This window comes from Pleurodeles waltl, chromosome 7 (genome assembly GCF_031143425.1).
Source record: "Pleurodeles waltl isolate 20211129_DDA chromosome 7, aPleWal1.hap1.20221129, whole genome shotgun sequence".
In the NCBI taxonomy this organism is placed as follows: Eukaryota; Metazoa; Chordata; class Amphibia; order Caudata; family Salamandridae; genus Pleurodeles; species Pleurodeles waltl.
This window is the reverse complement of record NC_090446.1, coordinates 614,320,722-614,386,975: the sequence shown is the minus strand read 5'-3', so window position 1 is coordinate 614,386,975 and position 66,254 is coordinate 614,320,722. Positions and strand designations below refer to the sequence as shown.

At 44.9% G+C, this 66,254-nt stretch overlaps 2 protein-coding genes across 2 annotated transcripts; one reads left to right on the top strand and one right to left on the bottom strand.

Annotated features, from left to right (window-relative positions):
• Positions 1-5,731: 5,731 nt before the first annotated feature.
• NOP16 (NOP16 nucleolar protein) lies at positions 5,732-18,487 on the bottom strand. The gene is made up of 5 exons (XM_069244576.1): positions 18,228-18,487; positions 10,487-10,595; positions 9,145-9,214; positions 8,212-8,318; positions 5,732-6,292 (listed from the first exon to the last, which is right to left on the bottom strand). The coding sequence occupies exons 1-5, from the start codon at positions 18,326-18,328 to the stop codon at positions 6,149-6,151; spliced, it is 531 nt and encodes a 176-aa protein (XP_069100677.1). The 5' UTR covers positions 18,329-18,487; the 3' UTR covers positions 5,732-6,148.
• Positions 18,488-18,825: 338 nt separating this feature from the next.
• HIGD2A (HIG1 hypoxia inducible domain family member 2A) lies at positions 18,826-39,192 on the top strand. The gene is made up of 2 exons (XM_069244578.1): positions 18,826-19,020; positions 38,794-39,192. The coding sequence occupies exons 1-2, from the start codon at positions 18,900-18,902 to the stop codon at positions 38,958-38,960; spliced, it is 288 nt and encodes a 95-aa protein (XP_069100679.1). The 5' UTR covers positions 18,826-18,899; the 3' UTR covers positions 38,961-39,192.
• The last annotated feature ends 27,062 nt before the right edge of the window (positions 39,193-66,254 follow it).

The following is a 66,254-nucleotide window of genomic DNA, read 5'->3' as shown; positions in this document are numbered from 1 at the left end:
CCAGCAAACAACATGAGAACAGTATCATGACTGGCTGGAGCAAATCCTCGAATTCATCGGAGACTGGGGGGTCTGCGACTTCCCTCTCCCCGCTTCTACTGCAGCAAAGATTAGGGAGGCCTGCTCTCCCTTCTGCAAGAATTGATCCTGCCCTCAAAGACTCCTCACATGGATGAAATAATAGAAAGAGCACCATGGACAGGCAAGGCATTGGGGACAAAACACTAGTAAATTTCCTAATAAATTAAAACTTAGTTATGGGGTAGCACACTTGGGGGGGGGGGGGGGGGACCAAGGGAGAAACCACTACTGGGGAGGGGAGGATATAGCTACCTCCAGCATCACATTATAAGGCTTTTCACCTCGCTATACTTAATAAGTGGTGGTTTGACAAAAGCAAGGACCCATCCGTTGCCTCCAAAAGGTGATTTATGCAGGAAATATAGATCATACAATTGTTATATGGATGCCTGATCCCTACCTCCCATCACCACTAAAAGTTATCCAAGAGTGAAATTAAAGTACAAGGGCCTTGGGATAGGTACAAAGACTAACAAGGAAGACTCCATTAAGTGTACGTTAGTTGAGACAGGTGTTTGAATTACAGTGGTTTAGGCTACGAGATACTATAGGTCTCTCAAAACTGGGGGACATAGCGCCCATAGTAATAATGAAATAGGTTACAGACCTGAAACTGGAGTATGATCTTCATTGCAGCCAGTTCTTCTGAGATCTTCATCTCGAACCTGCATTTACACCCTACCTGGTGGACCTAGAGGAACTCCTTGAATATAGCCTAATTGAAGCCACGGTCCTAATGGGAAAACTGATGCATCACACAAAATCATGCATTTCAGTCCCTCTGGTCATCACACTGGACTCATATGATGTGAGAGTCATGGGAGCGCGGCCTGTGACCCCTGACAGAGGATGACTAGAGGGAGACTCAAGCATCCCCATGGGCAGCTGCAATTGCACCACAATCTAGAGCCATATATCTGAATTACTTCCACAGGACCTACTTCATTAGGGACAGGCTTTGTAAGATAGGGTGGTGCCCACAGTAAAACCGAGGGAATTAGACGTGAATGGCCAGTTTGCCTTAAAAAGGAGATTTCTCTCTGCATAAATGCCAATACCAACATACATGGAAATACGTAAATTTTATTTTCTTAATATACAAGTATTCAGATGGCAGATTAAACCTTAAAGTGACATCATTGGTCATTTCTAATAACTTATTACAGGTGAGTATCATCACAAATCTTCAACCTAGAGGCCCTTAACTCAGCCACTGTCATACTACCGATATTAGTGTGGCCCTCCACAGCACTGTTACCTTGGTTTCTCAGCAATGGCGGTGCATTTCTGTATTCATGTTTGACTGCCACAGTGTTGGAGTGTTATATACAGTGGTTAATAGTGCATAAAAAGCTGGAGAGATGCTCCACTCTTTGATGCCGGACATTGCAGATGTTGCATGTGAAGACAATAGTCCCAAGGGCACTATGCAAGGTTTTTGGAACAGAGACTGGATGCACATGTGGAGGTGGAGCTGTGAGTAGTTTTCAGTGACGGATAGGGATCGGCCCAATCACTATCTCAGATAGGAAGGGGTGGGGTAATCTTGCACAGAGGCTAGGGAAGCAATGCAGAGACTTCATGTACTTTAGTACAGAAATAATGTGCAGGTTGATGCACATTAAGGTACCTTGCAGGAGAGTCATAAATATGCGCTGTGCATTGGTACATAACCAAGTAATTTATATATTTTTTTAAATCTCTAATAAGTCAATTCAGGTGTTTGGGGTGGGGGGGGGGGGGGAGGGGCGAGAACTGGAGAGCTCTATAAAAAGGCAGATGGTCAGAAGGGAGTTCCACAATTTTTGTGTTTCTCCTGACACATCAAACTGGCAAACCAGGACCTGTTTAAGGTCATGATTTAAATCCAGAGATAAGCAGTTGCTCAAGGCTGTTTCTTAGCTGTTAGGGACATACTTTCTTAGAGAAAGGCAGGTCTAGTTCCTGTGGGCAATGGAGATGACCTTGAACATACTGTCCTGGCTACAGGAAGCCAGTGCGCCAACAAAGTGGCCACATGCTTGAATATATGGAAGGAGTCTTGCCCGGACATTCACAATTGATTGGAGTCTTCATAAAAGATGTCCAGGTACACTAAAGTATAAAACATTGGCATTATTCAGACAAGAAGGCACCACTGAAATACAGCCTGTACTCCATGACGGATGCAAAGGAAAACGCATATTATTTTAAGGGTTGTTACCAAGAAGTGAGGTTCTCACTTGTTTGTGCCACTAGACAACCTGAGAAAGAATGAAGCCAAGCATTTGAGCTTCAGACCCCCTCTGATAAATTGGCTGAGTCAAAACTATGTATTCCATTGAGGCGAAAATCTAAGGGGTTGAAGGAGAGTCATTTCTGGAATGCTTTCACATGAAGAAAGTAACCATACAATTGTCACTCAAACTGTAGGAGAGGGTGATGAATAATGGAAGAACGGAGGAAATATGGCACCCAGTGTAGAGCCAGTCAAGATACACCAGGAAACGACCAGAAGCTTCCAGTGTTAGAATGTTAGATTTGTGCATTTTCAGTTAACAGGAGATACTGATGTCACAAAAAATGATTAAGATCAAATAATAAAAATGTTAAGAAAGATCATGGTAAAGCAACACTAGAAGAAGTGGCCAGTAGGTTAGTACGAGGGTGTAAAAGTACTGCAATAAGAAGTAACAAGGAAGAATTCCCAATGAGAAGCAGAGGCGGTGGGGAAGTTATAACCTTCAGTGAGGACTTGTGGATGGTGTTAAGGCTGCTGCCTCTCTTTGCACATCATTTCTTCAGGACGGAAAAGCATCCATACAGGATTGTTTTGTGCACATGAAGAGCTGCGTCCTCAACTAGCCGGGTTTTAGTGATGTGTAGATCTTGACTGTGGCCAGCTGTTGTAGCCATTTAGATGCAGTAGGCTAGGATAGAGGATCAACTGAGAATGCCTTTCTTGGTGGAGGGCATGAAGGTAGTGAAGGACAGAACGACATAGTACCAGGTAGTATAGAGGTGTCTTTAGACGACTGAAAGGGAGGAGGGCAGAGATTGTGGAAGGAAAGTAAAGGAGTGAGTTTAGAATGGGATGAGAAACAGAAAAGCTTGAGGTGGGTTAGTAGGCTGAGGAGTGGTTATGTGGGCTGGAGAACAGTGAGAAGGTGATGTGCAGGTGTAGTATTAAGGTGGGAGATCGAGTTGTGGGTTGGGTCCCAGGCGCAAATGAAAAATAAGAGTGAAGAGAGCATAGTGGAGTGAAAGCTATAAATGGTGGTTTGCACTGGTTAGGGGGATAGTGATTTGTTTAGTGAAATGCAAAGGCAGATGTGTGGTGGGGAGAATGAGTAGTAGGAAGGAAAGAAAGAACAAAAGTCTGGAGGGAGGTGGTGTGACGAGATGGTAAGGAAGAAAGGGGGGGGGGGGGGGGTTTAGGTGCCCCTAACGAATAGCTTCTGAACTACTAGTAGCTCTCAAGGTACCCATAAGTAGCTCTCCTGCCTGTAGCCTAGCCTACAAAAACCGAAAATTGTATATTTAAAACAAACACCTACACTTGGGTGATGTGGTCAGTATTCTAATATTAATAGTTGCTCTGAATGATTTTCATCAACATAAGTAGCTCTTACTACAAAAAAGGTTGGAGACTCCCTAGCTGAAGGGTAAAGATGTACCACTGGGGTTAGGCGGATGTTTGTCATAGATGGAGCAGAGTTTTGGGTGGGAAGAAAGCTAGGCAAGATTAACGTATAGATGGCAGAATACAGGATTAAGAGTTTGGTACAACAGAAGTTTGAGGGAACACCAAGCAATTAGCAGCAATGTTTATGATCTGAGTGCAAGCAAACTTAAGGGCTATTCACTCCCTAGAATAGGGATGGCTTAGATATCACCATCCAACAGAAAAGGCAGCAGCACAATTATTGTGTAAATTCCCAGAGAGGAAGTAAACTGCAGGAAATATACAGTTATCAAGGGTATATACTGAGGGCATGGCAGTTCAGATTGTGAGTGTAGATAGACTGAGGATGCCCAAGCACATCTCTCTATTTTACCAGCTCAGTGTAAAGCTCCTACTTCCTGTTGGCATCGCTCAATAGTTCCTCAGAGTAGCTATGGGACAGAGGGTGCCCACTACAGTGATCTCAGGACTCCACGGCAGTGCAGGACTGTCACTGCTGCACAACAAGGCAATGCAACACTGGTTAGGAAACTTACACAAAATATTCCGCAAGAATGGATAAGGGTCTGCGGAACAGTGGCCCCAGGACTTAATGTTCCAAAGATAAGCAATTGAAAAACGAGGGGCAGAGTGTAAACAAAAGGGTATGAAAACCCACTGAGGCCTAAAACGAAATCTAAGAAGTCGGAGAGAGGTTGAAGAGTACAAAATATTTGACAACAGGAAACAGAACCCAATGGTATGGGAATGAAATGAGCAACACAGCTGGAAAAAGGTGGGGCTGGGCACATTATTAAAAAACAAAAAAAAGAAACTTGGCATTCCACCAGCTGCCCCATCAGAGTTTGTTGGCCAGTTAAAACCACGGCCACAGATTTCCTCAAACTTACCCAAGAAAGCTTCGCAAAAAAGTTGCCATTCAGCTGCAAAAACCACAGAAGGAGTTATAACATTATGGGTGCCATTCATGCTATCTTTCACCCAATCGGGAAGAGTTGTGTGTCTTTTTAATGACCTATTATTTTAGGATGCAGGCAGACAATTACAGGATTATAGCACTAACCCCATTTGATCTTTCATCCGTTTTAGCAGGGTGTATCCTAAGGAGCAAATGACCAAGCTCTGGGTTGCTGTAGTCATCCTTCGGTTGGCTAAGTCCTATCTACTAATGCATTTTTACGTACATGTTCAGCATGGCTGCCATTCTTTTCTACAAGTTACCTTTAAGCACTAAACAACTATTACTCTATTATGACTTGTGAGCAGGTGACCTTCCTGATAAGACAGATCATTAACTGATCTCGGTGCCCAGATACAAGAACCCTACAGGGGAAATGGCAGGGAGAGGAGAGAGTGCCATAAGGTTGGTAGGGGATGTGTGAGAGAAAGAAAAAAAAAAATTACTACAAGGGGGCAGGCGTAGAATCCAGTCATGGCTTTGCATGTGCCCATAGAGCTATACTTTGCCAAATCCAATGCCGAATCAAAACGACACGGCAGCCCTGAGCATAAGCGCGAAGGAGAGACACTAAAGGGAAAAGAAGTTTGCTCATAGTCAACCATATTGACAAACGTGCAATTATCCATGTAACAGGGTTGATGGTCAAGGCGATAACAAAACTGTCCCAAGGAGGGACAAACGTAAAGCATTTACCAATGATAAAGGGTTTTTGAAAGGCAAGCCCATGAACGAGTGATAGTGATGGGCCTGCGGTTGCTTTCTCAAATACCTGCTGTACTGTGGGGTGCAGTGAGAACTTAAGCGAAGTCTGAGAAGTTTCCTACAGGTAGAAGCCTAAACAAGAAACAACAGACAACCTAAAGCTGATCTAAACGAAAAACTGCATCCTCAAGGGAGCAAACGTAGTTGACAGAAAGTGCATACATGGCATCAGAAATTTACTTTGTTACAAAACAGACATTTTGCTCATAGAGCACGACGGGGTGTTAAACCTGTTCAGAATCACCATCCCAGACACACTGGAGAAATCTGTGAACTATACAGATGCATAGTTTTTAATGTACTTAAAAAAACAAAAGCAGAAATTTACTACATAAAAGAATCTGACAGTCATCGCAACTCCATCCAGTTTTGATGAAGGTACTTCATCCACTTCAGCCCACTTCGTGCAGTCACAACCTCCAAGAGATCTGTAAGAAGACAGAAAGACTGAAGACAGTTTGCAGTCATTAGATGTCCGGCGAGCGAGAGCCAGATGGCATCAGCACTTGGCTGCACTGAAGGACGGGTGGAGAGGGGGACAGTTTCACTTGGAGACAGCTGCGGTGCTTTTGATTTCCCACCAGCGTCCAGATGTTCCCAGTCAGGGTTCTTCCTCTATAAGGGCTTGAGGGATCCTGCTGAACCATGTAGAGGTATGCCTCGTGGAAAGAAGGAGTCAGTCACTGCAACTCCATTTTGTTCTCCCGCGCAGAGGCAATCAGAGCACTGCACTCAATGGGGTGATATCGTTGATACATATCTATCTTCCTCTTGATCTGCTTTGGAGTGTCCTGGTAATAGTTCTTCTCATCCCTGGCCATCGCCTGCATGAAAATAGGCAACATTTAGATGCTTCTTTCCGTTGTCTAAAGCTTCATTTAACAGTATGAACCCAGCCACTTTGTTAGCTAGTACACAATAAACACCATTAAAAAAGAAACACAATATACTAGATTAGTTCTGTCAATTCACTCAGTCTCGGCTGTAGAATAAAAGTGGAGTCCTACTGGAGGTCTAAAGCAGTCAAAGGCCTGTGCGAGTGAGGGGCAACATAGAAACAGCACGAGCAACGGACATTGGCAGGCAGTGGAGAGCCAGTTTCACCAGCACCAAAGCCACAGTCAATGACTGCATCTAGCTATATAAGAAAAAGCACTAGATTTCTACCCTTGCATTGTCACCAAATCTTCACTTTTATACCAGCCCTTTCATAGAACACAGATGCTAATCAGTTGTTTATGCCCGAACTTCATTATTGTGCAAAAAAATGCATTAGCACCTACAACAGAAAGTTCAAACCAGGAGAGGCAAACAGGACCCTTCATTTACTGCTGTAATTACCGACACAGCCCCCCCCCCCCCCCCCCCCGGAAGGTTTCAGAGGCTTTTAGCTGCGCCCTTTTGTTTAATCCAGTTCCGTCTACTTTTTATTTTTCATCCAAGCCAACAGTGCTGATTATTTTGTTCAGAAGGGTGAAGACAAATCACAAGGCTCTGTTTGTGGGCCGCAGAACTGCTACAGTCAGGGAGGACTGAGAACTTAGGAGCACTTTTTTTTTTTTTTTTAGGGCAGCCATTTTGTGAGAGAGGAGTGTGGGTGAAAAGCTGCTGTACTAGTAATGCAGGATTAATTTGTATTTTTTTTTTTTTTTTAAATAACTACTTTTGGACTACTGGAAATATGGGCCATTACTACTGGCCTTTCACATGTCACCTTACCAGGCCCGGTAAAAATCAAGGTTTACCTATGGTATAAGAAGGGAGTTATCAGCAAACCCATGCTCCAAAAATGTCAGCATGTTCATGGAATCACAGAGAAGTGCTACACCATGGTCCGAGCTCAGTTTCCTCACAGAGAATTGTTAAGGTGGTAACTTTATTGCCAATACATTTGAGCAATTAGCGCAGTAAATTATCCTTGGCCTTCTTCATGGGCTCCCCGCCTACTGCTCAGATGCATACTTGCAGGAACGAATAATTAACAGCTGTTATTGGCTGAAGTATTTTGTGTTAGGGTGATAAAATAAGTGCGGGTGGCTGGAGCTCTCCACTCCCTTTGTCTTCCAGGCAGCTGGTGTGTAAATCAAAAAAAGTCCTACCCTACTGTGTTTTGCAACATCACAATGTCAAGAGATTGGTCTTGCACCATTAAGATAGAGCTTGGACGCCCTGATGCCAGCAACATATTGCATGAATTCACACCAGAAGACATTAATACAAGTACAATCCTACCCTCTTTAGCAGTATACTACCCACAGATTTTATACCCAATCACTTTTGTCCGGGCACTGAGCTCAGACTTCTTGTGCATACTTAATCTAATCAAAACGATTATGCTCCCTAATACTTTTCTGTATGATGGGCGAATACACAATACAGCTTCTGAATCAATCTCTGTAAACAGCAACAACTACACTCCTCATTCCTCACCAAAGACATGCACTTGTTATTTATATCTGATTGTGCGAAATACTGCTGAGGCCTAAATGCCTTGAGTGTTGTAAATATCCTGTGCTCACTTGAGACTCCCAGCTTGGAGTGGAGACAGGCTAGATGGTGGTTTGGGTGGCATTTGTTTCTGCTTTAGACCCAAATCCCTACAATTTGGAGTCCCCCTTCTATGAAGCATCAATATTTCACACACAATGATCACCCTCAGCTTTAGAGTACCGACATCTCACTCAGAATAGGCAAGTGCCACTTTGTGCACCACTTCTCGCGTGCACGCGGGAGTTTCACAAACCTTGTAATTCAGGCCGTGGTTCTCTATCATGTGCCGCACATACTCTATCATGTCCGAGGAGATTCCCTTGGTGCTCTTCTCGGGGAGGCTGGCCACCTCCTGCAGACCTGCATGGGCAAACACAGGGGACACAAGTAGAAATAAAGATCCGTCAAAACAGTTAAGATCCTGGACACACTACAGAATGAAATGCAGTGGCTCACAGCCACTCCACATGAGATGCCTCCACAAAAGAGGTGCACCAGGACACAAAGATTGTTATATTTTTTTATTGGCATTTCAACATTATACAGTTACACATCGCACGAAACAATACGGATAATTACAGCCATATCCTGCAGGCTGTGGAATTTCAAACGCTGTGCAGACCACATGAAACAGATCATAAAATGCTAACTAACAAAGCAGCAACACAAATACCTACCCCCAACCCCCACCATCACAGGACACTATGATAATAACATTCCACATAGCAGCCCGGCCCTCAGGATCAGCAGCCGCTTGTGGCACAAGGAAGAAATAATGTCCTGTGCCACTATGACGAGACCCTTCTTGCAGCCCGAAGGAGTAGCACAAGAAAATAAATGGCAGGTGCCTCTTCACACCCAGACTCGACAACAACAGCTTCTGGGCCCAAAGGCATAACATCTGCTTCTCTACACCCAGACCTCAACATCCGAAGCATCTGGCAAACCATGCGTACTAGTTAAGGAATGGAGCCAGTTTTCTACACGATTAAACAGCAAGAATGAAATCTACCAATACCACCAGCCCCCCACCCCACATCCTTTGTCAGCAGTATTAGAGAACGAAGAAAAACAGAAATGGCATACACGCCTCCTAACAGACGACACTAAACATCAGCGACCTCTGGGATTAATGCTTATAGCACAAGAAAAACGCAGCAGTGTAATTGCCAAATAGGCGACATACCTTTTAAAACATAGGGCTTCCGGACAAGTTGACTCTGTCCTGATTTCACGTCCACATCCATTTGTTTCATCTTCATTAATATAAAAAAAAAAATGCTTGTAAACAGAGGCTACAGGAACTAGAGGCTGGAAAATCTAGACAGATTCACAACCAAGACATTATACAAACCAACATCGCCTTATATTACATGTCCATTTCTGAAATTATCAACTCGCGATAATTTGCAATCTTGAGCACAATGTATCTGGTAACATTTACTACATAATAATCTGAACTACTGCAGACACTGTACTTCTAGGTACATTTTACAAAAAGTTTAGAATCAGAAATCATAACAATGAAAGCACAACTCTAAAACAATCCTTTACAACCCCTAGCCTTGATTATGGACTTTTCCATTGCATGCACTGCTACACACTGCTCCACAACATCCTTTTTTTAAAACACTTTCAACAAATCCCCCCCTTTACGACCACATAATCGCTTAAATCCCCAGCACTCCATTCAAAAACACTTAATATGCACAAATGGTACACACCCCTACCTCAGCTGTTCAATCTCGGCACCGAGGTTTCATACATTATACCGCAGACAGGTTTATCTCAACCGAAAGCACCACCTAAGTGTGAGTGATTCCCTCCCCCCCCCCCCCCTTTTTCCTATGGTGGCATTTTGCAGCCCGTAATAAGGGTGGTTCTGGAAACCTTCCAGTAAAACCGATAATTAGGTCATGGATTATCCTGGCAAGGGAAGGTAATGGAGACCAATGTGTATGACCTGCCTTTTAAATACGTCAACTATGGCGGAGTTGTTTAGCATCAGCGATAGATCTTGGTTGGGCAATATGTGGTTGTCTGCCAGTCTTCGTAGTGCAGTGTTTGTGTCTTCTGTTTCTTGTACAGGTATTGTTCCCGATCTAGGTTGTAATCGATTCATCACCCTGGTTTCCTGATTCCTAGTCTCCCTATGCTTAGGACATCTTCCCTCCTCCCCCTTTGTGTTTTTCTTAGTTACACTGTCCCACTGACTGGTGTTTTTCTGGCTGAATGAAAAACATATTAGCCCACCCCACCCCATCGTCTCTGGAGTTACCTTACCTCAAAGACGACTGGCTTTCTGCCCCGTGAGAGTCCTACCCTTGGCAGAATGAACAATCTGACAGGTTTGCACCAAGCTAGTAATAAATGGCCAGAGCAAGGCATATCACTGCTGTCTGGCACACAGGATATCTAAACTATATTCCATCTGCCATCCTCCAACTGCTCACAAAGTATGTGCATTTTACCCATGCTTATTTCAGCCACACACACATACATTCAAAACACAGGAACTGGCTACATACCTTTCCTTTCCTGGTGGATTGTGTCTGGTTGGGATCAACAGCCAAGCCCATTTCTGCCAGATTACGAGCCACAGATTTAGTGTCATCCCAGGCATCGCGGATCTGTTCACTATGCACAAATAAAAGAAGCTTAACGTTAGCAACCTGTATGTCTAAGCAATGAGAGCACATGATACTCTCTCTCTCAGGTCAGTCGAAAAGTGTAACAATGGAAAGGATTAGGTCTTCGGTCCGCGCTTTGGCAATATGCACAGAAACAGGATGGTGGTCCTAAACCCTGGTGAGCTGCCAACCCCTACCCAGCTAAGCACGAAACACTGCTCCTTACAATATATATTCTGCAAGATACTTTGTTTAGGAACAATGCTCTCACACTAGCAAGGGCTAACTGTCTAGGCTTAGACTAAGACTCATTACAGCACAGTAGATAACTCTTTAATTTCACTGTGCAGACAGTGAATTTAATAATATGAAAGTAAGATATATAAAAACAACTTACAGATCAAAAACAGGAAGGCCCTAAAACTTATTGTCAATATACGAACTCAAACATTTTAACTGAAAACATTTATGACACACAGACAAATGCTGGTTAGGCGAAAATAACATTTCCCCCTTCCGTGTCCTAACGTATCCATTCAACTTCATCAGTGTCACCTTGATTAAATTGCTAGTTCGTAACCTATTATCTTATAACAAGACCACCTCTGCATTTGTCCTGCAATAAAGATTCAAATCAATCTCCACTTGCAGGCTCTTGCAGCATCGCAGTTGTTTGTAGTCTGTTTTGCTATTTTATGAAAAACAATAATCCAAGTCAACAAAGCATGCTAGAGAAACTAACTCCTTCTGTAGCTGTGATGCAAGATGCACTGCACTATACTTGGTGCTGTTAAGGGCCTAGCTGAGCAGAGCAAAGACCAAATGCACACGTTGAGGTGTCCAGATGTTAGATATTCTGTGACTGAACATGAGCTCCTAGGGTAGGTGTAGGCTGTAGCAACATGTAAGATTCCTGTGGGGTGGGCCCTTACTCATTCTCATCCTACTATGGCTCTGCAAACTGGGCCAAACATAACTTGTTCAGCATCTGACTCTCAGTGATAGCGATTACGTGGTCGCAGGCATCTTAAAGTGCTAGTGTGAGGGTGCAGCGATTAATTGTCCAATTCAGTGCTTGTCTTTTCTTTAAACACATAATTTATTACACTCATCTAAAATGCTACAATATGCGGATAAGAATTTCTACTGACGGTGGTCCAGATTCCCTTCCCTGGGGGAAGACGTGCTAGTTGCAACAGTGTTGGCACTACAGTTCTGTTTGTGGAAGCAGCAGCTTCAGAGGCCACAACTCAGTCTGGTTGGCAGGTAGTTTCTAGCATCACTGGTGATCTTTGGTGGTTTGCAGTCTCTCCTCTCAGCACAGGGTGAGTCTGGACAGGTCAAGGGCCACAGCATAATAGATGGCACTTCTCAGAGCAACAGTTCAGCGCCAACTCCACTTGCAGCGATGGCACAGCAGCTTGGTCACAAAGGTCCAGTTAGTTGTTGTGCCTGTGCAGCCTGCTTCAGCCTCACTAGCAGCAGCACAGTCCACTGCTGGGACACAGCGGGCAGACAGTAAGTCCTCTGTCATACTAGCCAGGGCCTATGGGGCATTTTACTTTTGAGTGTGCAAGACCTGCATTTTGGTTTTAAATTCTCGCCGTGTTTTGCTTTTAGTTCTTGCATCTCACCTGTTAAAGCAAGCGTTGGAGGGCTGGGCAAACTGCCACTGGCTGGCGGTTGCCAGTCTAGTTGTTGGCAATAGTACTTCAGTGGGGCCATAGTGCATCCGCGCAGTGGGTGTTGGCGCCCCTAAGGCAAGCACATCTGTGCCTGGATGGCACCAGGGACCCTGCTCAAATAAAGACATCCCCTATATGTTATACATCAAGGGAACTTAGGCATCTTGCCCCAATATGCTTGATGTCACAGAGGGCATCAAGGGCTGAGGTAGCTGTAATTTTCTTAGTCCCTCGCCAAAAGCCGGCCAGTGTATCTCAGCTAGGGTACAATGTTATCTGCCTAACTGCTGCTCCCTTGTAAAGCATGCAACAGAGGTTTTCGACCTTTTTACAGAGCATTAACTGGATGTTCTCCTTATCTGAGACATGGCTCACTGAAATGTCAACACCAGATATTCTAGCAGCAGTTCCCCAGGGGTATGCAATTGTGCGATTGGATAGGCAGAACCTAAAGTAAGGGAGAGGGATTGCTATTATTTTTAAGCAAAATGTCCAGTGTACTCTTTCAGCAATTAATATTGCTAGTATTGAAGCAGCCTATTTTTCTCTGAATTTATCAGATAGTCATTCCTTAGCTGGCTTTCTTGTCTATTGCCTGCCAGGGTTGGCTTCGAATTTTGTGACAGCATTGGCAGTTACTCTGCCTCCTTTCTTACTATGTAACTCCAATTTTCTGGTTTTAGGGGAAACCAATCTTCATTTTGAAGACCCAGAGTGCAAAGCTGCCTCTACGTTGGTAGGAGATTTGAAGTTTTTCAATGTGTCCAATTGGTCCACCTACCTGTCCATAATATGGGCCATACTCTAGATCCGATTTTTACTAATTTCTCTGGGGTGGTGGTACAGACTCCCATCCCCCTCATTTGGTCAGACCAATGTGTTATATCTTTTCAATGAGGGTAAATTTAAGTAGGCAGAACAAATCACAAAACTGGAGGATGGTCACACCGGTGGCTTTTATGGAAGGCCTAGTATCAAATTAAATCGCCCTATTCTATCTCAGAATGTGGACGAGGCGAAAAACAGTTATGATATCTGGATACAGGTGTGTTGGACCATATCGCTCCTGTGACCTGTCGCACAGTGAAGAAACGTAAATCCTCAGCGGAATAGTTCAATGAAGAACTATGGGCACAAAAAAAGTCCTGTAAATGACTTGAGCAATGTTGGCGTCGCCAAGGGTGTGGAATTTAATAAAATATCTACTTGTCCATGGGACAGGTTGCTTCTTAAATCTACTCGTCCTGTAAAATAATCTACTTGCCCCTTTGCTGCCATGTAGTCTGGCGACAAATTATGGCAGCAATCTCATTATGTGAGAGTTCTGATAATAGCCTCTCTGATTATGCCAGGGCTACTACTATAGTAGGGCTTGAGTAAGTGCAATTTCTCTCCCTACTATAGCAATTTCCTTATTTTGCTACCTTTCTGCAGATCTACATGCTAGGGCTGGAGGAAGCAGTAAGCAATAGTTCCAGGGCTGGAATGCCATTGAGTCTGCAAACCTACTAGCTTGCATGTTTTAAGGATTTTCACCAGCTCTTCTCTAATCTTTTCCCATAATGGGAAAGGTTGTAAATTTAGTCCTGACAATAGCATAAGTAGAAGTTCTTCCATGGTTGGGAAAAAAGTGGTTGGAGGGAACGTGAACTTGTAAACGCTCAATAGATTTTCACATGAGCAAATCTACACATGCATATTTGCTCATGCTAAAATACAATTCACAAATATTTTCTAGGAGTACGATTTCCTGGTCTACTTCTGTAAGTTCTTGTGAATTCACGAACACCACTAATTCAAAGACATATCATGGGTGCACTTTTGTGACTTTCTTTAAGAATTGGGTCCCTAATTAAGTCTGTTGTTACCAAAGACACTTTGTTTCATTATACTTCTATTTCTCTCTCTCTCTATCGGCTTGCTTTACTGCGAGTGATCACATTCTGTTCTTCCATAAGGAGCATTTTGGCACACAAAGCAGTTTTGTTCAGTGCAGGAACTACTGTGGCAATCAGTGGTGTAACGAAAATGGAAGGGGGTCCCCTTGCAAAGAACATGGAGAGGTCCCTCCTCCAGACTTTGGGGAGGTGCTGTGCTGAAGGGGCCACACGGAGGGGAGCTGTGGGGCCTTTGTTACGTTACATTTTTTCTTTTTGCCAGTATTTGTTACAATGGCGAGGGCCTGGCAGCTCCCACAACAATAAAGTGTTACAAAAGCCATGTCAAAACAAGACATGCATTGACGAAACGAAAAGACTCACAGAAAATGTCAGATCGGTTGGCTTTGCCAGTGCTTGTTTATTTTCATGCTTCCCATAATCTTGTTGAAAATGGTTACAGTGATTTTCCATTAAGAATATTTTTTGGGAATACGAGCATGCATCAACACACTTTACTGAATGACTCTTCAAAGAAATAGCACCTAAGGTTTCATAATAGCAAAAAAAAATTTTTCTATTTGCATTTTTACTTAACAATTTATTTTGAAAGCAAATATAGGGCCCTAGCTATTTCTTATCAATGTTTGTTGTTTTTCTGCAAACATTTGCATCTAATCAGAGGGCATTCTGGGAGCATTATTCTTAGCCTTATTTTGTTAAACTTTTCAAACGTGTGTACACTTTTCCTTCCTCCTGCGAGTGACAATGCACGCTGTACTCCTTACTTTGATGCCGTTCTGGGGAGGTTATCAGTAACATGAATGTGGATTTGCCAGTTTGCAATCACAAGTTGGATGGTCGCAATTCTTACAATATTGAGAATCACAGACTACCCAATAGATGAACGTTTCCAAAGAAGGGAAGAAATACAATATACTGTGACTGTATATATGGAATAATGTGGTGCCCCTTATTGTATTCCCTCCCTACTCTTCCCCTTCCATGTGTGTCCTTGCATCTGCTGCCTTAAGCGTGGTCTTTAGAATGTTGGCAGATAACGTTTACGGCATGGGCATATGGGTTTAAAGGTTTTATGTTTTGGGGTTGTACATTTGTGAGGAATAAAGTGTTATGTCCCCTACATGGTGACAGGTGCTTTAGTGTGTTCTTGCCGATCTATCCAAGGTCAACCAACTACCTTCTGTCCTAGTCTCAGCACTATAACATGACCATTCTTCCCCTTGCAGTGCTACATTGAAAGCTTGCTCCCTCTTGAGTTACAATATGACAGGACTGCTCTCCCCTCCTCATTACTACCCTTCCCACCCACCTGCGCCAGACTTCAAGAAACTTCTCAAGACCTGGCTGTTTGAGCAGTAGCAGCACCCCGTCTTCTCCCCCCTCTCCTCCTCAGCGCCTTGAGACCCTCAGGGGTGAGTAGTGCGCTTTACAAATCCCTGATTGACTGATTACTGAATCAAAACTGTGCACTTTTGCTTCCACCACTTGTCCCAAGGATCTTGTGCTTTTCCCTCAATTCCCTCTACTGATTTGCCATTGAAAAGCACCCATCTCACCTCTGTTGCTTTGAATTTCTCCATTAGATCACTGCAGTGCTCTGCCACAGACCCTCACCAACTTTTCCTCTTTCATCACCACTATCCCCAGTTTTCCATATTCACTACAGTGCCCCTCTCTTTACACAGGCCACGGCCACTCTCTCCATTTACCACAGTACTCTTGAATGCAAAAGTATTCCTATGAATGTACACCTGCTACCAAAGACGATTGTAGCGTTTTAGCAAGATTCATGCAAGAGAGACCCACTGGACAGGAGGTACTGGAAATGAGTTGAAGGAGGCTGGGAAAGAACATTACAAAACAATACAGAAGCACACAAATAACTTAAGTCTAGATAGTCTGTAAGTCCAAGAGTAGATTTCAAGGCATTGAGATAAGTAGACTTGTTTCATTTTCAAATGTCTTACAATCTTCATCAATCTTTAAGGTGCAAATTAAAGAAAAATGCAACTTTATTTGCGTGCTTCGGTATTATTGTTTTGCAGATTTTTGGCTCTGGAGTTTGTGTTCCAGGTTGGGCATTTTCAGCCTTGGTGGCAGGGTGATCATACCATGCAAGATTCAATCAATGGAAAGACTTTCAATTATAATTAACGCTAGTTCCCCCTTAATTTGGTTTTCCACTTAGATGTGCGAACTTATAGCCACCATTGTGCTTGTTTGAAAAAGAACCCTAGACTGCTCAATGTTAGTGTCTCTCGTTCACACATTTCCTGGATCAGAGAAATTTTCAGGGGCCTTTTGGGTAGAGCTTTTTGAGGTTGAGCGTAAGCATCATCCTCACGTATACTTCTTATGGCTTAAAGCAATTTCACTTATTGGTTTCAGTGTCCTTTAAAAAAATCTTGCTTGCTAGTCAGTTTTACCTTTTTCTATTTGAGAGCAGGGACCAACTACTGTATTATTCCACTTTGGTTTCTTTATCTGTTGCTGTGACAGACTACTTTGGCATTTCTTTGTCGCTGCCTTTTCACTGTAGGCGTCTTAGGCTGGTAGCTGCCTCAGTTTTATTGCAGCATTACGTTCCTCCCACCTCCTCCTATGTCGCTGACATTTGTATTGGCTTTATTCCAGTGCTGTCCTCTTCTGGCTCCTGGAACATTTGCTCCACCATTAATTCTTTAATAAAAAAAAGTAGCTCCTTGGCTTTGTTTTTTTAAATGTTATTTTACCACTGCCCAGCGCCCTTTCTTGTAGAATGTAGCTAAACCTAGAAGCAATGATGTGAAACTTGCAGAGCCTGGCATCTAGAGTCTCTCCAGGATCCCTCCTGAATCTGCATAGAGGGTATTGCTTAGATCCTTTATTTGGAGACATACATCTTCTCAGGTTGCTCTGCTATAGTTAACTTCATTAGAGCTTTGTTGAAATGCAAGACAAGAACACTTGAAAGACTTTTCAGTCTGTTAACATAAAAAGAAAATACTTTTCCAGCCTTATTTTCTAATTTCTGTTCAGACGTACACACAACTCGAGGTAGTGCAGTCATCTTCTCATCTCTCCTCAAGGGCTTGTTTTTTTGGAGACTCCAAAAGGATCTTTGTAGCCCAATAGCAAGGGCAGAGGCTTGCCTGCAAGCTGTGTTTCTTTCTTTTCAGTAATTCTGCTCAGATCGACTTGTTACATGAGCAACTAATGCATTTAGAGTAAACTTGGCTGTACATCAGTTTGATCCATCATTGTCAGTAGACTTTCTGTGACGGCATATTCAACAGTGTGTGTATATATTAATTAACAGGATTAATTTGAGTGTGTATATATTTTATATGTGAGCATTTGTGTGTGTGTATTTATAGACAACCACATACTTCTTTATACAATACTACCATGTCTAAGTCTGTTTTGTAGCTTCTTGGCTGTGATTTTCTTTTTTCCCCACATTGTTTGATTTTTGTGTACACCTACTGCTTAAATATAGATTTAAGTATTGAAATTAGGGTAGTAAATGGCAACATTTTCATTTTTTTGCTGCAGATGGAGAAAGAAGGTAAATGGAAGTGCTGTAGTTATATGCATGGCCACTAGAATTATATGGCAGGAAAAGACGAATTTATGAGGCAAGGTTGACCAGTTTATGTGGCAAGAAAAGTCCAGGTATGAATTCACAATGCCAACAGCTCTCACGCAAGCAAACGCAAGACCTACTGCATTACAAATGCTTGATTAGTCATCTTGGGAATTTAGTACTATGCCTAGCAACATGCTGTGTGGTGGTACTGGCTTTCTGATCACTTCAGATTGCACCAGTTTTGCCATCCCCGTTCCCTTAGCCCTATCCCTGCCGTGTATTGCTGGCTGTGTTGTCGCTTGTCCCATTTTGTGTAAAGTCTTATCTGTGTGGGTTAAATAGCGCCCACGGACCTCAGCTGGGTTCAAAGTCGGCTCCCAGCTCGTCACAGCACCATCTACTGCCAAAACTGATAGCCAGATCTACCACATTTCATAATATCCAAGCAGGGAATGTAAACTACCCTCGCCACCGCCGTTCCTTACCACTGTATCCTAGGCTTTTTCTGGCCCTTCCTCTTCAGTTTCTTCCGGTTCACATTGTAGTTAAACTTTTTTCTGCGGTTTTTGCCCTTAGCTTTCGGCATGCTGCAGGTGGAAACGAAATCAGGAATCTATTCCTAAATGTCGCTCACTCAGGGATGCAGCCAACACAGACACGTGGAAGGATATCTCGATTTCTGACGCTTGAGCTCAGATGCGTACGTAAAACTGATTACCCTCTGACCCCAGTTTGTGCCTGCGCTTGGAACACTGGGTAATGTATTTGTTTGTAATAGTTTGCTGTAGCTGTGTCACGTGATCACTCACAAGGAAACGTAGCTAGGGCAGCCATCTTTAATGAGTCACTTAGATCTCAAAGGACCTAAAGAACTCAATTATACTTAAGAAATGTGCTTTAAAATCTTCAATTGTATATGCTAGTAGATGAAGATATATAACACTATGCTTTTAATTGATAATATACTTCAGTGGAGACTTCTTCGATCCAAACTGTCTTCCCTTTTCGTGACCCGATGCTCGCTCTATTTCCAAACTTCCGCACCAAGTCTGTCTTCCTTGTCAATGAAAAAAATCGTTCACAGTGATGTCATAAGTTATCTGTAGGTGACCCATGCTGAACACTGAAGAAAGACGGAACTATCTCCAATCTTAATCATGGCCAACTCTGGAGCACCCCCTGATATCCCGGGCTTCCTGCGCCTTGAGCACCCGGAGGCGGAGACCTTCCGTGGCAAATTTATGAGGAAGGTGCAGCAAAATCCTTTCGTGCCAATTGGTGAGACCCGAAGGGTGTCGGGGTTAGGGTGATAAGAGACCTAACATTTAGCATAAGCGACCTGCCAAGAGCTGCTACAGGTTTCGAAAGTTGTTGCAAGTATGCCGTCACAGTAGGTTAACAGGACCTGGTTATGTTTTGACGGTGTGGTAGCGGCGCTAGGAAAACAATTCTATAAAAAGGCTGTGCCGCAAAGACTGGCTGGCTCTATCATGTTCTCTTCTATTACTTAACAGCACGTACCATTGATCTGCATGGATGCAGAAGCCTCCTTCTGAAATGAAAGGTGAGGTGTTCATCGTTTATATGCAGGTGCAGGAACACCTGGCGACTTATCTCACTAACCATATTTCCAGTCCCGTGCTTTCCCTTCACAAATCGTTTGTCATACCTTTTAACCGCAGGCTCTCAAATGAGGATGAAGTCAGATGTTTAACATGTTGAGCCCATTGTAATGCCTGGATTAAAACGATTTTTTGAGAGGGTGATAAGGTTTGCCAAGAGAGTATCCTAAGTGATATTTTGCCTTTTTGACTGAGGAAAAGATGGTCAGCCCAGCCAAACGATAATAAGCTGACAATCATTTAGATGCGTTTTTTAAAATTGAACAAGAACTACAATTCAGAGGATGCAGTGAATTGTTAAGTGGAAGTCTAGAATTAAAAGCTAGGTGGCTTTAGGTCATTGAGTTATCGCGTGACCTTACAGGGTCCTTTGTACCACAATTGTTCTGTATATACAAAACAGTTGGTCACTAATTACCTATCTAAATGAGTTAATGAATAACCTTGCTCACCTCGATAATTACCGGAATCAAGCGGATCTACTTCCTGGCGTCAGAAAATGATCGCCATATTAAATTGGACATTATGTACTTCTCGGTTCTATAATATTGCTGTTCATTTCAACACCAACTGCATAATAAGATTCACATAATATCAAGGGAGAAAACGTTCTTACGTGAAAATAAAATCTCACCACGTCTGTCTACCTTGGATAGCGAGAAATTAATTGTGTCACAGTAACCAAATATCTCTGCTATCCTGAGTTCGAATAATTCATTTTTAACCATCACTCAATCGAAAAGATAAGAACATCTATCTTGCACAGAGGTGGTTGCAGAACTGTCACTTAATTCTTCAGTTGCGCCAGTAGATGTGTTTTTTCACATTACTAGTGATCTGACCTAAGCCTATCTAAACATGACAGATAAAAGAAGTCCACATAATAATAGGGTAATCTACAGGCGTCCGTGTTAACGCAACCTAAATTGATTTAACCAAAGAAACCCCTCATGATAGTGTTTTGTACAAGCACTTGTGAATTAAATTACCTTATAACTCAACACATTCAAGGAACAAACCCATTGATTTTCATTGCCTATAAATAATAACACATGGGGTGATCCAGGGTTAATTTATGAAAACATTAAGTTTAATAGATCATAATTTATATGTATAAATTGTTAATCCTTCCAAAAATGAAACAAGTAAATAGGTCACATCTAAACAATAGACAGATCAGCCTAGCACATGCATTCAGTGTCAACTGTAATCACTGTGGTCACCCACCACTATAAAAAGTTCAAAGAAGCTCAAATGTATTACAGTACCACAAGGGAATACCGTTCCACTGCAATATTCAAGCCAAACTTTACTGTGGCCAATTTCCAGATTAATTTTCTTTCAATGATAAACCTTTTCCGATATTTGACCTTCTCCTGGATAGACACACAGCCTCAATAACAAGCCCAAATATATCAGTTACCCATGTTGTTTATTCGCAAAGTGATCCAACAGTAGAGCATTGGCAAATCTGCACGTAATTCTCAAGTTTCTTCTCACTTCTCGAATAGTGTTTCTTATACATATCGAAGCCCACATGGTCAATAACTACAGTATCCCATGTTTTTGCTACTACACGAAGAATAAATGAAAACAACTTCATGTCATAGAAAGTGTTGATATTGTCATGATTCATATTCGGAAAAAATGTCGACTTAGGTTTAAAACCTGATCATATACGATACCCAAATCATCTAAAGTCTGATATAGATCCTTCCCATCGATCTGAGCGCCTTGATCTTGTTCTAATTCATGAAGGGTTAATAAAGTATCAACATCACTAATAGATAATCATCACTGTCATTAATCGTAGAAGATTCTAAGCAATTACCAGCATTTCCTTTCAATTTGAACCACTTTTTTAGTTTCAATTTTCTGATAAATTTGAACAGATCTATACAAGTTTCAGCATAATTAAATCGTGCAATAGGGCAGAAAGAAAGACCTAAACTTAATGTTTTTTTATCTTCTTCAGTCAACTGATGATCTGATAAGTTGATAAGTCTTATTCACCATCTCATTATCCATTATGTCGATACATTGGAGCCTCTTATTTTTCCCACTTGCTCCGGATTTGAATCTCTTCTTGTTGCAGATTCTAGATCTCTCTCTCCTCTTCTGACTCCGACTCGTCTTCCTCTTCGGCCCATTGATCTGCCTCTGTAGCTCTGTCCCTCTCCTTTCTGTTTGCACAGAACTTGCCTGCCACGACGAAGCAGGCGATATTCGTCTAAAAAAGTAGCCGGCTTGTTGGTAATTTCAATATTAGAGATCTAGCTATCTGTTGAACTTAAGGAGTCAATCTCTCTTGTACTTTCCAATTCGCTTTCAGAGGTTGAAGGCTGACCCGCAAGTATAGAATAATTAGATCCTGGCTTATATAAATGATCATATTTTCTACTAAATGTCAGGATCTTGCCGCTTTCATAATCTCCTATATCTCTATCAAGTTTTTGTTGTTTTTTGATCTTTATATCAACTTCATATTTGTAGATGTACTACAGGAAGCACTAAAGTTGCGTTCAGAATATTCAACTGTCATTCCTCAATTAATCAATCAATCACATGGATTTATAAAGCGCAACAACTACTCAATGAGTGTACTGAACAGAAAAGTTGACCAACCTGCTGACTCTGTTATTGATAAGCTACACCAAAAAGCCAAGTCTTGAGATTTTGCTTGAATGCCTATACACCTTTTGAGGTGCGGAGATTCCGAGGGAGAGCATTCGAATCCCTGGCAACCAGAAAAGAGAGGTCCCTGTTTAACAAGGCAATAATATTGGTTTTCGCAGATGGTTCAATATATGACTTTTAACCTTGTCACAAATGTTCAATGGTCTTTTAAATTCAAACTGTTCAGGTACCTAAAAGTAGCTGGCATTTAATAGCAGTATCTTTTTTTTTACAATTAGTCCTACATAATTACATTCCCATAGATGGTCATGCAAACCGGTTTGTACGCATTTCTTATTATTTCTATCAAACAATGAATCTCTTTTATTGTGACATGCTCTTATAAGTGCTCTCCAAACCAATCTCCAAGGATATACATGAGCCATCAAATTTAATGCTAAATAATATCCACCTCTCTCTGAAGTAATCTGCGCTCTTAGAGCTGTTCCTTAAAATTCTGAGGCATTGCCCATACAGCAAGTGATCACGCTTATGTGTATTATTATAATTTGTGTATTTCCATCGCTGGCGTTTCTAAACGGAGTGGTATTGAGCATACTATCTTCAGCCGCTACTAACGAATTGAGAAAACTAATACTTGTTTTATTGTAACTGATGGTGACTTTTAGGTCCTCACATCTACGATTCAGTTCATCCATGGAATAACAATAATCGATCAACCAGACTTCACCAAATCATCATAAACCTGTTGTTAAAGCACAGCTAAAGCCTCATAGACCAAATGGAATCTCCTTTTCACAAATGGCTTTCTGCTCAAATTGTGCAACACATAAAATGGCTACATTCAGGCAGCAGTTTGGATTATTCCCCCACCCCTTATTAAATGCCAGATCTAGTAGGACATGTATTTTTTTTTTTTTCTTAATCCGGTTAGTCGGATCGATTTTGCAGGATGGAAGAATATTGGGTATCAGATAACCAGTGGTTAATGTCATCCATATAATTCACCTTATTTTTAACCACAGTTCTTTCCTCCTTGTCAGTTGGCTTGATTATCTCATCTCTGTGATTTGACATTTTCTCTATGCCTCAGGACTTGTAAGTTCACCCACTGAATTTGCATAATTTTTTTTTTCAAAAAGTACATGAACCTCAGTGATTTCATTGCTAACTACACTCTCTACACTCTCTTTTTGAGAAGTTTATTTTTTTATATAATAGTTCTAAAACTAAAAGCTACAACCCAAGTTGTGTAAAATAAAATAAAAAAAAGAATCAGTCATTTTTATGTGTAGAAATGAAAGAAAGGCCTTCGCTTAATAAATTAGTCTCATGTTCATTAAACATAAATGAAGATAGATTGAAAATCCGAATATTGGTGTTCTGTTTATAAATCGTATGTGAAATGTTTACAACTCCTAGTTTTGGTTCCTTGTTTGTCATTGTCAGGGGATGAGTTGGTTGAAATACCACCCTCTCTCCCTTGCGCCCTCCCTTTGATGTATTCCAAGGGCTGTGCTCTGAATAATTTTTTTTTTTTTATTAAATTAGAATTAATACAAGGGGGTTGTCTAGATGTACTAGCTGCTGGTCATTATCATAGCCTGGAGGAATCAGAATAGGTCACTGCTTTATAAATGTTTTGTTAAAAAAAATCCCTGAGTGAGTACGGGTGAACCCTCTCTGTAAGACTGGATATTCTGTTGAAGTTTTTCAGACATTTTTTCGAGCTATTAATTTCCTGAAGTTCATTATTCTGTTTACTTTACCATATCAGGTGTTTCACATAACGCAGAGAATTCAAATTCAAGATCTTCTTTTCTAACTCTTGTAGTTTGGCTTATATCGATTTCAGACGAGAAAATGCAGTTTCAGTATTAAGCACAAAGGAATATCTGCTGCACTTATTTAAGCTCTCTACACAAAAAGAGGGATAGAGAGGGGTTCTGATCCAGCACAAGTCCTCCTAGTAATAAGAATGCACAAAGATAATTTGGTGGACTTTGGTTGATTTTAACATTTTCACTTCCTGTGGCCAATCTACCCTTCACAGAGCCCTTTTCTTCATAAAATAAAAACTTTGGACCTTTGAGCTTGTCAATCCAGATTTCAACACAAAGAAAAAATCTCTGACAAAGAGCCACTTCGAGGGGCCCACCTGGCTTTGCAGCGCCAGCCCGACGAGGAACACTGACTAGTGATGAATCATGCCACTTTGAGGTGGGTGAGGGCTTGTGCTTCCTTAAATGGACACCTTTGATTGCCTCAGTTGGTCCAGCTACCAAACGTGAATGTATTGGACCATCACAATGGAACTGCACACCCATTTATGGATTCGCACTTACCTGTGCTACAGCTAAAATTTGTTTTACGTTTGAGGTCATCAAAAAAATAATCCGAAATTTTCACTTCTAAGCCTACAGGAATAATGTTGGCTTGGAGACAATCAGTCAAGGCACACATCTGGAAGAATTCATTTTTTAATTTATTTTTTTCCTATTCTTTAAGCTCTGTGTAGCCATAAGCATATGATTGACTTATGTTCTTACCAATAAAGAATTTCCCATGTGTAATTTTTTTAATGTATTCCTCTGTGGAGTGCGAAGTGTTGCTTAACTTGAAGAAAAAAACACAATAATACAGTGTCCAGGTAAATTATCCACCAAAAAGTTTTTCAATAAAAGTGTTTAGTTTGAAGGCCGTTAATGTCACAATAGCCACAGTTTCAGTCTGTTGGCATCACTTGGGCAATTTCCACGGTTTTACAGGCTTCTTCAGCAACACAGATCGCAAGGGTACACGCAGGCAAGTGCCACACTGTGCCTGCAGAGTTGAGAAGAGAATTTGCTTGGGCACACTTTAGCATCCTTGACTGGATCACACCAGTGACGCTCTTCATGATCCTCTAATGGACGGACCCAACAACCCGGGTCAGCTGCTCTTGTCCATACCAGTGGTTAGTTCCTCCTGAAGATATGGCTCACTCCCACTGCCCCCACACCCCCCCCCTTCCAGACAGTACTCTTTAGGCACTCCAGAACAGCAAAAAAAATGTTCTTCTAGATTAGACTGTTTCCTCAATCGTAAGCTTGCTTTCAGGCAGACACCGGCTCTGTTTATGCACTAGTCCTCTGGGTCCTCTGCAGAGCAGTGCCTCCTTAGTCGGAGAGAAATTGGAACTGGAGCAACCAGTGGGCCAGCAGCTGTTACTTTAATACAGGGATGGCAGACAGGTGATGTGTGTTCTCTGTCTGCACTTTCCTTTCAGAACCAGTTTGGGTCAGTTCTTCCTTCATATGTCCTTCTGAGGCTGTTTCGAGAGACTACCTTTGTTTAGAGTAATGGTCCTCAGAGTTGGGGAGCACCCACAACAGAGACACAAAGAGATGTGAGCATCCTTTATCTCACTATCAATAACCGCACCTGACCGTGTCCAGGAAGAGAGACAAAAGGGCTGAGCCACTTCTAAAGGAGCCTTCACACTCTTGACAACAGGAACTGCAGTCCCACGTTTCACCCCTATATTCCACCCACTGGCAGAAAAGCAGCACTCTTCATCAAAAGGACCTAATTTAATTTTTAAAGTGAAACACAGCTCTCTCCCTACTCATTGCCTTTGTTCCCTCCCTCCAGTGTTAGGAATGTTAACAGTGCATTTCCACTGTCTGGTAATTATCTCACCTTGTCAAACATGAACAGGCCAGGGGATTCCAAGTGGAACCCGCAGGCCCTTTTGGGCTCATTCAGACAATCATTTGGTGTGTAACATGCTTACTACATGCAATACACATACATCCATGAACTTGGGTACTTGCCTGTGGCACCTGCTCATCTGTAATCACAGAACATTAATCTACTGGGGCAGTAGGCATCTGTTCCTCACAGCATGCATGAATCCATGGAAGTAGTCAAGTCTCTATTAAAGTTGTGGATTGTGCACCCCTCCAGTTTCAGGGTTGGTCCCGGTCCGGCCTTTTGTTAAACAGCAAGCATAGGCCTTCATGCACAGGTTGATTACTTCAAGGCTGGGCCACAATACAACAACCAGGATACCAGATACTCCCAGTCTGCCACTTAGGGGACATGACTGTACCCTAAACAGGTGACATTCCTGTCACAACAGTGAGGAAGGTGGCAGAGAAGTTTAACTGAAGCGAGAAGTTGTGCTCACTGAAGAAGGCACTGTAGGTTATTGTTATTAGACTCTGTCTGAGTAGACCTATGTTGAAAAATGAACAAGAAGGCCACAAAAGCAGATCTGGCAGTGCATGGCTGGTGTAGTCTCTCGTCCTTCTCAAGACAATAAAAAAACTATCCTGAGTTAATCGAAAAAATAATTATTAGTAAAGTGTCTCTGAAGCATTCAGTTTATAAAGTTTGTCACACAGCCTTCGCTGGACACTGTATTGCTAAACAGAACGGGTAATGTTTAGTTCTGGCTTGAGATAGTGCATGCACTCTCACTTGCAAGACACTTTGCTAGCATACAGGGAGCCCACCCACTGCTCACCATAAGTTGGCCTCATTGTCACGCTCATTTCTTGCTTCTCTTTCTCTTCCTTCCCTTTCTCTTCGTGTGTGTGTGTGTGTGTGTGTGTGTGTGTGTGTCCATTGAGGCGAGGCCTGCTGGGTTTGCCAATGCTTATTACATTTTGTCATACTGCAGCATGGGGACGATCACGTTTACAGTTATAGTAGTTAAGCGAATCAGGCTTGAAAGACTTCAGCCTCGCATTACTCACTAAACAAGTAAACAGACTACTTCTGCAGATGCTATTTAAAGTGCTTGGTAATTGGAACAGAAAAGCTACCCAGGCACAGAATAAGGTGAAACAGGGGTCATTTAACGCTACTGTTGGTGATAAAAACACAAAGATGATGAATGGAATGTTTGTAAACGTTTTGGACACTGGCAGTCACTTGGGGTTGCATTCTAGGACATCATTTATCACCCATTGTGCCTCTTTAGAGAACCACTATCATGTGCAACTCAGGCTTGGTCTTGCTCCAAGCAGAACTGCCCAGGTATGTCCTCTCTGAAGAGGACTGCAGGCAATCCCAGACCTGTCTTAGTCTAGTTTTGGCTTATCAGTGCAAAGCGGGGTGTAGCGCGGTACTATGGCACAGCAAGAATGTGACCAAAGTCGGGGCATACTTGTGGTACAAGCATGTGACCAAAGTTGGGGCATACTTGACGCACTGAGGAAAAAAACAAACATTAGAATGCATGCAAAAGCATCCCAGTCCATTGTTTTTAAAATACAGTCTTATGTCAGACATATACTATTCATATGCAAATCACCCTTGCTCCTGCTGCAGCATACAAATTCCAGCCTGATCGTACAGGTCTGATTTTCATAAGGTAGTCCCTGCTATGTGTTCCAATAATAAGTATTCAGATAGTTCTTGGGTTCGTACCACAATCAAACACTGCATGACATGAAAGTTCGAAACTAGTGTGCTTAGTGGTCAGAATGGCCAGCCACACCAACTATTCAAAAGGGAAAGTGTACACCGACATTTGAAAAGCCTATCTTGGTGGCCCTTTTTAGGTGTTGCATAAGACGGTGCAAGAGCTATCTCTTGTGAGACCTTTTGTTACCTTACAGGGAGCTTAGAGGCTGCCCACTGCTTACCATTGGTTAGCTCCATTGCCGCTCATTTGCTTGTTTCTTATTCATCAGCTTCCGTAGGCTTCCTTTCCCATTCTGTGTTTGTCCCTCCTCTGTAGCACCCACATTACTGTGTACTTCCACTTCTCACTTTTTTTTGGTACTATTTCTTTCCTTTTGTTTACTCACTATAGAAGAAGGTGTGTGTTTTTTTTTCAGTGGTCTCCCTCATGTACTTCTCCCCCCTCCGTGTTCTCTCTGCCTCCTCTTCATTGCCAGTGTGCTTCCTTGGTCCCTCCTGCTCACTCTCCATTGTCACTGTGCTTCCCTCACCCCCTGCTGCTGAACCTCCATTGTCCGTGTGCTTGCCCCTACACCTCCTGCTCTCTGTAGTCCATGTGCTTGCTCCCATATCCTCATGCTCACCCTCCTTTGCCATTGAGCTCCCCAATACTCTCTTGCGTGTCCTTCCCCATCCCCTCCTTCCTCTGGTACCTTGTCCACCAACCCACTCCCTCATTTAAAAAAAAAAAATGGCTTAGTGAGTTGGGGACAAAGTAATACAGAGAAAGGGAGGACGTCAGAGAAGGAAAAAAAATCAATATGACACATCCAGAGCTAATGCACTTTTAGTGTCAAAACACTTTAGTGCTGGCTGCACCATAGCATTTGTTTTATTTTTACTATTAGTCATGCTGCACAATTTTGCAGCATGGCTAGGAAACATTGCCAAAGCCAATAGCTTATCTTTGCCCCTGCTTGTTTATTAATGCCTGCATGTTTTCAGTTGACCTGCATGTTTAAAACCGTTCACCCATTTTAACCTGCAGAGAAGACAAAATCAGTTGATTGAAAAATAAATTTGTAAGCATGTTGTTTCTGCTGCTTCCTATATTTTAAAACATCATTTGCTTCTTCTAATCAACCTCTAATGGTTAAATTGTGTGATCCTTTTCCCAAGTAAATTCCACATTAAATTTGCTAGAAGGTCAACTTAACTATATAATAATTATACTCCGGTGATCACAAACAAGTGAACAGTGAATGCAAAAAAGTAGTCCTCGAGTGACTGCTGAATTGCTGTGTCCTGCCCGAAGCATCTGAGGGCTTGCATTGCATTTGCTATTTCTATTTGCATAGCTTAAATCTATTCAAAATATAGCTGTTCACTATACAGTGTAAAAGGGAAAGATGCAGTTAGTTAATGATTGAACAGATAGCTGGGTTGTGGGAGCAGAAGTGTACTTTATCTGCATAGTGGAGTTAGTTTTCTTTAAATAGGCACATCTTCAGCTCGTTCTTAATTGGTGTAGACCCGGAGCAGTCCTGATGGATACAGGGGTGTTGTCCTAGATCTTGGCTATAGAGATGGAGAAGTCTTGTTGCAATGTATTTTTTTATTTTATTTTTTATTTTTGTTTTTTACACCTCTTCGACTCCAGTCTGATGGTGCCTGCCTCCAGAGATGGTGAGCTTGCTAGTCAGATATAAGAGGTGCTGACTGTGATAGCCACGTAAATGATGCAACTGGTTTTGTAGATGGCGCTGGCTGACAAGGGGTGTCAGAACAGGGTGAGGGGGGCAATGTAGTCCTCTCTCTTTAGGCCATGAATAAGACATAGGATGTCCAGTTTTATATTATCACTATACAGGATTCTTTGCACACTTAGAGCATGTGCATACACCAGAAGACATCTGTTGGGGTGAGAGGATGACTGAGTTGTGGGGCATATTTTTTAAGTTTCATTCCATAACCACCTACTCTAAATCTGGCCCTTTTAAAAGTTATAACTTTTCTGGATTCTGAGGTTATCAAGTGCAATTACTGTGTCGTACTGCATTGGAGTTACAATCTTTCTACCACCTTCAGGGGTAAGCTTAACTGCTTGTTTTTGCCACCTTTGGCAGACATATTTACAAAAAGAATAAGAGTTATTCAATTGGGGTGCAATAGTCTGCACTGCAACACGAGTGTTAAACAACAATATCAACCTTGGATCCTGCCCAGGAACCACCTAATGCCCAGAAACCAAAGCAAATGTCTCACAATATATTTCTGCCTTTTACCGATATATGAAAATATTCGGGGAGCTATATAGAGAGTTTGTCTTATAAAAATAAAACAGATGAACAGGACCCTGTCATGGTGAGCAAGCCTCTGGGGTGGCCAGACGCACCACTCCATATGTTCCAGTATATACGTTTTCGCCAGGGCACCAGTTGAGTTGACATCTTGTCCCAACTTTACCACATTGCTGGAAATTAGAACTGTATTATAAATCTGGGCAGGGCCCACTGTTGTGTAGCCATTTTAGTTATAGCTCCATGCACGTTATTTTAGCATGCTAGGCCTACCGTTGTGCACTTACCTAGGTATATTTTATTTAGCTTCATTTTATTATTCTTACAATAGCCACTTTTATGGTATTGCTTTATTTCTCTCTATCTAGCTGTTTTTGCCTAGGCCAGCACTACGTTCTCAAAGAAAACTTTCTTGCTCACTCTATGCTTCTTTCAAGGCTGCAGTAAGATAAGTTGCCAGTGAACGTGGTAAAAGTTTTGTCTTTGACATTCATAGAAAAACACACATCCTTATGTAGGGACATTTTCTCAGAACATCAGCTGTTTTATTATAAAAACACTTCCCTGTCCCTTACACGTTAGAGGGAGATTCCAGCCAGAGAACCACAACTGTATGCTGATTGCTGAACGCTTCGCTACAGCTGCTTATGCAGACCTTAGACCTTTGCTCAGGTATGGAGAATGATGTCTTCCCAGGGGAACCTGAAGGGAAGAATTAGAGCTGAACACGTTGTGCTCTATTATAGCCTAGGCAGGAATTAGTATATTGAATCTAGTGACAATATGGTAGCGTTATTTCTATGCCTTACTCTCCTTGTCACAATTTTAATCTTGTCATGCTGTATCGACCTGGTTATTGCAGCACATGCTTTGCTATCTAAGATGCAGTTGTTTCATTAAAATCTTATTGAAATATATACTGCCTCTCTTTGTCATTGTGTATGTGAGACTAATGTAACAGAGAAACGGGTAAGACCTGAGTGTTTTGCTTTCCTTCTCTTATGATTGAGCTTACAAAACTTCTCTGGAATGCACTTCTTAGTTTAAATAAGACATTTTTTATTATTATTATTATTATTATTATTATTACTTCACCACGAGGTTCCTGAAAGACGAGATTAGTAGGTTGTAAGCACACGTTTAAAAGTAGTCACAGCAATGAATTTTGTTTACATACCTCTTATTTCAAACAAAAACAACAACCAAAAAAAACATTATAAGCAAATCAGATTTGAATGATAAAAGCAATCACTGTAAAGCAATAAAAGTGGATTAACATATTGATCTCATAATCTTTCACATCAGATACACCTACAATGAAAAGACTGAAGCTTATATACTCCGATTGGGATAATAACTGGTTGAACAGTGTCTCTAAAACATCAAGTTGATGTAGCATGAGTTCTACTCATGTAAAGGTACACGGTCCACCTGAAAGGTTTGCTGGAGTGTAAGCGAAAGTCAGGGTTCCACACGAAAAAACACAGACAGTTAACTGGCAAGGTTGCTTAGTTCCAGTGGAATAATGTAATCAAACAAGTTGACAAACTTTATATTGATCCCATGTAGAACTTGAACTGCAGGCGCCAGTTGCGCAAAATGGATCCATGGGGTTTGTACTTTAATCAATCACGTTCAGGTTGGACGTTCGGTCCCTCCCCCAACCCCACACACCCAAAGGGAGACCACACAGCACCCTCATGGTCAGTGGCGAGTCGTGGTAGGATCTGCAAAAGAAAAAAGTATGACTTTTCTTGCAAATAACATTTGTCATCTGAAATGTGCCCTTCTTCCTTTACTCCTTGTTTTATAATCTTGGGGCCCTTTGTTATAATTTCTGCAGGTTCTGGAGGGTCATTTGGGGATTCAACCCACACCTTATCACTGAGGTTTTTATCTGCTGCACCACAGCTTCCCTTTCCTTGCACTGTCAGAAGGGCTGGAGCAGACTCCTTCTTTACCAAACCTCCATTCACTGCACTTGTGACAAGTTGGGCAATTCTGTCTCCAATCTGTATGAATAAATCAGATTCTCGTCTAGTTATCAGCATCATTTTGATTTCGACGTGGTAATCTGCAGCAATCGCTCCCCCTAAAATCAATTTGCCATTTCTGCCCTGGTAACTTTCCTCTCCCCAACTGATCTTTTACTGTTTCTGAGACAGATCTCTGTTGTGTGTGCTGACAAATAGGACATTGTAAAATCACAGTTTTTATCAAATCTAGGGGAATGTGCATCTCTCTAACTCTGCCCACCTGTAAGTGGCTTTTTCTCCCAGATGTCTACATTTCTGGTGCACCCACTTAGCCATCCCCACCAAGTCATAATTCTGGGTGGACACTTCTGTCTCTGAATTTTTCTCTTTAACATCTGCAAGGGAAATGAACCAGTTATGTACAAGCCATGTGGAAAACCGAATGGCTAATCCATTGGCAGTGAACCAAGAATCAGTGTAAAAATGACACATCTCAAGCAGCTCTTTCTTTAAAGTCTGAGACACACTGTACAACTCTGCATATTGGTTACTTTTTCCTTCTCCTGTGGTAGACAACAACTTTTCAGTAACTGGATTGCATAACACTGCTTTCCACTATCTTTAAGTACTCATGCATTTCAATGAATCATTAGTCAAACAAACAAACACACTTTTTATCCTCAGGGGACACAAATTCAAATGTTGTACTCCGTTTCACTGGTGACTCTTTTACCTGTGGTACTCCCTGCACCCTCTCCTCATCCTGTAAAGGGGCTTGTAACACCTGTTCATGTAGGGCTGCAGTGACTCGAGCCCTGTTTTGTATGTACCAGATCCAAAGTATGATGCTAGCCTCATGTGCCTGTCCTATACTGTGAGATTTAGGTGAACTTATCACCCACTGCATGCTTGATAGTTCAGGTTTCAGAATTACATTATCATTTAATGTCATTTGCTCAGTTTTCACGAGAGCCCAATAACAAGTCAAAAGCTGTTTTTCAAAAGGACTACAGCGCTCCACAAAGTCAGATAGTTTTCTAATCCAAAGTTCCAGGGGCACTCTTGTCTTCCCCTGATTCTGATTTACATGTAAATCAGTGTTTCCCTCTTGCACTGCGAAACTCAATGTCTCTTGCTTAGTGCAAATAGTAAGAGACTCTAAAATCTTTTGTTTTACCTGTGACAACATCTGTCTATTTTCTGGATTCCACTGAATACCCAGAAACTGCACATTTTGCGACAGTACTGCTGCCTTGTCTGAATTAATTTTAAACATCGTACTTTGCAAAAGCGGTCTGAATATAAGATTCTCAACTTTGTGCCCAGTGTAATCTGTTAAGGAATGCACTTCAACTGCCAACAACCGTGGGCTGCTCCGAAGATCTACGCTCTGTTCAAGAGGCACACACTGGCCCCCCCACCTTTTTTTAACCTCCTCATTACTGGAATGGGAAAAGCCAGATTCTACTACAACAGTTTTATAGATTTCAGCATTATCTTGCAATAATTTGTTCTGGCTAATTTGCTCACGTAAATTCTTATTTTCATGTTCTAACTGCCTGCATCTCGCATGCATTTTTCTGTAAGCAGACAAAAGTACCCAAACCCTTCTGTCAAGAACAAAAGGGACATCATTTCTTTCAAAAGGCACATTTTCTAAATATGAAAACACTTTTGCTTTATCAAAGCATTCATCCCAAGACTCACAAAGTCCTGATAAACAAGAAAACATGCTTCTCACTGCACCATAAGGCAGTTTAACTTCACATGCATTTTCAAACATGGTCTGTCGTGCTTCTTTAATTCTTTAAACAACAAAAAACAATTACACTTTTAAATAGTGCACTTCCAATCTCTAACTCGACTCCCAGACTGTCGACTAACGCCAAAATGTTTTGCTTTCCTTCTCTTATCTTATGATCGAGCTAACAAAATTTCTCTGGAATGCACTTCTTAGTTTAACGAAGACATTTATTATTATTATTACTTCACCACGAGGTTCCTGAAAGACGAGATTAGTAGATTGGAAGCACACGTTTAAAAGTAGTCGCAGCAATGAAAGCAAAATATATCAAAGTACTTCTCAATTGCAATATACACAGCAAATACATGTGATTATATTATAGCATAACTTCAAAGCAAAGAATAAAAGTCAAAATTGCATCACCGTAGGGCCTATCACTGCTTGTCCTCTTTCTCCTATCTTCAAGTTGATGACTCCGGTTCAACTGCGAGAAAGAGACTTTCCACCCAAACTGGAGCCAGGCAGCTGACGTCCGCTCCTGACTGAAGTCCTGGAAGATCTCTCCCTGCTGCTGCCACAGGGCCACCGTTACAAAAACCTGCCCCTTCCTCTCAGACTCGGGAAATAAAACAAGCCATTGGAGATTGGCCAGATCTCCTAGGCCCCTCCTCTTCCCAAGGCTGAGCAGAAAGGAAAACACCAAATATACGCTCTCTTATCACGTTAGGGTTCGTGTGAATTCAATTTGAAAAACACAGCTTGGTCAACCATGTGGAAAAACACAGCTTGGAAAAACACAGCTCATCTCAATGTCTCAACTGCAGTGCCTAACTCCACGTTAAAGCCAATAGGCAGCTAAACTGAATACCAAATGTAATGTCTAATGCCATGTTAAAGCCAATAGGCAGCTAAACTGAATACAACATGTAATGTGCTACTGGTGAACATTGAGCAACTAATATGCGCAGTGGTGAAACACAAAGTCATTGGTCAAACACAATTAATGGCATAACACCTGAGTGACCACGGTTTCCCTGAGAAATCAATTATGTCATGCGCTTGGCTGCCCAATCATTCTAGCCCTTGGGTAGAGATGAGGCACTGCTAGTTAGCTGGAGCAAAACCTGGATTGGGGCGACAAGTGTCACCTGTAGAGGGGCAGTCTCCCACACCACATGCGATTCTGCTGCTCAAAATCCAGAAGTCTCATTAGAATAATGAGATCCTATGTGACACCACAACACAGTGAAAATTCCCTGGGAGGAGTATTCCCTTGGCCACCTGAATCACTGACACCCCAGTAGTGACTGCGTCAACTAAATGGAAACTGTGGCATAACAAGTCATGGGTTTTCATCCCAGCCTAACCCATTTTGCCAAATGATGTGCTCTAGGGCAGTCACCTCTTTTTTTTTTTTACTTAATCTCATTTTTTGCTAATCTTGGAAGTCTTTACAATTAATCTGAAAGCTTTTAACTGTGTGGTTACCAAACCAAAAATATATATTTGAGTGGGTGGTGGAGATTAGTGGGGTGCTAAATAGCACCCAGTTTCATGGTATTTTTCCCATGAAGTAATATAGTGTTTAAAGTTATATCTTTTCTAACAAGAATTTCTACGTTGCAATCACAGCTATTCCATTTTGCCCAGGCTGATTAGAAGAAAAAAAACAGCAAGGGAGTATTCCTGGGACAACCCCACTCCCAGCATGGTTTTCATTTACATATTCAGAGCGGTTTAATTGTAGGTGTCCACTCACTTTTCCTATCAGCAACATTAAAAGTGTGTGTTGCTTAAGGTGGTTTGTGCTGCTTCTCATTTCCATGTACAAGGTCAACAAATATTTACAGGAAACTGGTCCTTTTAATGTCTGAAATTGGGCTGAAAAATTAGAAAAGAACACCCTGTCGCACAGCTCAACAAGTTGATGTGCTTTTGCGTTGCTTGTCCTGTAAGTGGCAAAATGCAGGACATTTGGCATCCTGCACCAGCTCACACTGAGCAGTGAGACAAGCCACCCAAATGTGGGGCATCCCTCAGAAAATTGCATTAATTTAGGTGGCCAACACACTGAGATGTGCTGCGATGTTTAGAAGATTCATAAGTGAGGAAGGGCAGTGTGGAGTCTGGGATGCCTTCAGCAGGGCTTTGACTCAATCCACATATGAAAGTATGATGGCTTAAACAGCAATCAAGAACAGGTTAAGTTTATTTAGTAGTGAGAGCTGGTAGCAGGCCCCAAACCTGCTCCAAAGCCACCTTTGTTTTCTTGGCAATATGTTCCATGAGTGTGAGGACTGCGTCCAAGGTGAATCCAAGTGACTTGTTATTGGGTGAGAGTTGGGGTTGAAACACAAGGTTTGTTATCAAGCCAGTTTTGGACTATTTCTTGTGTGTTGTCCTTCATAAATAGGAGGAATTGGTTCTTGTAGGGGCTGAGCTTCAGGTAGGTCCTGATGAAGTGCAGCCAGTGTTTGAGGCTTGGTTGTGTATTGTTGGCGTATTGAAGATTTATTTATGCTGTTATCAGTGAGCAGAGGAGAGTTCGAAGATGACGAGAGAAGATGGAACCCTGGGGGCTGCTAAAGTAGAGCAGGGTGGGGGTAGGGTCTGGGGTATTATGGATATGTAACTGTTTGCTTGTTTCAATCTGTATTTATACCAATATGCCAATGAAAATTATGTCGCAAAAAAGATGGAACACTGGGGGACTCTGCAGGTGATGGGAATCTTACCGGACCTGGAGGCGACCATGTGAACAAACTGGTATCATTTGCATAAGTAGGAGTAGAGTAAATGATATTCATTGCCAATGACTCACATTCAAGTCTTCAGAGTTTGAATGAGGGTGAGATGGTGTATGGTGGTAAATGCTGCAGAGCACGTATTTGTTATCAGCAGAGCATCATCCATGATGTGTTGTATTTTGTGAGCTGTGAATTTGTAATTGGAGAGCACTGTAATGGGAGTGTCCATTTTGTTTCGCAGTTTGGACAACTACGTTGCAAGGTGGTTCTGTATATTTTTATTTTTTTTAGTTTTGATTTACCTCGCTCCTCTTCCTTAAGTTTCCTTCTCTAAAGATATGCTTTCCCACCAAAATGTGTTGTCCTTTACATTACTACATGTTTTCTACCTCCTCTTTCAACTCTGGTTAACAGCTCTACACATTTGTGGGCACTGCTTCGTGCACTTTGTTTTGGACAGTAGTTCTGTACTTCAGCAGACTTGGCGATCCATTGTTCCTAGGTGGCTACATTAAATAATATTACATTGTTTAATAGTATCAGTTATGTAAAGTGTTTAGAAATTCTAGAAGGGCGGTATAAGGACTATGTAAGAACATAGTTACTATTCTTAAACAAAGTTTGAATTTTATTGTTACTTACAGAAAGTATTTACCTTTGCACTATACCACTGGCATAGCCCATATCTCAAATTTGACAGTTGTAACTGTTTCACAAGTCTGGCGCATTTTACCAATGGTAGGTGTATGTGTATGTGGTACTTGTGCTATGTGTCCATGAGGGACGCTTGCGCAGTTGATGTATGCTGTGTGTGCATGCTTTTGGTGTGCTAGATGGAAGCATGCACTTCTGATACCCATGTGCTACCTGCTTTGTGTGTGCAAGATAAGCTTCTATTCTTGTTATTCATCACGCGTGTGTGTGTTTGTGGTTGTTGTTGTTGTTTGCACTTCTGATGCTTTAGTGGTATTAGCTTGTTGTGAGCGAGGGGAACTTGCAATTTGAATGTCCAGTTAGTGCTTGTTTATGTGTGGGCTTGCACTGCTGCTTCTTAAGCTGTACATTCGTGGACGGCTTGTATAGCTGAGGTCCATGTATTATCTGTTCTACTTGTCCTAAAAACGCGTGCACTCTGCGCTGCACATTGCACTCTGTTCATCAAACGCTCCTACCCTTGCATACTTCGCTCTCCATTCCACCCCCATGGCCTGTGTTCCCTGAAAACTCCTGTGCTCCCACTTACTTCACCTATGTAGACAATCTGTTTGGTTCATCTGTAGTAGAAAGGTGTTTACGAAGATTCATACAACACAGAACATGGTCAGTAGAAATGTAAGATTATCCTAACACTCAAACCAGTTACGCGATGGGGGAACAGAGTGTGGGTTCTCGCACATATGCAACAGGTAAAAACAAAGGCACAAAGATTTCCTGTGCAATGGAAATACGCATGCGCAACTGCTGTCAAAGTTTTGCCTCTTATGTATATGTTGCTAGCTTGCAAACATAATTCAATCAAGTAAAATCAAAAGTGATTGGCGTTGTCAGTGCATATTTTGCACAGTTTGTCTTACAAAAAATACTACTTCCTTACTTATTGATTGAGTCAGACCACTGACTTAATTAACAGTTTGAGTTAGAATAGTATTCCATGGTAGGGAAACTCTCACACCTTTCTGAGGAGAGGGACAGACTGAGAGCCAAAAGTAACCCTGGCAAATAGATGTTGACACACATCCTCCTCCCACTCACCAACATTTTTGGGATAATATGGAACCAGTCATTTTATTTTGCACATGTTCTAAGTACAATAATTGAGAAAGTTGTTTGCCATGTTTCAGCCTGAAACTAATTAAATATTGTAACTGAGGATCTGTCTCAGTCCTCAAGGACAACTGACCTATATATAGAACACAATTACGTATTCGTTTCCATACTTCCCTGTATGTGAAACATGGAATCATTGACTTGCCACATTATTCCTTATTTAACACACCTATGGCATACAGATTTCCACCTTTTCCTGTACATTAACTACATACTACTTTATATACACGGAAAGATTAAACACAGCACCCTGCCGTCTTACCTTTTCATTTACACGTTTTTATCATATTGCTGACCTCTCGTCTGGATCAAGGACATATTGCTGACCTCTCGTCTGGATCAAGGACTTGCTGATAACGAGGCAGCATCTTACAGCGACGGCTGAGAGGGGCTATAGTTGTGATGTGGTAGGGCCACGGGCACTGGCTTACTTCTGTTGCTTTCAGATCTGACTGACAAGCCGGATAAAGGTGTGCAGAAGACAAAACGCTGGTACTTTTGCCATCATAACAGTGACTGCCCTGTCAACAATACTATTATTTTACGTTAACAATCTTACACAGTTGCCTCTTTGCACCGACAAGAGACATCTTCACATAGAAACACAAAAACGTAACATTATAAATATAACTTTTCATTATACGCAAAGCCTCTTGTCTTTGATGTTCTTTAATATCGGTTCACATTTTCGCCCACAAAGATCAGGTGGCTCAGCCTGACTAAAAGCAGGCAATGTTTGTGCACAGGCTGGCGCCATCTCACCAGTGTAATGGCTGTGTTTCTTTTTCCGATGCCTTTCCACAGGTTGTTTAGCTACAGCAGGCGCCCTGACATACGGACTCATCGCTTTTCGACAGGGAAAGACCAGGCAATCGCAACTTTCGATGCGGGCTCGCATCCTGGCCCAGGGCTTCACAGTGGCGGCCATCATGGTGGGCGTGGTCACTGCAGCAATGAAACCTCGCCAATGATGACCCTCGTACCAAGGTCTCAGCTGCAACCTTCAGGAAAGGAACATGTCATAGTACATCCTTTGGAAGTGAACATCCTTTTCTGCCAGATTAATCACCTTCCATGTTTATCTCTACCAACTCTACCTCCTTTGGACATTTAATGAAGGAGGAGCGTTTTAAATGTTCATTGTTTACCATATTGAATTGTTATTCACAAGGCACATGTAATATTAAAAAGGCAATATGTAAATGTGGTAATTAGTAATTTTTAGTGGACGTGCGTATATATTTTTCTTTAATCCAAGTGGGCTTCCTTCCAGGTAGCAGAAGCTTGTACGTGGAGTAGTTGTGCGTTTATTGGAAGGGAATGCAGTGCGATGGATTAAAAAAAAAAAAAAAAAAACTTTGGCAAATGTACCTTAACTTGCTATCAAGGGACAACATTTTAAAATAAAAATTTATGTGGTTTGGAGTTGTAACAAGGATTTTGCATATTGCAAAGGCTGTTGTAGGAGGAAGCCTAATCTGTGATGTGCAGTAACATTTTCTCACGTTTTCATATTTTTGAACATGACTCTTTACGAAGATTATTTGAAAAATATAGGTGTGTAATAGTTTCATCTCCTTCCTTGCTAGATGAGCCTTTTTGAAGGCCCTGGAGATTTAGTGGTAATAGGTGTGCACTTAGCTCCTGACAAAAGTTAACCAGATGTAATTTGCATACAGGGTAATGAATGAGAAACCGATGTGACACAAGTATGCTGAAATGCTATGATGTAGGTACAAGGATGAGGATGCTAATATAACCCTATAAAGTGGGGAAGTTGTTATTCCATCTGGTATTCTTCATGTTTCCAGCTATACAACTAGCCAAAGCAGTATTGTCCTGATAGTACTAACTTAACAGTTGGTTTGCAGGCTGTGTCTCCTTACCGAGCAGGGTGCTCTCGTGGAGAATGTTCCTCCTTATTTGTAGAAATGTCATCAGACATGTGCGGGTTTGGGGTCGGGGGGGAGAAAACTGATTGTACTCTTGATGCAGGTGGGCATATTCAGGGGCTTACCTATCAATGAGGAAGTTTCCCACCAAACATTCTGCCCCCTCGGGATTCCAGTCCTGTTGTTCACACAGTGACAATAATAAGCTGATATAATTTGTTTTCTTATTTTTAAATAATTCACCAATAAGGACCATGTTCTTTGAGACGAGTGCAGGCTTCCTTTAAGGGACAGCCTCTGTGTCTTGCACAGAAGGGCCAGTCACAGCTCCATAGCCCTCCTGTCTACCGCTGACAGCTCAGCTTGCATTCCTGAGGCTGATTGTGACCGCTCCGCCCACATTCCTGAGCCTGATTGCATCTGCTGACGACCCTGCCGATGCCTCCTTCGTGCCTCTGCCGCTCCCGCCAGCTGCATTACCGCCTCCCACCTCCTACAACATATAAGGGAGGCCACAGCGGGTGCATCTTTGGTCCTTGCAGTATAACTCCTTCCTGAGTTATGGGCAGTTCGTCTTGAACAGTATTGTACTCTTGATATTCATCATCATTACTGAATTGTTGAATGTGTTTGTTCCATGACTCGTGTAATAATGTCTTTTAACGTTAGCAGGTCACTATCATGACTCGTAGCAGCTGGTTCCCTTAACTTGACAATGAAATTGTAAAGGGCCTCAGCCGGTTTCGATGGAGTACCATGACATTGATTAGGCTCTCTTGAAAAGTAGTCAGCAGGATTTTGATCCTTTCCTGGTCGATGCACAATTTTATATTCATACTCTTGTAATCGTAGTCCGCGTCATTCAATTCAAGGAGGCATCTTGGCTTTTGAATTCTTAAAGATGGTCAGCAAAGCTTGATGATCAGTCACCAGCGTAAAAGGCTTTACATTCAGGAATACATGGAAATGTTCACAAGCCCATACTACAGCCAAACTTTTGTTTTTAGGCTCTGATTTAGCATGTTCTGTTTGAGACAAACTTCTACCTGTATATGCCTCAATATGTCCTCTTGCATTTGGGCATTAACTATTCTGTGCAAGTAAAGCCCCTAACCTAATGGGGGTAGCTTCACCAACAATCAGAGTGGAGCTTTGGATAGAAGTACACCATTTCTGTAGCATTTTTCATGGCATGTTTGATGCTCTTGAAACTCTCTTTACACATTCTCTTGACCATTTAAAAGAAACACTTTTCATTTTGTTAACTCTTGTAATGGAGAACTGACCAGGGCACTAGCCTTTATGTATTGTCAACAGTAGCTGGCCATTCCAAGAAAAGAACGTACCATTGAAACAATTTGTGGGGGTCCAGCAGTTGGACTTTTGCAGAACCAGGTGTCATGCCCCCATCAGAAAAGATATGGCCAAAGAATTTCAGCTTTGTCTTATTGAACTCACACTTGTCAACATTTAAAGTCAATCCGGCATCATTGAGTAATCGACATACTTGTTTAATGGCTCCTTATGTGTTGTGTCGCAGACTTTGTCAACCCTCACGCACTCTTGTCCACCGACTACATCCTCCTAGGAGACCTCAACTTTCACCTGGAGAACCTCACCGACAAAAACACCACCGCCCTACTGGACAACCTCGCCAACCTGGGACTGAAACAACTAGTCAACACACCCACCCACCACGCCGGACACACGCTCGACCCCCATCTTCTCCTCCAGCAAACACATCACCGTCAGCCACGCCACCGAACTCACCTGGTCGGACCACAGCTGTGTCCACTTCAGCTTCAAGAAGACCACCGTGCTTCACCACACCCAGCAACCACCAAGAAGACACTGGAATCGTATCACCACTGAACAGCTCGCATCAACCCTCTCCCAGAACCAACCCACCAGCACCACCGACCCAAACGAAGCTGCCAACAACCTCACAAGCTGGATCTCCGACTGCGCCAACCTCCTGGCCCCCCTGAAGACTCAAGCCAACACCAACAACCACAAGAAAAACTCCTGGTTCACCCCGACCTCAAGAACTCCAAGAAAGAATGCCGCGCCCGCGAGAAGGCGTGGCGCCTCAACCAGACCGAAGAGAACATGTCAGCTCTCAAGGACGCCACCCGCCAACACCACCAACACCTCCGCGCCGCACGAAAAACAGCCTACCGGAACAGACTTGACAACAACGCCCACAACAGCAAGGAACTATTTGGCATCGTCAAAGAGCTCTCCAACCCGGACGCAGAAAACAACCCTATTCTCCCCTCACAGGACCTCTGCGACTCCCTCGCAACCTTCTTCCACCACAAGATCATCGACATATACAACAGCTTCCCGACCGCCAACGCAAACCCCCACCCGGAACCCGCCACCAACATCACCACCATCCTCACCTGGAGCCCTACCACCACCAAGGAGACCACCCGCGTCATGAACTCGATCCACTCCGGATCCCCATCAGACCCCTGCCCGCACCACATCTACAACAAGGCCGACAACATCATCGCACCGCACCTCCGAGACGTCATCAACGCCTCCCTCACCGCCGCCACCTTCCCGGAGAGCTGGAAACACGCAGAGCTCAACGCCCTCCTAAAGAAACCTACAGCAGACCCCACCAAACTCAAAAACTTCCGGCCCATCTCTCTCCTACCATTCCCCGCCAAAGTGATTGAGAAAATCGTCAACGCTCAACTCACCACCGCCCTGGAAACCAACGACTCCCTCGACCGCACACAGTTCGGTTTCAGGGCCAACCACAGCACCGAAACCGCCCTCATCGCAGCCACGGACGACATCCGAGCCCTGACCGACAAGGGAGAAACCGTGGCCCTCATACTCCTGGACCTCTCTGCAGCCTTCGACACGGTCTGCCACCGCACCCTGATACACCGTCTCAGCAACGCCGGCATCAGAGGCAAGGCCCTGGAATGGATCGTCTCCTTCCTCTCCGGAAGGACTCAGAGAGTCCGCCTGCCCCCCTTCAGATCCACAGCCACGGAGATCATCTGCGGCGTACCCCAAGGATCCTCCCTCAGCCCCACTCTCTTCAACGTCTACATGACCCCCCTGGCGAACATCGCACGCAAACACGGACTCGACCTCATATCCTATGCCGACGACACCCAGCTCATCTTATCCCTCACAAACAACCCCACCTCAGCTAGGACCAGACTACATGAAGGAATGAAGGAAGTAGCGAACTGGATGACAGACAGCCGGCTGAAACTGAACACAGATAAGACGGAGGTCCTCATCCTCGGCCCTACTCCCGCCGCATGGGACGACTCCTGGTGGCCCCCCGCCCTAGGCAGCACTCCCCAACCCACCGACCACGCACGCAACCTCGGCTTCATCCTGGACTCATCCCTCTCCATGACCAGACAGGTCAACTCGGTGACCTCGGCATGCTTCAACACCCTCCGCATGCTCCGCAAGATCTTCTGCTGGATCCCCACCGACACCAGGAAGACCGTCACCCACGCCCTCGTCACCAGCCACCTGGACTACGGGAACACCCTATACGCCGGCATCACCACCAAGCTGCAGAGGAAACTACAACGGATCCAGAACGCTGCCGCACGACTCATCCTGGACATACCCCGCCACCACCACATTTCCGGACACCTGAAGAGACTTCATTGGCTCCCAGTCAACAAGAGGATCACCTTCCGACTCCTCACCCACGCACACAAAGCCCTCCACGACCTCGGACCCAAAATCATCAACAACCGCGTCTCCTTCTACACCCCTCCGCGCACTCTACGCTCGACCGGACAGGCCCTGGCAGCCGTACCCCGCATCCGCAAAGCCACCGCCGGAGGAAGATCCTTCTCTTTCCTAGCAGCGAAAACCTGGAACTCTCTGCCCAGCCACCTTCGCGCCATACCTGACCACCTCTCCTTCAGAAGGCAGCTCAAGACCTGGCTCTTCGAGCACTGACCCCCCCCCCCCCTCCCTCCAGCGCCTTGAGACCCTTTAGGGGTGAGTAGCGCGCTTTATAAATGCGATTGATTGATTGGTTCCAAAACCCAGTATGTCATCACTATTGTTAAATGCATTCACAACAGGTTGTATGATGCGTTGTATGACGTCTTAGAAAAGTTCTTCTGCCAATGACACACCAAAACTAAGGGCCTGATTTAGATTTCAGCAGAGGGGTACTCCATCACAATAATGACGGATATCCCCCCCACCATATTACGATCCCTTATATCCTAGTTCATAGGATATCCGTCATGTTTGTGATGGAGTGACCCATCTGCCAGACTCTAAATCCGTCCCCAAGTCTCCTGTATTTAAACAAACCAATGTGTAGCAAAAGGTGCAATATAACTGCAGCTTCCTTGTAGTTTTAACCGATGATAACCTTTATTCAAATCAAGCTGAGAGAAGATTTTGGCCCCATTCAATTGCGTGAACATGTCAACAATGTGCAGCCCTGGATATCGCTCTTGTTCAACTGCTTTTTTCACTTGGAGCATATCAACGCAGATGCACTTAGCGCCTTCACAGTCCTTTTTTAGGCACTACTACTATAGGAGAAACCCATGGCATTGGACCAGTCTTTGACGGCATAACGTTAAGTAGTGGAGATGGTTCATTAAACTTTTCTTCAGGCATTACATTTATCGAAGCACCACTATCGATAGTGAAAGGTATTGAACATCCATTTATTTTCAGTGTAATCTTTGGATAGTGTTTGTATGATTTAATTACTTTGAAATGGCAACTTTTCTATGACTGACGTTCTTCTCACAGGCGACCAGTCCAACGTGCTAATTTTTTGGAGGTAAGCATGGTCATGGCACAATTACTTTCTTCATTTTCACTTATTATTGAGGTTGAAGAACTGTTTGACAACAATTTAGATGACTGTGGACTATGTTTAGTATCTATTTGCCTCAACTGATGTTGCCCCTTTGCCTTGTGGGCGTGCATTGAACATTGCTCCTGGAACGCTCTGGCGTCTGTTTTGTCTTTGCGCTGTGACACATTTCTGTTTTACTTTGCTCTGCACCTCATCACAAAATTATTCTCTTTACCTCTACCTTTGCATATCTGACCAGTGGCGGGACACTTTTCTTCGTTTGGAAATGCAAATTCACACCTGAAGCACAACTTATTTTTGGGTGTAGACATCACGTTGTGTTATTCAGTCTTTTGTTTTAAATTATTTTTCACTCTCCTGACTGACTCACTCAGTACCTCTGGCCTCCGTGTCGGCAGCTTGTCTCTTAGCTCGTTCCTCAGCACTGGATTCCATCAGCACTCGCTCCGGCTAAGAGTTTCTCTCAGCATTTGTCGTTTGAGTAAATTGGACAAACATCCATTGATCACTCTAAGCCGCATGGATTCTTTATCATTACATTCATTGAATTTACGATGTTTGTGTTGAGTCCTTCCACAAATTCATCGCTTGTTTCTCCAACTCTTTACTTTCTTAACTGAAAACATATTGTTTATAGTCAACGTTTGGTACTGGATTAAACTTGAGATTCAACACATTTTTAATCTAACGGTGTGTGACTTCTGGGCATTTTCCTTATGAGTACTTTCCCACCAGCAAGATTTTAAAGATATTTGATAATCTTGTTATCAGTCTCTTCAAGTGCATCTATGAAATCTTCAAATATCTCTATCCATGTAGTTCATCCATATGCAATATTTTTCTTTTTTGGCCGTGTTGAATGGTGGGGGTGGTTTGAGGAAGGCAGCACCATTGTAGACCAGTGTGAAACTTACTGACGTTTGGTTGGAGCTTTGTTCGGCCTCTCTGCCTGGAAATCATAATCGGTTCCATTCATGCCCTGCCATGTGTCAGCATCAGGGTCGTCCTTGATGGGATCCTCGGCAGAACAGCCTTCTGCCAAGTTTCTGGCCGCTGTAAATATGGAACTCTCATTTAGCACTGCCCCAGGCACTTCTCTTGGGATCATGGTGAACTGGGGTATGATGACTCTGTCTATCGAGCTCTATAAGTTATTCTATTTCATTTTGTATTGTTTTACTCCCGGCTGACCACTGCCTTGCTGCACTGTTTGGATCTGATAACTATCTTTAATTGCGCTTTGTAAACCTGGTTGAATCCACCTTCAGCGTTTGCGCTACATATATTGTATATGTTTATATTGCATGTCAGTGTGGCACCTTTTTTTTTTTTTTTTTGTTGTTTTTTTTGTAGGATCTTGGTCGTTGTTTCTTGACCAAAGATGCAGAGACTTCTCCGTGATGCTTTCTTTCCAGTCACATGCTTTACATGGGCTGGAGTTGCGCTTTGACATCACATATGCCAACCATAGACTCTGCACTTTTATGAAGGCACACGTGGCATGCACAAGCAATTTGCTTGGACCAAGGCAAGCTCTGCAGGAGAGCATTCTCTTCTTCGGGTTACTTATCCGTATCTCGTTGCCAGTTGTAGCATATTCCCCAGCCTGGTACCCATTGAATAAGTAGGCCACACATAGCACTGTAAATCACACTTCTTTATTCCTCCTCGTGTACCTGTGAACTCCAGCCTCCTAAGCCAAGCTTTCGTTGCATTCTATTTTCTGCTGTTATTTCAAACTGATTTAGAGTCCTTGGGGAGCCAGAAAGGTTCAGTTTTAACACTACACTCCCAAAATACGCAAAGCACATGGCCCAGGGTACACCTGAGTTCTTGGCGTCCAAATGTTTGGCCCATAGAGCTCCTACCTTTCATATGAATTTGTTTTGCTTGGTATTTTGTTCATGCCAACATCTAAAAAAAGATGTCTTCTTGGGCTATGTGGGAAATGATGGTCATTTTACGGTCTGGAGGGTGTGAATAACCAAATGAGGGTACAGGGGAATGAATGATGGTGCATGGGGACTTAGTAAGTTAATTCTCAAGGTTTGCTTGTGGGGATCTGAAGTGTGTGCATTACTTGTATTTCTATGAAAAGCTAAATAATATGTCCTTATCAAAATATTTCTTCTTAACTATTTTATTCAGCAGTTATTGAGACTTGTCTATTGGACAAAATCTTCAACAATATCACCCTGTTAAGTCCAAGAATGTCCAACATTTACCAATTCACAATGCCCTCAATGGCCCTCAGTGGCAGGGTGGTTAATGAGTACCAGCTTTTCTGGTCTTTTCTCGGGTGCTATTGGGGCATATATGTTCTAGAGCATAGTCTTTAGATTTCCTACCTGGGTTCCCTGGGCTACATGTATCATTGTAATAATTCACATACGTCTGGGAACCTGTTGGGTGACGATCAGTTTCATGTGCTGAAGGTCTGCTGGAATTTAATCAAACTGGTGACATGGTTCTATGTAGTGATTGCTTGAGATTATCTTAAGATGTGCCTAGGCACCGAAAAGTAGTTCTTGTAAATGCAGGCCTGACTATTAAGGCAAGAACAGTCTGGCCTACCTGAATGTAGAGGCACACTTTATTTTACCTGTACTACTATTCTGCAGTGAGAAGGCAACAAAAATATCCTCATAATTTTAACTTAACGAACTTGAAAGCCAATGACAAAACTAGATGAGATGAATCAGACATCATCACTAGTCACAGGCAAATAGCAGAAAGGTGGTGCAGATGAAGGGGGCAGATTCCCCAGGCCCAAATGGCATTCCACCTGAGTTTTTTTTTCAATTGTGTCAATTCACGTGTAATGGGACTGCTCTGAGCATTGTCCTACAGTGCAAGGAAGCATGGTCACCTCCTGCAAGACCTGGTGTCAATAGTGATTGTCCACAAGAAGGGCAAGCCAGCAGAAGAATTTGCCTCATATAGACCAGTCTCGCTGCTAAATGTGGAAACTAAGGTCTTAGCAAAAGTACTTGCCAATCACCTGACACAAATAGTCGACACACCTGTGCCCCCCCAACCCCCCCCCCCTCCCTCCAATCAGGACAACAAGGCACAACCTATGTAGGCTTACAGAATGCCTAGTGCAGAGTGACCAGATAAAAGAGATGGCAGTCCTTTTGTCTCTTGATTCTAAGAAGGCATTCAACTCTTTGGAGTGGCCCTACCTAACGGTAATACTAGGCAAGATGGGATTTAGCCTGACATTTTTGGCACAGATGAAATTGCTGTGCACTGTCATGGTAGCCGAGGTCAAGGTGAACGGGGTGTTTTCAGACAAGTTCTGGCTTGGCAGGGGATCCCACCAGTGATGCCCACTATCCCCCTTATTTTTCGCACTGACAAGTGAACCCCTTGAGGTATGGATCAGAAGAGATGCATTGTTGAGTGGCATAAGATGGGGCCCAGGGTTGGAAAGTCTTGTGTCACTAAGCATATGACATCCTACTGTACTGGGCAGATCTAGGCCACTGTATTCCTAGAGTATTGGAGATCCTAGAGACGTTCAGGTGCTATTCAGGGCTCCACAACAATTGGCATAAATTAGTGGCGTTCCTGCTGTCCACACAGGGCCATGGCAGACCCTGGAAATACCAACTCAAGTGGAAGCTGGGGTGTTTCAGGCACCTGGGAATCTTCATAGACTGAGATATCTTCCTGAGGGAAAATCTGAATGGAATTCTAGTGGTGTGTCAGGTAGCCACAGGCCACTGGAGAGGCCTCCCACTCTCCCTTATGGGCGTCTCCTGAAATTTCTTTACAAATTGCAAAATACTCCATTTCAGATCCCGGAGGGATTCTTCAGCTCAGTGGACGAGGGAGCTGCTGTGACAGGGAGGTGTACCTAGGATAGCCTTGAATACCATGGGCAGAAGCCCCTGAAGGGCTGCATAGCCCTACTGGACCTAAGGCTCTATTACTGGGCAGCACAAATGCAAGTGATAAATTGATGGGCCTTTTCGGTTCCGCAAGAACCGATGAGCAGTGGACCCTGATGTCTATGTTAGAACACTGTCCACACCAATGGCAACCATAATCAGTATATGGCACTGGGCGATTTATAAAATGTACTCGGCAGGAAAGTTTACTCTGGAAATCCTCCCCCCCCCCCCACTTTGGGAGTCGGACATTCTCAAGGGGCTACAGGGAACAAAGGGGCATTAAAAAAAATGGGACCGCTGGGTATCTCTAAGCTGGAGGACCTGTTGTGGGAGGATGGAATGATACTGTTAACTGAGCTGCAAGAACAATACAAACTGACAGGGCGTCTGTATATCAGATACCAACAACTAACACACGTTCTGCGAAGACATGCTGATCTTGGTGCCAGACAAGTCCCCACTGGAGTTCAGGGTGCTGGGATCCACACAGATCCACTTCGCAACGTCCCAAATATATTCTACACTTCTACACAGTAGTTTCCATCCACAAGACAGTCTCAGGGACAATGGTAAAGAGACCTTAGTCGACTGGAGGATGATGACTTGGGAGCAGAATGTCAATACCCACGGGAGATGTCAATATGTGCGAGATTACAACTCATCCAGCTAAAATTACTCTACAGGGCATATATCTTACGGATCCGGCTGTATTGTATGAGATGAGTTGACAACGAACTCTGCCAAAGGGACCACTGGAAGAGGGTTACCCTACTTCACACAGGGAGTGCTCCAAGATTCAGGGTTTCTGGAGGGTAGTGGGCGGTGTAGAGTCCAGCTGGACTCATTCTAGTCTTTCTGCCAGCCACTCTGCTGAGGGCTGGTCTTACTTGTGTAACCTACACCCACCCAACACAGGCGTCACCAGTCAGGTGACCCTGCCAATAAAAGGGGCCGGGCGCACGTGCCTGAGGCCAGTTTAATACCACCCTACCACCGTGTCTGCGTCACCTTCCTTACAAGCATGAGGGCCTAGGGCCCCACATTACATTGCCGACGAGTGGGATATGAAACCCCACGTGGTCGCAGACATGGACTCAACTCGGTGGAAGAAAGAGAGAAGCAAGGCTGTCGCAGCCCCAGTCCCACTGGTGTAAAGGGGGTGAGTGCTGCTGATCAGCGCGACCCGCATCACTGCCAAAACAGCTGCGGGCGCCGAAAATAAAGCGCTACGAAGCGCGCGAGCTGTTTTCCCCAGCCCAAGAAAAAAAATGCCCTGAGGCTGCCCCCCCCCAACCCACCAAGAGTCGGATGCAGCGCGGCCCGCAGCGTGAGAGAAAGCTGCTGGGTCCGCGCGGTATGTGGGGGAAATGGCGCTGTCGCGCGCCGTGAGATAAAAGAAAATGCCAAATTCTGGCCAGTGCCGGTAGCCCCCAAGAAAAAAAAAGAACGCGGTCCGCAGCGTGTCCCATGCTGCTGCGGCCGCGCACGTGAAAAACATGGTGCGATTGGGCACCAAGAGTGAAGAAAACGACCGGGGGCCGTTTCCCCCTTTTCCTTTTAAAGTGGCGCTGTTGCGCGCCCTGCGCTGTGAGGAGGAGTTGCCAAAGTGTGGCCGGGGCCGGTCACCCCTTTTCATTTTTTAAGAATGGTGCTCTCGCGCACCGAAGAAAATATGCCCAGGGCCGCCCCACCAGCTCCCGTGGTGAGTAAAGTGGTGCAGACGCACCGAAAGTAAAGTGAAATGCTCGGTGCAGACATGCACCGAATACAGCCTGAAATATGAGGTGCAGGCACGCACCAAATTAATTTGAAATGACATGGTGCAGGCACGCACCAAGTACATGAAAACTGCCAAGGGCCGCCCCCACTTCCAACAAACAAAAGTGAGGTGCTCACACGCACCTAGATAGGAAAAAAAAAACTGCCCGGAGCCCCCACACCCCCCTCACTGACATTGGTGCCATCTGCACGCCTCTTCAAACGAGGCTGTGCAGGTTGAAAAAAAAAATTGGAAAGAAAGGAAAAAAAACAAAGAGAAGAGAAAAGGGAGAGAAGATAGAAAATAAATAAAATTGCACTTACCTGCAGCCCCCACCAGCATGATGAAGTCCTCCCAGCAGCATGCCCTCCTCACCGGCATCTGTTGAAATAAACGAGGCCGGTAACTGGAAAGACTGTCTTGAAGCTAGGAAAAAAAAAAGTGCACTACTGGCATCCAGTGGCCAGAGTTGGTATTGCACCCTATTCTGTTTTAAAGGGAAAACAAGCTTGGATGAAGGCAAGTTTACAGCAGCACCTTCAGAAAGTGACTGCTACACACCAAGAGTGCGCCCGTGGACAGAAACGGCGCAGAAGATGGAAACAGTGAGGAAGAAGAAAGCGACGCGGGCGACGCTGAAAAAGGGAAGAAGAAGACTGCAGCTGTCCCAGCCAAGCTGCAACAGTGAGAAACGGACGCAAGTGCCACGTGAGGTACGAAGAGAGCGCGCATGGTCTGCGCAGCCTCTGGCGGCCGTCCGCCGCCACCGACGAGAGAACGCCACATGCCCCAGCAGTGATGGACATTACCGCAGGACAAGAAAGGGACATGCCAGGCGTTGCCACAGGATGCCCAGAAAAAAAAAGAGACTGACACGTGCGCAGCGTGCACAGAGAGCTGCGCCAGAGAATGTGACGACATGGGTAAAAGTGAAGATGGAAAGAGTACCCGAGAGCGTGACGTAACGCACGGGACAAGAGGCCATGTCAGCTGGCCGCACAGCGACGGAAGATGGCCACTGTTAGCCCATCAGTGAGCAGGTAATCTGAACTGACCGACCCTGCCAGAGCAGATGACAGGAGTGAGCGCCGTAACAGCGCAGCCTCGAGGAGCAAGAGTAGCGCCCTCGAGTGAAGAGAAGGAGGAAGAGAGCGGGGACCCTCCTGCCAGAGAGAGGTCCACCAAGAGGATCCGGGAACGGACCAGACCGGGAGAGGTCTGCCTGAAGAGCAGATCATGAGAGCGGGGACCCTCCTGCCAGAGAGAGGTCCACCAAGAGGCTCAGCCTGTGAGAGGCTGCGACCGAGCAAGATGCACCAGAGGAGGTGCAGTGATACGTCCATGTGACGCAGCATGCGACCTGTGGCACAACGCCACATCGAGGACGAAGAGGAAGATGCACCAGCGATGGTGCAGTGATAGGTCCGTGTGAAGCAGCATGCGACCTGTGGCACGACGCCACACCAAGGAGAAGAGAGAGTGGCACGATGCCAACAAGAAATGAGGAGAGGAGTGTGACAGACCGGTCACACCACAGATCAACTCCATCGAAGGTGTGAAAGTGAAAGGAAGTAGAGTGACACAACTGAGGACTCGTGCGAGCAGATGAGGAGGTACCCATCAGTACAAGACAGTCACCGGGGTGAGCAGACGTCACTGAAGACAGCGATGCGGGTGGTCCCCCACGCTTCCCAGTACGACCGACCTGTCACCGGCTGCTTGGCTGTGATGGCATCCCTGACGCCGACTGCACAGGCCACACAAGACCCGCCGTGGCCACTACGTCCATCAAGTGCTCCTTCCGCTGACGAAGCCGCCGCCACCTGTTTGATCTGCAAAAGGATGAAAAAAACATCATCATCATGATGAGGTGCATCGCCCAATCGTCGAAGGAGGAGCACAGCACCACCTGAGTGGAGACAGTCAGCAACAAGAACCGACGCTGACAAGGCATGTCTGGCAACGTAGAAACTTATCATCTGAACACTTGCCATGAGCTCCGTGAACCAGACGCCTGCCGGTGAGAGCAGACCAGATAATTTGGACCATCCACCCTTGGGGTTGCACAAGACTAGGACGTGGCCCTGTTGGGAGTTCAGAGAGACTCCTTTGGCGTGGCCAACGTTGGCCCGCACAGCCCACGCAGTCCCGCCGCAATCCAGGGACAAGGGCCTCCAACAAATTCCTGTGAGAGCGGAATATCGCTGAGAGAGAATACATCTGAGACAGCTCCACGTCAGGCATCCGGAAGCACGGAGGTCTCATATCGAGAGACTGGTCACCTGAAGACTTTGCACTATGGCCAGAGCACCTGAATCCAGATGGCTCGAGCAAGCGGACCCTGCATCAACAACCCTTGTGGCTCCATGCGAGACTAGGATGTGGTCCTGTAGGCTGTTCCTCTGAGACGTCTTTGCTGGGCCTGAGATAGGCAAGCACAGTCCACACAGTCCTGTGGAAGCCCGCGAAAGGGCCTCGAGGAGACTCCTGCTTGATGGAGATCTGGCACGAGAGGGAAGACTACTGCTTCTCTGCCGCTGGACTCCCAGGCGCCCCAGGCTGTCACGTCATCTGCAGTCTGAGGAGGTAGACAATCTCCAGAGTCAGAATGCCGTCCAGAACTGTGTACAGTGGACTCCCCACTGCTCCAGATGCACCCGCATCAGAAACTGTAAATAGACTTTGACCACATGAGCCCAGGCAGGACCCGATCAACAATATCCAGCGAACTGTGAGGTCGTGGACAAGCAACTGAAGTATCTGGACTTCATCCACACAGTGTTCGTGCCCTGCTGTACCTGGTTAAATTATGGACTCATGCGGAGGTGTCCGGGTGCTCCCAGCTGCACCATGTCCACTGCAATTCTGCAGTCTGCCTTTTCGAGGCCGAGAGACTGATTGTGGTGATTTGTTATTTGTTTCTTTTACAGGTTGGACTTTTGTTTGGTTCCTCAATAAGGTTTGGGAGGGATGTAGAGTCCAGCTGGACTCATTCTAGTCTTTCTGCCAGCCACTCTGCTGAGGGCTGGTCTTACTTGTGTAACCTACACCCACCCAACACAGGCGTCACCAGTCAGGTGACCCTGCCAATAAAAGGGGCCGGGCGCACGTGCCTGAGGCCAGTTTAATACCACCCTACCACTGTGTCTGCGTCACCTTCCTTACAAGCATGAGGGCCTAGGGCCCCACATTACAGGCGGCAGGATAAGAGGTCCTGGACTTTATCCTGGAACTCATGCCACAACTGGTGACTCTGGGATTATGGTTGGAACAAACGTTGGATCCACACACGCTTGTTCTGAAATGCTGCAGTTATAGTAGCCCACCGAGATTTGATCAGGCACTAGGAACAGGATAGGATTCCATCTTTAAGAGCCGGGGAAACAAACTGAGACGGGCGCATGGGGGCCAAAAACTGGTGTATCAGGCCCTGGGATGCCCACATTAGTTTGAGAATGTGTGGAGCCCCTAGAGAGTCACAGAAGACACGGATCCCTGAGTGCTGAAGGTGGAACTTGCGGCGTACCCGGCGGGAGGTGCGGGACGGCGCCCCTTGAGAGTCCCAAAGCCCACCAATGTATACAAGGGTTGGAAGAGTTGCGTATTGCTGGGGTGTGGAAGTCGCAAATATTGTCACAGTGATATTGTACCATTCTAACCGGTATGTCTCAGACACCTGAATGGCGTTTGTTTGGTACTTGTTTTGTACTGAAAATTGTATGAATAAAGACTAGAAAAATAGTGCTCACAGGCACACAAGCCTACAAAGAATCTGAAAGTATTGCAACAGTTTTACCCCTAAAAGACTCGTGGGGCTGGTTAAAAAAAAAAAAAAACACTGTCTTTGCCGCAAACATTTTGAGGCTTCAGTATGCTGTGAAAGCGTCATTTTTCATCAGGCATACCCTCGGTTACAACTAGTATATATTTTATATCCTTAAAAGTTTCAGGAAAGTCTTTCGGTTGAAACAAGAGCACAAAACTGAGGTTTGAGAAATGACACACGGAAAATAAGCTCTTTAATTTTTTTTAGTTATGTAGATTGTTAAACTGTGATGCATTTATTATTCAGTCCTTGACGATGGTCTCAGCCTCCACACCCACCCCCTTGCACAAGACATGCAATTAGAAATTGGGTGTGGACATTTCTGCTGAAGGACGCCATGCTTACCGAACAACGCCCTCCGGTGACTACATTCATTGTTGGCATAACAAGTAAAGAATCCGGTATAAATATCTCCCCTTTGTGTAAACAGGCATTTGAGCTCTAGGAAGTTGTTACAAGCCAACTAAAAAACAATGAACCCCGTCATTTGTGTTTTATCGCGTAGTCTCTTTTTATCCTTCCCAAAAAGTTCTTAGACATGCTTCGGGATCTTTTCTTGAACATCTATTGCATTAGTTGAGCGGGAAAAGAAAATGAGAAGAATGTTGCGGGGTGACTGCAGTTCCTTCAGGAAACTTTTGTTTGCACTTGTTATTCAGGAATGGAGCGTGTACTTATGATCTCCCGCCTTGGCATTTGCGTATCACTCTTAATTTGTGTATTCTAATGTTGACCTGCAGTATCGATGAGGTGCCACTGTATCTAAAGCACCGACTCCCAATGCCATAACTATTGTATTGCAATGTTATAACGCTTACTACCTCTACGTGGGACGCTGAAGCTCTAGCCAACATGGGTAGGGTGCTGCACCGTGGAAGGTGTGTCGTTGGAAATGTGCTGTCATTGTCTTGATCTTGTGTGGGAAGTGTTTCTGTACCGTGCCTGATGACCACCGACTCGTTGTTATCGTGTTATGTGATAAAGAAGTGTGAGACAGGAGCGCAGTTTATGGTTTTTCAGTAAGCTGGCAGTTTTGAGCAGCTCTGCAAGTCCCTTTATGGTCATTCTTGTTCATAGTCCACTTAGTTGTTACTGCCCTAAGTTGTTCCTTCCGAGATATTTTGTTTAAAGTTTTATGGTCCTAAGCAGGCATAAGTAAAGGGACAAACGGTGGACCGATGTGCTGGCATGGACTTTGTTAATATCATGGTATATCAGACGCGGCTCCTCCACTATGGAGGAGGAGCATCACCCCCACTGCCAGCACGCGTAAAGCTTTTAACCCCTTCGCTGCCAGGCCTTTTCCCCCTCCTGTGCCAGGCCTTTTTTTGCCTATTTGGGGCAGTTCGCGCTTAGGCCCTCATAACTTTTTGTCCACATAAGCTAACCAAGCCAAATTTGCGTCCTTTTTTTCCAACATCCTAGGGATTCTAGAGGTACCCAGACTTTGTGGGTTCCCCTGAAGGAGGCCAAGAAATTGGCCAAAATACAGTGAAAATTTCGTTTTTTTCAAAAAAATTGGAAAAAGTGGCTGCAGAAGAAGGCTTGTGGTTTTTCCCCTGAAAATGGCATCAACAAAGGGTTTGCGGTGCTAAACTCAGCAGCTTCCCAGCTTTCAGGAACAGGCAGACTTGAATCAGAAAACCCAATTTTTCAACACAATTTTGGCATTTTACTGGGGCATACCCCATTTGTGCAATTTTTTGTGCTTTCAGCCTCCTTCCAGTCAGTGACAGGAATGGTCATGAAACCAATGCTGGATCCCAGAAACCTAAACATTTCTGAAAAGTAGACAAAATTCTGAATTCAGCAAGGGGTCATTTGTGTAGATCCTACAAGGGTTTCCTACAGAAAATAACAGCTGAAAAAGAAAAATATTGAAATTGAGGTGAAAAAACCATCAATTTTTCTCTACGTTTTACTCTGTAACTTTTCCCTGCAATGTCAGATTATCGAAAGCAATATACCGTTACGTCTGCTGGACTCCTCTGGTTGCGGGGATATATAGGGTTTGTAGGTTCATCAAGAACCCGAGGAACCCAGAGCCAATAAATGAGCTGCACCCTGCAGTGCGTTTTCATTCTATACCGGGTATACAGCAATTCATTTGCTGAAATATAAGGAGTAAAAAATTGCTATCAAGAAAACCTTTGCATTTCCAAAAAGGGCACAAGATAAGGTGTTGAGGAGCAGTGGTTATTTGCACATCTCTGAATTCCGGGGTGACCATAGTAGCACGTGAATTACAGGGAATTTCTCAAATAGATGTCTTTTTTACACACACTCCTATATTTGGAAGGAAAAAATGTAGAGAAAGACAAGGGGCAATAGTACTTGTTTTGCTAATCTATGTTCCCCCAAGTCTCCCGATAAAAATGGTACCTCACTTGTGTGGGTAGGCCTAGCACCCGCGACAGGATATGCCCCAAAACACAACGTGGACACATCACAGAAAACAGAGCTGTTTTTAGCAAAGTGACTACCTGTAGATTTTGGCCTCTAGCTCAGCCGCCACCTAGGGAAACCTACCAAACCTGTGCATTTCTGAAAACTAGAGACCTAGGGGAATCCAAGGAGGGGTGACTTGTGTGGCTCGGACCAGGTTCTGTTACCCAGAATCCTTTGCAAACCTCAAAATTTGGCTAAAAAAACACATGTTCCTCACATTTCTGTGGCAGAAAGTTCTGGAATCTGAGAGAAGCCACAAATTTCCTTCCACCCAGCGTTCCCCCACGTCTCCCGATAAAAATGATACCTCACTTGTGTGGGTAGGCCTAGCACCCGCGACAGGATATGCCCCAAAACACAACGTGGACACATCACAGAAAACAGAGCTGTTTTTAGCAAAGTGACTACCTGTAGATTTTGGCCTCTAGCTCAGCCGCCACCTAGGGAAACCTACCAAACCTGTGCATTTCTGAAAACTAGAGACCTAGGGGAATCCAAGGAGGGGTGACTTGTGTGGCTCGGACCAGGTTCTGTTACCCAGAATCCTTTGCAAACCTCAAAATTTGGCTAAAAAAACACATGTTCCTCACATTTCTGTGGCAGAAAGTTCTGGAATCTGAGAGGAGCCACAAATTTCCTTCCACCCAGCGTTCCCCCACGTCTCCCGATAAAAATGATACCTCACTTGTGTGGGTAGGCCTAGCGCCCGCGACAGGATATGCCCCAAAACACAACGTGGACATATCACAGAAAACAGAGCTGTTTTTAGCAAAGTGACTACCTGTAGATTTTGGCCTCTAGCTCAGCCGCCACCTAGGGAAACCTACCAAACCTGTGCATTTCTGAAAACTAGAGACCTAGGGGAATCCAAGGAGGGGTGACTTGCGGGGCTCGGACCAGGTTCTGTTACCCAGAATCCTTTGCAAACCTCAAAATTTGGCTAAAAAAACACATGTTCCTCACATTTCTGTGGCAGAAAGTTCTGGAATCCGAGAGCAGCCACAAATTTCCTTCCACCCAGCGTTCCCCCATGTCTCCCGATAAAAATGATACCTCACTTGTGTGGGTAGGCCTAGCGCCCGCGACAGGATATGCCCCAAAACACAACGTGGACATATCACAGAAAACAGAGCTGTTTCTAGCAAAGTGACTACCTGTAGATTTTGGCCTCTAGCTCAGCCGCCACCTAGGGAAACCTACCAAACCTGTGCATTTCTGAAAACTAGAGACCTAGGGGAATCCAAGGAGGGGTGACTTGCGGGGCTCGGACCAGGTTCTGTTTCCCAGAATCCTTTGCAAATCTCAAAATTTGGCTAAAAAAACACATGTTCCTCACATTTCTGTGGCAGAAAGTTCTGGAATCTGAGAGGAGCCACAAATTTCCTTCCACCCAGCGTTCCCCCACGTCTCCCGATACAAATGATACCTCACTTGTGTGGGTAGGCCTAGCGCCCGCGACAGGATATGCCCCAAAACACAACGTGGACATATCACAGAAAACAGAGCTGTTTTTAGCAAAGTGACTACCTGTAGATTTTGGCCTTTAGCTCAGCCGCCACCTAGGGAAACCTACCAAACCTGTGCATTTCTGAAAACTAGAGACCTAGGGGAATCTAAGGAGGGGTGACATGCGGGGCTCGGACCAGGTTCTGTTACCCAGAATCCTTTGCAAATCTCAAAATTTGGCTAAAAAAACACATGTTCCTCACATTTCTGTGGCAGAAAGTTCTGGAATCTGAGAGGAGTCACAAATTTCCTTCCACCCAGCGTTCCCCCACGTCTCCCGATAAAAATGATACCTCACTTGTGTGGGTAGGCCTAGCGCCCGCGACAGGATATGCCCCAAAACACAACGTGGACATATCACAGAAAACAGAGCTGTTTTTAGCAAAGTGACTACCTGTAGATTTTGGCCTCTAGCTCAGCCGGCACCTAGGGAAACCTACCAAACCTGTGCATTTCTGAAAACTAGAGACCTAGGGGAATCCAAGGAGGGGTGACTTGTGTGGCTCGGACCAGGTTCTGTTACCCAGAATCCTTTGCAAACCTCAAAATTTGGCTAAAAAAACACATGTTCCTCACATTTCTGTGGCAGAAAGTTCTGGAATCTGAGAGGAGCCACAAATTTCCTTCCACCCAGCGTTCCCCCACGTCTCCCGATAAAAATGATACCTCACTTGTGTGGGTAGGCCTAGCGCCCGCGACAGGATATGCCCCAAAACACAACGTGGACACATCACAGAAAACAGAGCTGTTTTTAGCAAAGTGACTACCTGGAGATTTTGGCCTCTAGCTCAGCCGCCACCTAGGGAAACCTACCAAACCTGTACATTTCTGAAAACTAGAGACCTAGGGGAATCCAAGGAGGGGTGACTTGTGTGGCTCGGACCAGGTTCTGTTACCCAGAATCCTTTGCAAACCTCAAAATGTGGCTAAAAAAACACATGTCCCTCACATTTCTGTGGCAGAAAGTTCTGGAATCTGAGAGGAGCTACAAATTTCCTTCCACCCAGCGTTCCCCCAAGTCTCCCGATAAAAATGGTACCTCACTTGCGTGGGTAGGCCTAGCGCCGGCGACAGGAAACACCCCAAAGCGCAACGTGGACACATCCTAAATTTTGGAAAAAAACAGAGGTGTTTTTTGCGAAGTGCCTACCTGTAGATTTTGGCCTCTAGCTCAGCCGGCACCTAGGGAAACCTACCAAACCTGTGCATTTCTGAAAACTAGAGACCTAGGGGAATCCAAGGAGGGGTGACTTGCGGGGCTCGGACCAGGTTCTGTTACCCAGAATCCTTTGCAAACCTCAAAATTTGGCTAAAAATACACGTTACTCACATTTCTGTGGCAGAAAGTTCTGGAATCTGAGAGGAGCCACAAATTTCCTTCTACCCAGCGTTCCCCCAAGTCTCCCGATAAAAATGATACCTCACTTGCATGGGTAGGCCTAGCGCCGGCGACAGGAAACACCCCAAAGCGCAACGTGGACACATCCTAAATTTTGGAAAAAAACAGAGGTGTTTTTTGCGAAGTGCCTACCTGTAGATTTTGGCCTCTAGCTCAGCCGGCACCTAGGGAAACCTACCAAACCTGTGCATTTCTGAAAACTAGAGACCTAGGGGAATCCAAGGAGGGGTGACTTGCGGGGCTCGGACCAGGTTCTGTTACCCAGAATCCTTTGCAAACCTCAAAATTTGGCTAAAAAAACACATGTCCCTCACATTTCTGTGGCAGAAAGTTCTGGAATCTGAGAGGAGCTACAAATTTCCTTCCACCCAGCGTTCCCCCAAGTCTCCCGATAAAAATGATACCTCACTTGCGTGGGTAGGCCTAGCGCCGGCGACAGGAAACACCCCAAAGCGCAACGTGGACACATCCTAAATTTTGGAAAAAAACAGAGGTGTTTTTTGCGAAGTGCCTACCTGTAGATTTTGGCCCCTAGCTCAGCCGGCACCTATGGAAACCTACCAAACCTGTGCATTTCTGAAAACTAGAGACCTAGGGGAATCCAAGGAGGGGTGACTTGCGGGGCTCGGACCAGGTTCTGTTACCCAGAATCCTTTGCAAACCTCAAAATTTGGCTAAAAATACACATGTCCCTCACATTTCTGTGGCAGAAAGTTCTGGAATCTGAGAGGAGCTACAAATTTCCTTCCACCCAGCGTTCCCCCAAGTCTCCCGATAAAAATGATACCTCACTTGCGTGGGTAGGCCTAGCGCCGGCGACAGGAAACACCCCAAAGCGCAACGTGGACACATCCTAAATTTTGGAAAAAAACAGAGGTGTTTTTTGCGAAGTGCCTACCTGTAGATTTTGGCCTCTAGCTCAGCCGGCACCTAGGGAAACCTACCAAACCTGTGCATTTCTGAAAACTAGAGACCTAGGGGAATCCAAGGAGGGGTGACTTGCGGGGCTCGGACCAGGTTCTGTTACCCAGAATCCTTTGCAAACCTCAAAATTTGGCTAAAAATACACATGTTACTCACATTTCTGTGGCAGAAAGTTCTGGAATCTGAGAGGAGCCACAAATTTCCTTCTACCCAGCGTTCCCCCAAGTCTCCCGATAAAAATGATACCTCACTTGCATGGGTAGGCCTAGCGCCGGCGACAGGAAACACCCCAAAGCGCAACGTGGACACATCCTAAATTTTGGAAAAAAACAGAGGTGTTTTTTGCGAAGTGCCTACCTGTAGATTTTGGCCTCTAGCTCAGCCGGCACCTAGGGAAACCTACCAAACCTGTGCATTTCTGAAAACTAGAGACCTAGGGGAATCCAAGGAGGGGTGACTTGCGGGGCTCGGACCAGGTTCTGTTACCCAGAATCCTTTGCAAACCTCAAAATTTGGCTAAAAAAACACATGTCCCTCACATTTCTGTGGCAGAAAGTTCTGGAATCTGAGAGGAGCTACAAATTTCCTTCCACCCAGCGTTCCCCCAAGTCTCCCGATAAAAATGATACCTCACTTGCGTGGGTAGGCCTAGCGCCGGCGACAGGAAACACCCCAAAGCGCAACGTGGACACATCCTAAATTTTGGAAAAAAACAGAGGTGTTTTTTGCGAAGTGCCTACCTGTAGATTTTGGCCCCTAGCTCAGCCGGCACCTATGGAAACCTACCAAACCTGTGCATTTCTGAAAACTAGAGACCTAGGGGAATCCAAGGAGGGGTGACTTGCGGGGCTCGGACCAGGTTCTGTTACCCAGAATCCTTTGCAAACCTCAAAATTTGGCTAAAAATACACATGTCCCTCACATTTCTGTGGCAGAAAGTTCTGGAATCTGAGAGGAGCTACAAATTTCCTTCCACCCAGCGTTCCCCCAAGTCTCCCGATAAAAATGATACCTCACTTGCGTGGGTAGGCCTAGCGCCGGCGACAGGAAACACCCCAAAGCGCAACGTGGACACATCCTAAATTTTGGAAAAAAACAGAGGTGTTTTTTGCGAAGTGCCTACCTGTAGATTTTGGCCTCTAGCTCAGCCGGCACCTAGGGAAACCTACCAAACCTGTGCATTTCTGAAAACTAGAGACCTAGGGGAATCCAAGGAGGGGTGACTTGCGGGGCTCGGACCAGGTTCTGTTACCCAGAATCCTTTGCAAACCTCAAAATTTGGCTAAAAATACACATGTTACTCACATTTCTGTGGCAGAAAGTTCTGGAATCTGAGAGGAGCCACAAATTTCCTTCTACCCAGCGTTCCCCCAAGTCTCCCGATAAAAATGATACCTCACTTGCATGGGTAGGCCTAGCGCCGGCGACAGGAAACACCCCAAAGCGCAACGTGGACACATCCTAAATTTTGGAAAAAAACAGAGGTGTTTTTTGCGAAGTGCCTACCTGTAGATTTTGGCCTCTAGCTCAGCCGGCACCTAGGGAAACCTACCAAACCTGTGCATTTCTGAAAACTAGAGACCTAGGGGAATCCAAGGAGGGGTGACTTGCGGGGCTCGGACCAGGTTCTGTTACCCAGAATCCTTTGCAAACCTCAAAATTTGGCTAAAAAAACACATGTCCCTCACATTTCTGTGGCAGAAAGTTCTGGAATCTGAGAGGAGCTACAAATTTCCTTCCACCCAGCGTTCCCCCAAGTCTCCCGATAAAAATGATACCTCACTTGCGTGGGTAGGCCTAGCGCCGGCGACAGGAAACACCCCAAAGCGCAACGTGGACACATCCTAAATTTTGGAAAAAAACAGAGGTGTTTTTTGCGAAGTGCCTACCTGTAGATTTTGGCCCCTAGCTCAGCCGGCACCTATGGAAACCTACCAAACCTGTGCATTTCTGAAAACTAGAGACCTAGGGGAATCCAAGGAGGGGTGACTTGCGGGGCTCGGACCAGGTTCTGTTACCCAGAATCCTTTGCAAACCTCAAAATTTGGCTAAAAATACACATGTTACTCACATTTCTGTGGCAGAAAGTTCTGGAATCTGAGAGGAGCCACAAATTTCCTTCTACCCAGCGTTCCCCCAAGTCTCCCGATAAATATGATACCTCACTTGTGTGGGTAGGACTAGCGCCCACGAAAGGAAAGGGCCCAAAACACAACGTGGACACATCACATTTTTTTATAAAAAGCAGTGCCTACCTGTGGATTTTGGCCTGTAGCTCAGCCGACATCTGAGGAAACCTAGCAAACCAGTGCATTTTTGAAAACTAGAAACCCAGGGGAATCCAAGATGGGGTGACTTGCGGGGCTCTGACCAGGTTATGTTACCCAGAATCCTTTGCAAACATCAAAATTTGGCCCAAAAAACACCTTTTCCTCTCATTTCGGTGACAGAAAGTTCTGGAATCTGAGAGGAGCCACAAATTTCCTTCCACCCAGCGTTCCCCTAAGTCTCTCGATAAAAATGGTACATCACTTCTGTGGGTAGGCCTAGCGCCCACAAAAGGAAATGGCCCAAAACACAACGTGGACACAACATATTTTTTCACAGAAAACAGAGGTGTTTTTTGCAAGGTGCCTACCTGTGGTGTTTGGCCTGTAGCTCAGCCGGCCCCAGGGGGGGAGGAGGCAGAAATGCCCTAAAATAAATTTGCCCCCCCACCCTCCCCCGCCGGGAGCGACCCTTGCCTACGGGGTCGCTCCCCCTGCGTGACATTGGCACCAAAAAACAAATCCCCGGTGCCTAGTGGTTTCTGCCCCCTTGGGGGCAGGTTGACCTAAACTCAGCCAATCTGCCCCCAAGGGGGGCAGAAATGGCCTAAATACAATTTGTCCCCCAGGGGAGCGACTTTTGCCTGATGGGTCACTCCCCATCTCTAAAAAAAAAAAACAAAGAAAAAAAAAAAAAAAAATTCCCCTGGCGCCTAGAGGTTTCTGCCCCCCCCCCGGGGGCAGAAATGGCCTAAAATAAATTTGCCCCCCCAACACCCACCCCCCCCGGGAGCGACCCTTGCCTACGGGGTCGCTCCCCCTGCGTGACATTGGCGCCAAAAAACAAATCCCCGGTGCCTAGTGGTTTCTGCCCCCTTGGGGGCAGATTGACCTAAAATTGGCAAATCTGCCCCCAGGGGGGCAGAAATGGTCTAAATACAATTTGCCCCCCCAGGGGAGCGACCCTTGCCTGATGGGTCGCTCCCCATCTCTAAAAAAAGAAACAACAAAAAAAAAAAAAAAAAAAAAAAAATTGCCCTGGCGCCTAGAGTGTTCTGCCCCCTCCCCCGGGGGCAGTTCGGCCTAATAATAGGCCGATCTGTCCCCCGGGGGGGCAGAAATGTCCTAAAATAAATTTGCCCCCCCAACCCCCACCCCCCCCCGGGAGCGACCCTTGCCTACGGGGTCGCTCCCCCTGCGTGACATTGGCGCCAAAAAACAAATCCCCGGTGCCTAGTGATTTCTGCCCCCTTGGGGGCAGATTGACCTAAAATTGGCCAATCTGCCCCCAGGGGGGCAGAAATGGTCTAAATACAATTTGCCCCCCCAGGGGAGCGACCCTTGCCTGATGGGTCGCTCCCCATCTCTAAAAAAAGAAACAACAAAAAAAAAAACACAAAAAAAAAATTGCCCTGGCGCCTAGAGTGTTCTGCCCCCCCCCCGGGGGCAGTTCGGCCTAATAATAGGCCGATCTGTCCCCCGGGGGGGCAGAAATGGCCTAAAATAAATTAGCCCCCCCAACCCCCACCCCCCCCCCCCCGGGAGCGACCCTTGCCTACGGGGTCGCTCCCCCTGCGTGACATTGGCGCCAAAAAACAAATCCCCGGTGCCTAGTGGTTTCTGCCCCCTTGGGGGCAGATTGACCTAAAATTGGCCAATCTGCCCCAAGGGGGGCAGAAATGGTCTAAATACAATTTGCCCCCCCCAGGGGAGCGACCCTTGCCTGATGGGTCGCTCCCCATCTCTAAAAAAAGAAACAACAACAAAAAAAAAAAAAAAAAAAAATTGCCCTGGCGCCTAGAGTGTTCTGCCCCCCCCCCCGGGGGCAGTTCGGCCTAATAATAGGCCGATCTGTCCCCCGGGGGGGCAGAAATGGCCTAAAATAAATTTGCACCCCCAACACCCACCCCCCCCCCCCCCCCCCGGGAGCGACCCTTGCCTACGGGGTCGCTCCCCCTGCGTGACATTGGCGCCAAAAAACAAATCCCCGGTGCCTAGTGGTTTCTGCCCCCTTGGAAGCAGATTGACCTAAAATCGGCCAATCTGCCCCCAGGGGGGCAGAAATGGTCTAAATACAATTTGACCCCCAGGGGAGCGACCCTTGCCTGATGGGTCGCTCCCCATCTCTAAAAAAAAAAAAAAGAACAAAAAAAAAAACACAAAAACAAAATTTGCCCTGGCGCCTAGAGGTTTCTTCCCCCCCTGGGGGCAGATCGGCCTAATAATAGGCCGATCTGCCCCCAAGGGGGGCAGAAATGGCCTAAAATAAATTCCCCTCACCCCCAGGGAGCGACCCTTGCCTAAGTGGTCGCTCCCTTTGCGTGAAATTCACGCAAAGAAAAAACTCCCTGGTGTCTAGTGGTTTCTACCCCCCTTGGGGGCAGATTGGCCTCATCAAAATAGGCCAATCTGCCCCAAGGGGGGCAGAAATGGGCAAAATATAATTTTCCCCCATTGGGAGCGACCCTTGCCTAAGGGGTCGCTCCCCACCAAAAAAAAAAAAAATGAAACAAAAAAAAAAAATGGTCCCTGGTGCCTAGAGGTTTCTGCCCCCCCTGGGGGCAGATCGGCCTAATAGTAGGCCGATCTGCCCCCAGGGGGGGCAGAAAAGGCCTTCCCGAAAATATGCCCCCCTGGGAGCGACCCTTGCCCAAGGGGTCGCTCCCTTTTGTCAATAACAATAAAAAAAAAAAAAAATCCCTGGTGTCTAGTGGTTTCTACCCCCCTTGGGGGCAGATTGGCCTCATCAAAATAGGCCAATCTGCCCCCAAGGGGGGCAGAAATGGCCAAAATATAATTTTCCCCCAAGGGGAACGACCCTTGCCTAAGGGGTCGCTCCCCACCTCAATAAAAAAAAATGAAAAAAAAAAAAAAAAAATGGTCCCTGGTGCCTAGAGGTTTCTGCCCCCCCTGGGGGCAGAAAAGGCCTTTTAAAAAAAATGCCCCCCCTGGGAGCGACCCTTGCCCAAGGGGTCGCTCCCTTTTGTCAATTTCTAAGAAAAAAAAAAAAATCCCTGGTGTCTAGTGGGGTTTCAAAAGCCGGATTGCAAGCAATCCGGCTTTTGAAACCCTCGGAGGGACTTCAAAGGGAAGGAAATACTTTTCCTTCCCTTTGAAGCCCCTCCAGGCCTCCCAAGTGATTGAAAAAGAAATGCTTTTGCATTTCTTTTTCAATCGCGCTGGAAGCAGAGCTTCCAGCGCGACGAGGGAGGCCCCTGTGACACATCAGCGCGCGCGCGCGCGCTGACGTCACAGGGGGGGTGGGGGGGGTCGGGGGTGGAAGGGGAAGGTCTTCCCCTTCCATCCCCGACTTGGGGGGGGAAAGGGGGTGCACGGGGGGCGCGCTAGCGCGCCCCCAAGTTCCCCTGTGCCATGGACGAGATGATCTCGTCCAAGGCACAGGGGAACTGTAGCCTTGGACGAGATCATCTCGTCCAAGGCACAGAAGAGGTTAATACAAAACGATGATAAACTATGTTTATTATCGTTTTGTAGTTAAAGG

Excerpts from the sequence above, each read along its gene's own strand:
- NOP16 (XM_069244576.1), bottom strand. The coding sequence starts at position 18,328 with ATGCCGAAAGCTAAGGGCAAAAACCGCAGAAAAAAGTTTAACTACAAT. Across the intron at positions 9,215-10,486 it reads AATCCACCAGGAAAGGAAAG|ATGAAACAAATGGATGTGGA; the intron begins GTATGTAGCCAG and ends ATATTAATGAAG. Across the intron at positions 8,319-9,144 it reads GAAGCCCTATGTTTTAAAAG|GTCTGCAGGAGGTGGCCAGC; the intron begins GTATGTCGCCTA and ends TTGCCCATGCAG.
- HIGD2A (XM_069244578.1), top strand. The coding sequence starts at position 18,900 with ATGGCCAACTCTGGAGCACCCCCTGATATCCCGGGCTTCCTGCGCCTT. Across the intron at positions 19,021-38,793 it reads AAATCCTTTCGTGCCAATTG|GTTGTTTAGCTACAGCAGGC; the intron begins GTGAGACCCGAA and ends GCCTTTCCACAG.